This window comes from Nerophis ophidion, linkage group LG06 (genome assembly GCF_033978795.1).
Source record: "Nerophis ophidion isolate RoL-2023_Sa linkage group LG06, RoL_Noph_v1.0, whole genome shotgun sequence".
NCBI classification, from domain to species: domain Eukaryota; kingdom Metazoa; phylum Chordata; class Actinopteri; order Syngnathiformes; family Syngnathidae; genus Nerophis; species Nerophis ophidion.
Window position 1 is genome coordinate 49,917,537 of NC_084616.1, and position 71,889 is coordinate 49,989,425.

General features: G+C 40.4%; 3 protein-coding genes and 1 long non-coding RNA gene across 9 annotated transcripts; 3 read left to right on the top strand and 1 right to left on the bottom strand.

Annotated features, from left to right (window-relative positions):
- Nucleotides 1-894: 894 nt before the first annotated feature.
- Nucleotides 895-12,177, top strand: LOC133554872 (uncharacterized). The gene is made up of 4 exons (XM_061904114.1): nt 895-1,388; nt 1,468-1,561; nt 6,790-7,033; nt 11,123-12,177. Exons 1-4 carry the CDS (start codon nt 1,190-1,192, stop codon nt 12,065-12,067), a joined length of 1,482 nt encoding a protein of 493 aa, XP_061760098.1. The 5' UTR covers nt 895-1,189; the 3' UTR covers nt 12,068-12,177.
- Nucleotides 12,178-17,178: 5,001 nt separating this feature from the next.
- On the top strand, nt 17,179-36,439 carry LOC133554873 (protein-serine O-palmitoleoyltransferase porcupine-like). 4 transcript variants are annotated; one of them, XM_061904118.1, is made up of 15 exons: nt 17,179-17,354; nt 23,188-23,333; nt 23,414-23,606; nt 23,698-23,741; nt 23,821-24,002; nt 24,078-24,208; nt 24,277-24,297; nt 24,953-24,967; nt 27,651-27,776; nt 27,858-27,958; nt 28,038-28,114; nt 28,193-28,256; nt 28,436-28,521; nt 33,948-34,058; nt 34,180-36,439. In XM_061904118.1, exons 2-15 carry the CDS (start codon nt 23,198-23,200, stop codon nt 34,279-34,281), a joined length of 1,389 nt encoding a protein of 462 aa, XP_061760102.1. In that variant the 5' UTR covers nt 17,179-17,354; nt 23,188-23,197; the 3' UTR covers nt 34,282-36,439. The 4 variants fall into 4 exon arrangements, with proteins under 4 accessions (XP_061760102.1, XP_061760101.1, XP_061760103.1 ...); XM_061904115.1 differs by lacking the exon at nt 17,179-17,354 and adding an exon at nt 17,385-17,555; XM_061904117.1 differs by lacking the exons at nt 17,179-17,354; nt 24,953-24,967 and adding an exon at nt 17,384-17,555.
- A 94-nt stretch (nt 36,440-36,533) lies between these two features.
- LOC133554875 (uncharacterized) lies at nt 36,534-40,407 on the bottom strand. Of its 2 annotated transcripts, XR_009807234.1 has the most exons (5): nt 40,393-40,407; nt 37,484-37,613; nt 37,342-37,373; nt 37,188-37,257; nt 36,534-36,931 (listed from the first exon to the last, which is right to left on the bottom strand). It is a non-coding gene; the product is annotated as an uncharacterized LOC133554875 (long non-coding RNA). The 2 variants fall into 2 exon arrangements; XR_009807233.1 differs by lacking the exon at nt 40,393-40,407 and having other exon boundaries at nt 37,484-37,620.
- Nucleotides 40,342-60,510, top strand: wdr13 (WD repeat domain 13). Of its 2 annotated transcripts, none has more exons than XM_061904120.1 (10): nt 40,342-40,486; nt 48,444-48,530; nt 48,628-48,859; nt 50,054-50,163; nt 50,256-50,386; nt 54,491-54,798; nt 55,265-55,445; nt 58,642-58,783; nt 58,853-58,971; nt 59,760-60,510. In XM_061904120.1, the coding sequence occupies exons 2-10, from the start codon at nt 48,490-48,492 to the stop codon at nt 59,942-59,944; spliced, it is 1,449 nt and encodes a 482-aa protein (XP_061760104.1). In that variant the 5' UTR covers nt 40,342-40,486; nt 48,444-48,489; the 3' UTR covers nt 59,945-60,510. The 2 variants fall into 2 exon arrangements, with proteins under 2 accessions (XP_061760104.1, XP_061760105.1); XM_061904121.1 differs by lacking the exon at nt 40,342-40,486 and adding an exon at nt 40,578-40,601.
- The last annotated feature ends 11,379 nt before the right edge of the window (nt 60,511-71,889 follow it).

A 71,889-nucleotide genomic window follows, 5' to 3' on the forward strand; every position in this document is an offset into this window, starting at 1 on the left:
GTTAAATACAACAGCGGAGACCCCGGACTGTTGAATGACTAAAGCTGTACATAAAACAAGAATGGGAAAGAATTCCATTTTCAAAGCTTCAATAATTAGTTTCCTAAGTTCCCAAATGTTTATTGAGTGTTGTTAAAATAAAAGGTGATGTAACACAGTGGTGAACATGCCCTTTCCCAACTACTTTGGCACATGTTGCAGCCATGAAATTCTACGTTAATTATTCTTTGCAAAAAAAATAAAAATTATGAGTTTGAACATCAAATATCTTGTCTTTGTAATGCATTCGATTGAATGTGGGATGAAAAGGATTTGCAAATCATTGTATTCCGTTTATATTTACATCTAACACAATTTCCCAACTCATATGGAAACAGGGTTTGTAGAATACAGCCCAAAACACGTGTCTCCACGAGCTAAATGGAACTCTGTCTCTGCATGATTCCTTGCTTCTTGTCTGATTATTCGATGTCATCAGTGTTTGAACCTGGCTGTACAATAGCAGAGAACTGAGACAAAAAAATGTTGGCCATTATTTTGGGCGAAAACCAAATCATATAAAAAGTGGAAAGTTCATTTTAAACTTTCATGCAGAGAAGAAAGTCACAACTAAGTCAATTGACCAAGTAGAAAAACTTATTCGGTTGTTACCATTTAGTGGTCAGTTGGACGGAATATGTACTGTACTGTGCAATCTACAAATAAAAGTTTCAATCAATCAATCAATCAATGGAGTGCACAAAAAAGTACATGAAAAGTTCCACCCCTAATGTTAGTGAAATTAACCACGGAGCAGAATTTAAAAGTAATGATTTCCACTCACAAGCACAATATCATTGGTATCAATCTACTCGATATTTGAATCGATCCGCCCATCCTAACAGCCACAGCGTTTGTGAATTTATGCCAGTAGGTGGCCTCGGTCTAATGTGTGTCAAACAAAAATAAATCCACAGTGATGTACTGGATTGATATTTTGGGATCCTGGCACATAAAGAGGGAGTCAATGGAACACCGCCTTAATATTCGCAAGAACGTACATTAAAGCGCTCGTTGTTATCTCGCAGTAAGCTAATACTAGCTAATGCTAACTTCCGGTATATGCGCGCGCCTGTTGGCAACGGAAGCCGAGCTCAACTACAGTCGAGACGCACTTCCGCAACCGAAGCTAAATAACTTTTAAACGAAAATGCCTGTGTGCTGCGTGCTGGGCTGCAAAAACAGACAACAATCCGGCAAGAAACTAAAATTTTACCGAATACCAACAGAATACAGACCGTTTCAGGCCAACCGACGTCGTTTGTGGCTTAAAGTGTTAGAGCAAGTGAATGGCAACACAAAGGAGCTCAAAGAAAGTGCTCGAATTTGTGGCGCTCATTTCATATCAGGTACGCGCATTACTTGGTTAATTTGTTGTATTTCCAAAAGAGTCGTGGAAAATGATGACAAAATGCGTTTGATTTGCAGGAGAAGCATCCATGGACCACGACAGTCCAGACTTTGTGCCTTCTGTGTTTACATGCATGAAGCAGAACCCGCGCGCCAAGAAGCAAAGCACAAGGCAAGACAAATACAGTTGCTGATTATAGTATAAATACTTACTGTATGTAGAAAATAATGGGATTATATTTTTAATCTTGTAAACGTTCACTCAGTGGGTGCTAACGTTTAAATACCACAGCTCACTAGTTACAGCATGACTACAGTGTTATTATGTCAGTGCAGTGTTTAAACATTCTCACACAAGTTACAGCTATTTAGATAAAACATCTTTACTAATGTCTACAATCGTTACATGTTTTTTTATATCAGTGGATCAAAAGACAGGCCCCCTAAACAATTTTTAAGTTCCCTTATTTATTGTTATGGTTGATTTTTTTTTTTAAGAGATCATCCATCCATCCATTTCTTTCCGCTTGTCCCTTTTGGGGTCGCAGGGGGTGGAGTTTCGCTCAGCTGCATGATCAGTTGAGGTGTACCGTATTTTTCAGACTATTAGTCGCAGTTTTTTTCATAGTGCGACTTATGTGTGAAATTATTAACACATTATCGTAAAACATCAAATAATATTATTTATCTCATTCACGTAAGAGACCAGACGTACAAGATTTCATGAGATTTAGCAATTAGGAGTGACAGATTGTTTGGTAAAGGTATAGCATGTTCTATGTGTTATAGTTATTTGAATGACTCTTACCATTATATGTTACGTTAACATACCAGGCACCTTCTCAGTTGGTTATTTATGCGTCATATAACGTACACTTATTCAGTCTGTTGTTCAATATTCTTTATTTATTTTTTATTGCCTTTCAAATGTCTATTCTTGGTGTTGGATTTTATCAAATAAATTTCCCCCTAAAATGCGACTTACACTCCAGTGCGACTTATATATCTTTTTTTCCTTCTTTAATATGCATTTTCAGCCGGTGCGACTTATACTCCGGATCGACTTATACTCCAAAAAATTCCGTATCTGACACAAACCAGCATTAACTCAGGATTTTCACCGGATAAGTAACGGCTGCGGACTCTTTATGTTTCCTTTCAGACAACGAGCGTACGACGCCGCCATGACAGTGCCGTACCGCATTCCTGAGCTTCTCTTTCTTTTGGTAGCTTATGTGGGACTGGACGTCATGAACGAACACAAAATAAATTAGCCATATTACTTTCAAAATTAAATACTCCGCGTTCAAGGTGGCTCGTATTTTACACTTTAAAATGCTCTATTGTGCTAAGATGGACTTTGAAGTAGGGCTGGGCGATATGGCCTTTTTTCAATACCTCAATATTTTTAGGCCACATCGGGATACACAATAGTTATCTCGATATTTTGCCTTGGCCTTGAATTAACACTTGATACATATAATCACAGCAGTATGATGATTCTATGTGTCTATATTAAAACATTGTTGTTCATACTTCATTAATATATACTCATTTTATACTTTCATGCAGAGAAGGAAGTCACAACTAAGTCAATTGACCAAAACTGTATTTATTAAACAGTTGTTAGCAGGTGACTTTTCAAATGATGCTACATATTAGCAGTAATGCTACTTTTGGTAGCAACGCTTGTGCCCCACACTTGATAAATTAAAGTTGTCTATTCGACATCTTCCCGCTTGATGCCGAACCACCGCCAGACCACCTTCATTTGTTACCAGATCGGCACCTTCTTTCTCTCGTTTTACCACTCGCACGGCTTCGCTAGCATCACAGCTAACGTTACCCATGCTGCTACCTCTCTGCTCCGCGAGGGTGTATATGTATGTGACGTATGACGTGACAATATGTGACGTATGTAAGAAGGTGCGCTTGCTGTCCGTGAAAAGGAGATACAAGGGAAGAGCCTGTAGTGCAATGCCCGCAGCTAAAAGCGACTGCGAGAGAACGTATACTCGAATATAACAATATAGTCATTTTCTATATCTCACAGAGACAAAACCGCGATATATCGCGTATATCGATACATCGCCCAGCTCTACTTTGAAGTCATCTTGTCCAAAGGATTTTTAGATGTAAATTCACCTTGTTGACACAAATAGATGAGGACATGCTGATTTTAAAGGTCCAAAAATCAAATAATCATATTACAGGCATATCCTGGAAAGCTATATGGGGGCCTGTGTCAAATACTAGCTGATATGGGGGCCTGTGAAGCAAGGGAGTGTTTAGTGGTAGTTGAATGAGATGTGTGCGTGCATACGTTCATACAAGGTTCGCTAGAGACAATACTATTGTGTTGTTCAGTTAATAATCAGAATCAAAATATATATTTTTTCCATTGTTTGAGAACGGGTTCAAAAACGAGGAATTTTTCTTGGTGCAGTCGTGCAACACAGAAGACATAAGACAGAATAGTTATATAGCTGTAAGTGAGCTATCAGATCTTGTTCTTGTTCATGGCCGAGGGGAAAAAACTCTTCAGGTGGCGGAAGGTTTGGGTCTGGATGGACCGTAGTCTCCTGCCTGAGGGGGGAGGGGAGAATAGTTTGTGTCCAGGGTGAGATGAGTCAGCTGTGATATAATAGAAATAGAAAAGTCAAGTAGTCGTTATGCAGGGCAAGACTGTCATCTTCTCTATGAGTCAAGTCAGGGCCCGCACAGATCCCCGCCTGTGAGTATTGATGGACGGCGATGCTCGGTGGTTATTGCTGTTCAGCAGCCGTTAAGTTACGTATCGCAACTAACGATTATTTTGATAGTGGATAAGTCATCAACTATCTGAATGATTAGTCGACTACGGATACTAAAGCTGACACATATGTAATTTTCCTTCGACTTCTAAATACAGTTTAAGTTACTATAGGCGTGTGCCTATGTACAACAACGATGACTAATTAATATATAAAAATTCAAATTACTATTACAATGTTGTCCATCCAGAAAGGCAAAGGCAAAGTGCTAAAAAAAAACAATTAACCATATATATGTATTAAATCAGTTTAAATAGCAGCAAAGAAAACAAACAAAACACAAAATCTAACTCCCTCAAAAATTTGCTGTTATATATTTTATACATAAAACTGCAACATGTTACTTTTAGACTGAGTGCCAACCAATTCTTGTCTCAAGTGCCACACATTAGAACAATATTCAATAATTTACTTCAAAAAATATTTGACTTTATGCAGTCAGATTCAAAGCTTTGGTCTACATAATGTGCTTAAACTGAATAAATAATCAATAAAAACTATACAGTGATGATAAGGTAACGTAATCATAATATATAATAATGCAAGTAACCATTTAAAAGAATGTAATAAACGTTTATTCCTCCTTATTGTAGTTTTTTTTTGCCATTGTACTGTAATTTTTTTAATACTAAAAAATTACACAAACATAAATTAAAAAGAAACATTTTGGTAACCTTAATAAATATTGAACATATTAAAGTGATTTTTTTCCCCTATTTGGAAAAAGTAGGTCTGACATCGTCTTTTTGTCTATTGCTAGCATGTGACCATGTTGGCATTTTCGCTCGTTCGTCCATGTTTATGGGCTCATATCGCTCATCTTTGTTTAAAGTTGAAATATTCCCAAAACAGGACCTTTAGCTTTATAATCTTTTTTTTTCTCTCTTAATTTTGTGTTGCTTTGCGGTACTTTTCACTGTCGAGTCGAGATGCTCTCTGTACTGTAAGTGTGTTCGCGGCGGCGCCCCGCTCTCGTCAACTTCATTACTTACTCTGATCAAATTCATTAGTTCCAAAATTGGTTTCAAATATGTAGTAGATATCAGCACTAACAGGTTATATGAATATCTATTTTCCATCCATTCATTTTCTTTATTAAATGTTTGATTTATTATTATGCATTAATTAATTCTTATTCTTAACAGGGGAACCATGATTCTCTTTACAAAGCAAGTAAAAGTATTTTAACGATATTATTCATATTTAATAGTTATGATAGTTAATTAATGATTTATCAGGGTTGGTGTATTAGTTTAGTTTTTAAATATAATCTGATATGGGAGTCAACTATCAGCTTTACTGATTTTACCGCTGGCTGGAGAAAATCCAGATGATGGTCCAGAAACGTAGACATCTTCTATATCTTTCTTTTTAAATTAAATAAAACAACATCACAAAGTACTACACAGATATTAGTTTTAAAGATGTTTGATTGTAATTGTGAATATAAATGTTTTCTCCAAAGGGCCTGCCTATTTTTTTTAATTAATTCTAATCAATCCTTTGGCTCTACAATGTAGCAGTTGAATATGTTTTTAGAATTATATTTTAAAGGGTTGTAGTTTCAAATATAAATGTTAATATATTGTGGAATAAATAACTGGCAACCTGAATGTGACACACTCACAGACTTTCTAATTGGTCGAACGATAGAGGGCGGTACATCGAAATGATAACAATGACAACAAGATATCGGGGGTGTAAATGTACTTTTGAAATGAGCATATCCCGGCTGAACTACTTTTATCAGTTATAGAAGTTTTTGAAAGAACATGATTCATTAATTTATTTTGACATATAAGGGCCATTTAATGATGACTTGACATTGAAATTATTACATATGGCTGCTTTAAAGTACTAACTTTTTCCGCTATTTCGACTCCAATTAGTCATATAACTTGGTATGTCAAACATGCCAAGTGTTAGCATGCTAACTGTTCACATGCTAATAATGTTACACATGCTCAGTGTTAGCATTTTTATGTTAGCTTTCTAATGTATTAGGCTAGCTCTGTAGCTGATTTTGTACGATTACACCTAAAACACACGGATTCAGACAATCGGCACCATCTTAAAAGTACGGCGGCTTCCGGCGACCCCCTGGCCAGAGGTCCAAGGCACAGATAGCAGGCCCGTCAAAATTTCCGCGGGAATTTTCTAGTTATGTATTATCAAATCATTAGTGGCTAATTTGGACTCAAAAAAGTAATGGCAGTAATATCGGTTGTCAGCAATAATTTGAAGTCAATGTATCGTCAGGCAAAATTGGTTATCGGCCAAGACCAAAGTGCAGTTCCCCCATCTCAAAGATGAATAATGTTGTTATCAATTATGTACACAATCCATAGGGGGCATCTTTGCCTGCGTATACTTTGATATACAGTACTGTGTTAACCAAGGTTACAAGCACCGATTTTATATACTATGGTTTGATGACAGAAATTCTAAGCGTTCATACTTATTTCATTTAATAAATGTGTTATCATTACACATTTCCTGGTCCATCTTGCCATAGTGACAAATAAGGACGATAATGTTAACTGTATATTTACTTAAAGCAATTTTCTTATATTCCTATTTGTTCAAGGATTTTTGGGCGTAGAGGAAGAAGCCAGCGTCACCAAGCAGCAAATTTAATAGAGTCAGACGAAATGCCAACCAAAGCTGATGAGCCTGAGATTCAGGGATCCTCTTCTGACATTGTCCAAATGGAAGTGAATGGAAGTGAACCTTATGAGCCTGAGATTAAGGAGTCCTCTTCTGACCATGTCTCACTGGAAATGAATGGAAGTGAATCTTCAGAAGAGATCCAGTCCACAAAATGTTCAAAGGTCAATCTTTTTTATATTTATCAATTATTTAAATCTCTTACAATCAACCTCCAAATAACCTCCAAAGTTGACTGCTGACTATGTAAATCCACTTTCTTCATGGTACTTTCTAGTGGATATTCTTCATCTACTCTATTATCCTTTTAGAAAAAGTGTCGCAAAATAACAAAACTTGCAGGGAAAAAATGTAAAAAGCGAAATGCAGTTGTATAGTTAATAGGGGTGTAACAATTGATCGATTTATATGCCTGAATTTCAAGTATACCGATCTGTGCAAGTTGGCCATCCGGAAGACAGCTATCAATCAAGCATTGATTTAAAAGGTAATATATTGATTTTATAGATATTAGAAAAAAGAAAACATTAGATTTAAGAACAGCAGACTTTATATAAAGCATAACACTTTCAATGATATTGACTTAACGTTAAGTCTGTCTGTCCATCTGTGGCGTCATCAAAACAAAAATGGTGGATACCTTGAGTGGTCGATTAAAGGTCATGCAAATTCAAACGCAACAAGACAATACAATCAATTACTACACAAAAACTTCCAGCTGCAGCATGATTGCAAAACCCACACCAAATAAAAACAACACAGCGGAATAATATAAAGCCACAACTTAACTTTAAACCACAGAGGATTCGACAGACAAAATAGAAGCGACAGTGGAGCAAGTTCACCAACGAACAGGTTGAGACGGAAGGTTAAAAACATTGTAATGGAAATACTATGTTAGAATTACTGAAACATTTTAAAAATAGAAAATAAAAAGTTTTTTATGATTGAAAATGTTGTAACACTTAACTTACTTTTAGAACATCCTTGGTCATTTGGTTCTCGTTTCGCCAAAACTTGTCGGCTGTCACTACTGATATGTCTTAATGTGTTTAATTTGGTGGTTGCAGAGGCAAAAATAGGATTTTGGGGAAGCCATGGAGAATGGCTTTGAAGCGATTCTGGACCACCATCTGTTGCCTCAAGAGGGGGAAGCAGTGCACTGTCAACAGTGGGGACGGTGTGCTGCTATTGTCGACTGGGGATGTTGTGGATCGGTTGAAGGAATACTTTGATGACCTCCTCAATCCCACCTACACTTCTTCCAATGAGGAAGCAGTGCCTGGGGACTTAGTAGCTGGCTGTCCTATTTCTGGGTCTGAGGTTGCAGAGGAAGTTCGGTGGCAGGTCCCGTTTGGTAGATGAGATTCCCCTGAAGGCTCTGGATGCTGTGGGGCTGTTGTGGTTGACAAGACTCTGCAGCATTGCGTGGACCTCGGAGGCAGTGCTTCTGGATTGGCAGACTGAGGTGGTGGTTCCTCTATTTAACAAGGGGGGACAATGGGGTGTGTTCCAACTATTGTGGTTCACACTCCCCAGCCTTTCCGGTAAGGTCTTTTCAGGTGTACTGGGGAGGAGGCTACGCCAAATAAACAAATCTCAGATTTAAGAGGAGCAGTGTGGTTTTTGTCTTGTTCGTGGAACTGTGGACCAACTCTATACTATCTGCAGGATCCTTGAGGGGGCATGGGAGTTTGCCCAAGAAGTCTTCATGTGTTTTGTGGACTTGGAGAAGGCATTTGACCTTGTCCCTTGGGAAGTCCTGTGGAGAGTGCTCATAGAGTATGGGGTATCAGTGGCGGTCCGCTCCCTGTATGATCAGTGTCAGAGCTTGATCCTTGGTCCACATTGCCGGCAGTAAGTCAGACCTGTTTCCAATGAGTTAGACTCCACCGGGGCTGCCTTTCGTCACTGATTCTGTTTACAACTTTTATAGACAGAATTTGTAGGTGCAGTCAGGGCGTTGAGGGGATCCGGTTTGGTGGCTCCAGCATTAGGCCTCTGCTTTTTGAGGATGATGTCATCCTGATGACTTCATCGGGCCAGGATCTTCAACTCTTACTTGATCGGTTCGCAGCTGAGTGTAAAACAACTGGGATGAAAATCAGCACTTCCATGTCCAAGCATATGGTTTTCGCCCGGAAAAGGGTGGAGTTCAAGTACCTCAGGGTCTTGTTTACGAGTGAGGGAAGATTGGATCGTGAAGGCAAAGCTCTCAATCTACAGGTCGATCTACGTTCCTATCCACACCCATGGTTATGAGCTTTGGGTTATGACCGAAAGGACAAGATCACGGGTACAAGTGGTTGAAATTAGTTTCCTCCGTCGGGTGGCAGGGCTCTTAGAGATAGGGTAAGAAGCTCTGTCATTCGCGAGGAGCTCAAAGTAAAGCTGTTGCTCGTCCACATCAAGAGGAGCCAGATGAGTTGGTTTATGCATCTGGTCAGAATGCCCCCCCAAAGCCTCCCTGGGGAGGTGTTTAGGGCAGGTCCGAATGGTAGGAGACCCCAGGGAAGACCCAGAACGCAGTGGAGAAACTGTTTCCCAGTTGTTCTGTGGAAACAATTCCGATATTGATTTTTGTAAATGTCATTTCAGAGTTTTTGATCATGATGTAAAAAAATAAAAAGTTGTTAAAACATCAAATAAACGCAGAGATAGTTTGCTTCTATGTTAAGCCTGTCGCTCTTGTCAAGTGGATCCAAGTCAACATTACACTCAAGTTTGCAGGGACCCCTTTTTTAAGTTTGTATGAATTTAAATTATTTATGGTTTATTTACTTTTTTTAGTATACAAAACCCAAAACCAGTGAAGTTGGCACGTTGTGTAATTCGGAAATAAAAACAGAATACAATAAATTTGCAAATCCTTTTCAACTAATATTCAATTGAATAGCCTGCAAACACAAGCTATTTAATGTTTGAACTGAGAAATGTATTTTTTTTTTGCAAATAATCATTAACTTAGAATTTAATGGCAGCAACACATTGCAAAAAAGTTGGCACACAAGAATTTTTACCTGTGTGTTACATGGCCTTTGCTTTTAAAAACACTCAGTAAACGTTTGGGAACTGAGTAGACCAATTTTTGAAGCTTTTCAGGTGGAATTATTTCCCATTCTTGCTTGATGTACAGCTTAAGTTGTTCAACAGTCTGGGGTATCCTTTTTGGTATTTTAGGCTTCATATTACGCCACACATTTTTAATGGAGGCCGGTCAGGACTACAGGCAGGGCAGTCTAGAACTCTTTTACTACAAAGCCACCCTGTGGTAACACGTGGCTTGGCATTGTCTTGCTGAAATAAGCAGGGGCATCCATGATAACGTTGCTTGGATGGCAACCCATGTTGCTCTAAAACCTGTATGTACCTTTCAGATTTAATGGTGCCTTCACAGATGTGTAAGTTACCCATGCCTTGGGCACTAATACACCCCCAAACGGTCACAGATGCTGGTCTTTAAACTATGCGCCTATCACAAAAATGCCAGAATGTGAAATAATTCCACCTGAAAAGCTTAGAAAATTGGTCTCCTTAGTTCCCAAACATTTACTGAGTGTTGTTAAAAGGAAAAGCCATGCAACACAGTGGTAAAAATGCTCCTGTGCCAACTCTTTTGCAATGTGTTGCTGCCATTAAATTTTAAGTTAATGATTAAAAAAACATTTAGTTTCTCAGTTGAACATTAAATATCTTGTCTTTGCAGTGTATTCAATTGAATATAAGTTAAATGGGATTTGTAAATCATTGTACTCTGTTTTTATTTACGATTTACACAACGTGCCAACTTCACTGGTTTTGGGTTTTGTAGAAGGAAGAGTGTTTGACCACATAGCTTGAAAAGTCTCCTTCAGTGATGATGACTCTTAAATTCAGAAAAAAACATTCCTTTTTAAGAGTGTGACATTCAGCAATTTTTTCGATGATACCTGACTTGTATAGTCGCCACTAAACCTTCAAAATATTTTGACATCTGTGCTGCCAAAAGTTAAATAAACAGTAGACATTAAATGTGGTTGCAACCCAGCATTTAACCCCTTTTATTAGCTCCTCACCAACATTTAATGAAATCTTTCTTGATCCATGCCCTACTCTGCACGTTTTTTTATTTTAAATATGTTGTTGATGTAGTCCTGTTAATTATTTTTGTCCTGTTATTCCCTGTTTAGTTAAAATGACTGCTGGGAAACAGTTAAATATTTGAATTGATAAAAATGTCACTCACTGTGAAACACTGTGTTTGTGTTTTGCAGGCTGAGCAAACACTGACTGAAGAGACTGACACTGAAATGAAAGAACTTACCTCAACGCCTCTCATGAAAAATCCATCATGCGTTTTGAAACTTGAAAAAAATAGTCCTGTAGTCCTCCTTAAGCGCATACTTACTCCACTTGTGCATAAAGAAGAAAAAGATGATGCAGAAGAAGAAGAGGATGAAAGCTCCTCATCTAGTAATTTCCAAGAGACATGTCCCTATAGTCCTTTGGCACCTCCAGATGTGCCTTCCTTTCCGTGCAACATGTGTGATCGAACTTTCACTGACAACCATCACCTGAAGCGGCATAAACTGCTTCACGTTAAAGATGGCAGAAAGTGTCCAACATGTGGTGTACTTTTCTGTCAACTTCACAGACACACATTCTTCGTACCACGGCTTGAAGAGTCCTCAAGTGAGTCTGAGGAAGATTCTTCTGTCAGTGAGTCGGAGGATATACCTGAACCAACGGAGACTGTGGATGAGGCCGAAGACTTTAAGAGTTCCTGGGAATTTATTCCCCTGTTAAAAAACAATCTTTCCATCAGTGAAGCCCACGCACCAACATCAGACGCAGAAATGTTTATTGAAATCCCGCTAGAAAACATCTGTGTTCCCAGTCCAGTTTTGCCAGAAGCCAATCCCTCTGACAACAAGACTACCAAACTACCAGAACCCGAAGCCTTTGTGGAACCATGTTTACCTCCACCCCGGGAGCTTCCCCCTGCCCTACAGTTGTTTTCGCCTCAGTTCCTCACCTCAGCTTTTTTCCATGTTAAAAGAAACTATGAGTATATTTTTAGCAAGGATGACTTTTCCACTGTTCGTTTAGAAAATAATCCCTGTGAAACAGAGCTGGTGGACCTTTCGTCATATCATATGCTAATTGATGGGAGTGTTAAAAAGATGCCAACTGCTTTCGACCTGCAGATTGTGATCTAACCAAAATACTGAGCGACAAAATTGAGCTCTTTTTACTGGAATGTATTTTACAAATGTCACAACTAGTACAATCCTGCTGCTTTTTTATTATTAAACTGACTCACATCTAATGCTGTTATTTTTTTTATACCCAAAGTCCCTACCTCCTTTTTTACACATTTGGACAAGGCTATAGAGCTCTGGCGCATGACGTCACACACAGGGATGCCTTAACCTAAGAGGGTGAGGAGGCATCCTGAGGTTGCGCCCCCCCCCCCCCCCCCAATCACCCACAACCTCAAAAAAACCCACCTTTCTGTCCCCCTCTTCTAAAAACACAGTGGTTTCAACAGAATAGCAGCAATGCAATAATTAATCCATTCTAAAAAAATAATCGCGTTCATGAATACATCTCTGCGATGAGCACACGGTCTGGGGAATTTGGGGAATCTGTGCTTTTAGCTCAGTAGTCAGGACGCTCGGATCTCACAATAGCAACCTGGGTTCGTACCCCGCTTGCAGCAGTCAAAATCGGTGGTCCCTGACTTGGTGGGGGCTCCTGGATATCAGCCCAGGTAAGCCTGTGCATTATGGTGTCATGGTCACACATCCCAGCATGCAACCCACGAAAACAAACGCCATATTGGAATGCAGGCAACAAACAAGAGTGAGATATTTATCAGTTGTTCAGACTATGATAGATATATAGATAGATTTCTTTGTATAATTAAATACACTGTAAAAAAAAAAAGTGTCAAATTTACAATAAAATACCAGCAGCTGTGGTTGCCAGGAATTCACCGTAAAAAATAGTCACGATGATTAGAACATCACGGAATGTTGATGTTTAATCCATTAAGTTTACAGTTGATAACTGTTTTTGCCTACAGTAAATTACTATGATAAAAACTGATATATTGTTGACCTGTTTACAAAAAAACTATAGAATTTACAGTAAAATAGTCGCAGCCGTGGTTTCCAGGAATTTACCGTGAATCAAAAAATTAGGGCCAATTTTAGTGTTGCCAATCAGCCCAGAGAGAACCCACGCAGATAGGGGAGAACATGGAAACTCCACACAGAATGACCAATAGCCTGGGAATTGAACCCAGGACTTTCTCGCTGTGAGGTAGAAGTGCTAACCATTGCCTCGTCTCCAATACTAGTAACCACAAGACGCCTGTGTATTTGAGACTTTTGAGCGGTTGATGAGGATTTTTAACTTGGAAGTATTTGCACAACCTTTATATTGGACAATTTTTTGATTGATTGATTGAAACTTTTATTAGTAGATTGCAAAGTTCCGTACATATTCCGTACAATTGACCACTAAATGGTAACACCCGAATAAGATTTCAACTTGTTTAAGTCGGGGTCCACGTTAATCGATTCATGGTAATTTAACTCACAACTCACAAGTTCCTTCAAGTGAGCTATTAGAAATGAGCCTCAAGACACGGCAGCACAGTGACACGGGTGCTTAGCGCTTGTGCCTCACAGTGAGAAGTTTCCGGGTTTGATTATCGGGCTAGGAGTATCTGTGTTCAGTTTGCATGTTTTCCCCGTGACTGCATGGTCTTTCTGGGTACTGCAGTTTCCTCCCACCTTCGAAGACATGCACCTGGGGATAGGCTGATTGGCAACACTAATATTGACCCCGATCTGTTTTACGTTGAATTCCTGGCAACCACAGCTGCCAGTAATTTAAAGAAAATTCTGTAGTTTTTTTTTTTGGAAACCGGTTTGTTTTAATGTAAGAAAAAACAATTAGCTGTAAAATCAACATTTTCAACATCAACATATCGTAATACATCATATCGTAATTCATCATGACTGTATTTTTTACGGTGACTTACTGGCAACCAGAGCTGCCGATATTTTATTGAAAATAATGGGTTTTTTTTTTGACAGTGTACAACAAAATTTAATATAAAGCACAGGATGAAATGGGAGAGCATGTTACTGTATTTCAAAGATCTCAAAAGATTTCAGAAGTGTATTACAGCCATTAAAAACGTGAGAAGTGATCCAAATGGTGGAATTTAATACAACAGCTGAATAAACTGCACTGTCATACTGTCTCTTCTCTCTTTACCAAAATATGAACATCACCGCATGATGCTGTAAAATTCTGCATTGCTGCAACTACCGAATATTTTGATATTCGACCGCTTAGCGATAATTTTTTTCCATTAGTCGATTGGTCGAACGATTATTGTTTATAATAAATAAATGATAAATAAGTTGTACTTGTATAGCGCTTTTCTACCTTCAAGGTACTCATAGTGCTTTGACACTACTTCCACATTTACCCATTCATTCAAACGCTGATGGAGGGAGCTGTCATGCAAGGCGCTAACCAGCACGCATCAGGAGCAAGGGTGAAGTGTCTTGCTCAGGACACAACGGACATGACGAGGTTGGTACTAGGTGCGGATTGAACCAGGGACCCTCGGGTTGCGCACGGCCACTCTTCCACTGCGCCACGCTGCTGGACACGTTTGAGTTTGACGTTGAATCTGCGACAAAATTTAAACTCACATTTAAAACATACTCAATTGCAACAAAGAAAAAGAACATTTCTGAGAAACGAATGGTTTAACGATAATACGCCATGTATTTAACCAAGTCCAATATGTCCTGTAAACATGACTTTACGTGCAAACATTTTTATCCTACACAAAAGTGTCGACATGAACATTTCCGGTGGTTTATAAATACACACATTTTTTAAGTGACGAGTTGATTATTTTAATCGACGTTTTCGATTATGTGTACTAGTAGATGCAGCCCTACTGTAAACTACAACCACGATGACATACATAATAAATACCTCACTAACTGACTTATTGGGCAGCACGGTGGAAAAGGAGTTAGTGCATCTGCCTCACAACACGAAGGTCCTAAGTCAGGGGTGCTCACACTCTTTCTGCAGGCGAGCTACTTTTCAATTGACCAAGTCGAGGAGATCTACCTCATATTTATAATTTATATTTATTTATTTATAAAAGGGACATTTTTGTTAACAAGTTAATGGTGTTTAATGATAATACAAGCATGTTTAACACATATAGATTCATTTATTTCATGAAGACAAGAATATAATTTGTTCTATTACCTGATTCTGATGACTTGCATTGATTGGAATCAGACAGTGGTGCTGATAACGTCCGCATTTTGAAATGGAGGAGAAAAAAAGTCCTCCTTTCTGTCCAATACCACATGAAAGTGGTTGGATTTGGCATATCATTTGTCCAACTTGCATACTCGTTTTTAAACACTTTGTTATGAGGGTAGCATATGTGTGTGTGGCCCTTTAATGTGTGTCAGCAGGTGAATGACGTCAGTGAGTGTGTGGGCGAGAGAGGAGAGGGAGCGGTCGCTGAGGGCGGGGGAGTGGCTAGTGTTTTTGTGTGGAATTTTGACTGTGTGCAAGAAGTAAACAAAAAGCCACGATTTGCAACTAATCGCTGGACTCGTCATTTTGCCCTGGAGTCTGGAATTGTGAAGACCCACTGCCGGGTAAAGTGAAGGGTGTTGCCCCGAGAATCCACCGGCCCTGTAGAAGTGTCTCCCCTGCGCTCCTTGGCTACGGTCTAGGCGCCGGAAGCAGGAAAGGTGCAACAACTTTATAAGAAATACATTGGCATCAAACTCCGTAGCTTTCTAGCTTGTGCACGCTAGCTTTCTGAGACTCTTATTTTGTTAGCACACAAGATGAAGCATGTCTTTTATGGTGAAGACAGGACTGTGCAGTCGGTCTTTAGAGTTTTGACAGCAAGTAAGGCCCAAGAGTCTGTTGAAATAAGAAATGTTTCTCTCCGTCCTGTCAGTTATTTTTTTCCTAGTAATGATCTCGCAGCAGCCAGCGTCATCTCACAAGACCCTCGGGGGCCGAGAATATCAAACAACTGACGAAAGTGAAGTCTTGGTGAAGATTTATGATTGTTCATTTTATGCCTATTTTTTTTAATGCCTGGCTTGTGATCGACTGACACACCCTCCGCGATCGACCGGTATCTCGCAATCGACGTAATGCCCACCCCTGTCCTAAGTAGTCCTGGGTTCAATCCCGGGCTCGGGATCTTTCTGTGTGGAGTTTGCATGCTCTCCCCGTGACTGCGTGGGTTCCCTCCAGGTACTCCGGCTTCCTCCAACCTCAAAAGACATGCACCTGGGGATAGGTTGTTTGGCAACACTAAATTGACCCTAGTGTGTGAATGTGAGTGTGAATGTTGTCTGTCTATCTGTGTTGGCCCTGTGATGAGGGGGGGACTTGTCCAGGGTGTATACCGCCTTCCACCTGAATGCAGCTGAGATAGGCTCCAGTGACCCCCCGCAACGCTGAAAGGGACAAGCGGTAGAAAATGGATGGATGGACCAGTCAGCGAATATTTTTTCCCATTAGTCGACTAGTCGAACGATTATTGCTTATGATCTGCTGGACTCGTTTGAGTTTGACGTTGAGTCCGCAACACAATTTTAACTCACTTTTAGAACATACTCAATTACAACAAAGAAAAAGAACATTGCTGAGAAATGAATGGTTTTACGATAATACACAACTATAGTTGTTACATATTTTTACTGCATGTTACTCTCTGTGTCCCTCCTGTTACGGATTGGACTTGATTGGTTAAATATGTTTAACCAATCAAGTCCAATATGTCCTGTAAACATGAAATTAAGTGCAAAAATAGTTTTTATCCTAAACAAAAGTGTAATCATGAACATTTCCTGGGGTCTATAAACACAATTTCTATAAACGTCGAGTTGATTGTTTTAATCGACGTCTATTAAGTGTACCAGATGCAGCCCTACTGTAAACTACAACCACGATGACATACGTAATAAATACCTCACTAACTGACTTATTATTTATCAGGTATGTATGTGTGCAAACAACATATTAGTTGTGAGGCAAAATCAAGTGTAAGTCGAATATGTATTTCTACAGATGCCAGGTCCAGATGGGTCTTTACAGTTCTCATCACGCTGTACATATTCTATTGGTGGGTAAGAGCGAGGAACGCATTACCTGAGCTGCAATTGGCTGAAAACTATGTCACTCAAAGATAAGAGCAGCACTGATTGGCTGGCATGTCTAGTCGAGCTCGCTGATTGGTCTCTGAATCCGCATGCCAGCGAGGATGGAGGGTGCTGACGCTGTGTGACAATAGGAGTAATCGAGTTAAGCAACATCTGTGCCGAGTAAACACAATAACACGCTCGCCAAAGTGAGTCTAAACGGGCGGGAAAGCAGCTTTTGCGAGTAACAAGAAAGAGGGAGGCTGCTGTTTAACAAAGGGTAAGCTTTCTTCTGACAAGCGCGGCGACCGGTTAGCTGCTCCTGGCGTAGCGGGCTGCTGGCTTCGACGCTCAAGTACACAGGAAGCTATTGAGCGTAAATGTTGGCTAGGTCTTCGCCAGCTTCCTTCATTAAAGCCCGCACATGTGTTCGCTGGGACTGGACGACGTGTTGTTTGTTTGTGGATCTCGAAGAGCATCTGTGAGTCAACTTGTCCCCCCGGTACACTGCATTGCGGTTCCCCGGCATATGCCCACTTCAGCTTATGTCATATCTGGTTCATGAAAGACTGACATATGAACTCACACATGATGCATTTGAGAAGATCATTTGTTAGACATCTATCCACATATTCCTAGCATTACATTCTTCTTGTCATTTATAATGAAGATGGCTGCATTGTCTGCAAAGTTGGAGCATGTTTAGTAGATGTATGTAGCATGCTTGTTTGTCTTGTTGCTGTACATACATGCACATTACTGCTGGTAAACTATAGGCTAGTATGTGGAAATATAGTCCTGTGTATCTGTATAATATAGCAGGTCTATTCAACTTAAAGGCCTACTGAAATGAGATTTTCTTATTTAAACGGGAATAGCAGGTCCATTCTATGTGTCATACTTGATCATTTCGCGATATTGCCATATTTTTGCTGAAAGGATTTAGTAGAGAACATCAACGATAAAGTTCGCAACTTTTGGTCGCTAATAGAAAAGCCCTGCCTTTACCGGAAGTATGTGCGTGTGACACCACGAGTTGCAGGGCTCCACACATATTCACATTGTTTATAATGGGAGCCACCAGCAGTAAGAGCAATTCGAACCGAGAAAGCGACAATTTCGTCATTAATTTGAGCGAGGATGAAAGATTCGTGGATTAGGATATTGATAGTGAAGGACTAGAAAAAAATAAAATAAAATGACTGCTCCGGGCGGCGGCAGTGTGAACGTTTCAGATGTAATTAGACACATTTACTAAGATAATTCTGGAAGATCCCTTATCTGCTTATTGTTTTAATAGAGTTTTAGTGAGATTTTAAAGATTGTAAAGACATAACTGGAGGTCGGATGGCTGCGGTGAACATGAAGTGTCTCAGAGAGAAGCCGAGGAGCCAAGCTCACAGCTGCCTTTTAAACAGCTGCTGCAGGACGACAAATAATCCATTGATGTCTCCGGTAAAATATATATCACAATTTCCCCATCCAAAAACATGCTGGTTGACGTAGAGAAAACATGTTCGCTTGACCGCTCTGTGTTAAAGCTTCACAACAAACACCGAAACACCGGCTGTGTCTCGGTGCTAAAGACAGCTGCAATCCACCGCTTTCCACCAACAGCTTTGTTCTTTATAGTCTCCATTATTAAATGAACAAATTGCAAAAGATTCAGCAACACAGATGTCCAAAATACTGCGTAATTATGCGGTTAAAGCAGACGACTTCTAGCCGCGAGTGGTGCAGCTGCTAATGTTACCTGACAGTCCGTGTGTCAAGCGTACGCGTCATCATTCCGCGACATTTTCAACAACAAACTCGCGGGAAATTTAAAATTGCAATTTAGTAAACTAAAAAGGCCGTATTGGCATGTGTTGCATTGTTAATATTTCATCATTGATATATAAACTATCAGACTGCGTGGTCGGTAGTAGTGGGTTTCAGTAGGCCTTTAATTGTACTCAGGGCCATGGTTCCCTTCACTATTATTGTTATTCTCAGAACAAGCATCCACTTGAGTGGATATGTGTTTTGGTCTATTATCAGTTACACATTTTTGAAGAGCCCTGTTATGCAAAATACAACAGTCCGCTGTAGTGGACGCCGGTCTTTTAGGCATACTTGCCAACCCTCCCGAATTTTCCGAGAGACTCCCGAATTTCAGTGCCTCTCCCGAAAGTCTCCCGGGACAACCATTCTCCCGAATTTCTCCCGATTTCCTGTCAGACCTGAGTAAGGACATCCTGTCGTTACGTCCGCTTTCCCTGCTTTTGGACCTCAGTGCGCAACTGCACACACAACAAGAAGGAGACTATTATATATGTCTCTGTTATCCATAGGTTTATCTATAGCCCATAAAGTAGACAGGCACGGAGCTATTTCTCAGCGTGTGTTTATTCCAGCCGGCACGTAAATACACTGACACACAACATCCGGATTCCCATCATGCATTGCTTCAAAATTACGGCAAGTAGTAATGTCCAAAAACATAACAAAGACGAAGCAGAAGAACGAAGAAGAGACAGTCATGGCGACCATGAGTAAGAAGAAGAAGTTAGCTTGCGGGGAGAGATGGAAGATTCCAGACTCTGATGCATTTGATGAAGGAACTTTTGTGCGTGGCACACAGCTATAAATATACTATAAATATACTCCACCCCCTTATCCCCACCCCAGCCGCCCCGACACCGCCCACCTCAAACCCCCCCATCCCAACCCTCTTAGTATTTTTTAGTCATCTCTTTTCCTGAAATTGTCCTAAAACAGGGATGGTGCTAATGTTCTTACCTATTGGTACTGGCTGTTGTGTATTGGGGATCTGCGTACGTTTCCAAAAGTTAGAAATCAAACCCTGGAAGCATTGCAGAGATGTTTATGAAACAATCTTGCCTTACTTCATACTTCGTCTAAAGGAGCCATTTGGAATGTGCCCCGTATGTGATGTCCCGCTGGTGAAGTCAACTCCAGCTTTTGACCACCCAATCATGAACTTTTTGGTCCCGCCCCTACGCGCACTAAACAGAGCTAATCTTTTTCTGGCCAATAGTGCAATCTGGGTCTGTCTTTCCAAATGACAATCAAATATCCAGCTCCAGTTTGTGGTTGCCCAATCACAGCGTGAATGCAATTCCCCCACCCCCCTCCCCCTCCCCTCAGCACGCTACTTCCAGGGTGATCCCTCGTAAATTCAAAGGTAAAAACTTTAGTGTTTATCAATTTCGCCTTTTATGCAGTTATGTTGTCCATCCAAGCACCCCAAAAGCCACGGGGCAATGACGACACGATGTGGCTTTCTCATCTGAGATCTTTTGCCTACATTGGCGTCTGGACCAAGGCAACAAAAGAAGTAAAATATGTATCAAAAGGTATATTGAAAGTCTATTACATAATTTTCATCCACTTTCACTAAAAATCATAAAGTAACAATAAACTACAAGTACTGTATAAGTTACCTACTACAGTATATTTATGGAAGTGGGTTGTACACAAATACATCCAAAGTAATTGAACAAGTTGTTATTTGTAAATTTATGTGAGAGAATAGTGAGTGTGATGTGTATTCTGATTCCAGATAAAAAATACAGTGGCTAAGAATAATAAGGAAGTAGGCATAAAATCACCTTTTGATTTCACTTACTTACCTTTAGCCCACTGTTTGCTCAATTACCTGACTCTGGTTTTTATACAGTGTCAATAGTGTGTGATGTAACGTTTTCCTTGTAAAAATATATTTTTGTATCTATCTTATTGGATGTTGTAAATAAATGTATATAGTTTGTGTTTTGTGTCATTTGTTGTGTGCATAACAAAACATGAAATTTTATATTTTTCTTTTCTCGTTTTCAGTACATGGTTTGAAGGCTGACATATGTTTTTGAGTTTGTTAATAGAAAATACAATTTAAAAAAACAGGACATGTTGAGTTTATACCAAAAAGTTCTATTTTGGTTTCATCTGACCACATGACATTCTCCCAATCCTCTGCTGTTTCATCCATGTATCCATTTTGGTATAAACTCAACTCGTCGTGTTTGGAGGGAAAAGAATACTGAGTTGCATCCCAAGAACACCGAACCTACTGTGAAGCATGGGGGTGGAAACATCATGCTTTGGGGCTGTTTTTCTGCTAAGGGGAAAGGACGATTGATCCTTGTTAAGGAAAGAAGGAATGGGGCCATGATTTTGAGCCAAACCCTCCTTCCATCAGTGAGAGCTTTGAATGGTTGACCAAATACTTATTTTCAAAAATAATTTACAAATAAATTCTTTAAAATTCCTACAATGTGAATTCCTGGATTTTTTTCCACATTCTGTCTCTCACAGTTGAAGTGTACCTATGATGAAAATTACAGACCTCTTTCATCATTTTAAGTGGGAGAACTTGCACAATCGGTGGGTGACTAAATACTTTCTTGCCCCACTGTGTATATATATATATATATATATATATATATATATATATATATATATATATATATATATATTTATATATATAGGCCTTTGGGGTCATGGGGGGCGCTGGTGCCTATGTCAGCTACAATCTGGCGGAAGACAGGTTACACCCTGGACAAGTCGCCACCTCATCGCAGGGCCAACACAGATAGACAGACAACATTCACACTCACATTCACACACTAGGGCCAATTTAGTGTTGCCAATCAACCTATCCCCAGGTGCATGTCTTTGGAAGTGGGAGGAAGCCGGAGTACCCGGAGGGAACCCACGCATTCACGGGGAGGACATGCAAACTCCACACAGAAAGATCCCGAGCCCGAGATTAAACCCCAGACTACTCAGGACCTTCGTATTGTGAGTCAGACGCACTAACCCCAGTTCCACCATGAAGCCTATATATATATATATATATATATATATATATATATATACATATGTATATATATATATATATATATATATATATATATATATATATATATATATATATATATATATCTGGGGTGTACACCGCCCTCTGCCTGATTGTAGCTGAGATATATATGTGTATATATATATATGTATATATATATATATTACACTAGTTGGTACGAATTGGTAATATTAGCAGTGAAATTGATTAAAAGAGCCGCAATCTCTGATACAAATGTTGCTAGACATCACAGTTGTTGCAGGAAAGAAAGATAAAGGGAAAATACAAATGTCATTTATGACTCAGTTGTGATTTGAATGTCAGCTGTCAGATTTGAATCATGCTTTTTAATATTCTCCCTTCCCCTACTACCATCTCCCCCCATCATATACAGATGATTGTTCCCCAACTTGCATATTTGTTTTTTTTCATTAATTATGCATATAGATAAAGAAACTTTTCGCATTTTGGATGTATTGTGTGTTTATTAGCAAGCGCATGAGCCCTGTCCATTGCCGTATATGCCACCTTTGCACGTGAAAATGTTTTCGCCTTTGTTGTTTTTGATAGGCTTAACTATTTTGTTTAATATTCATTGGTCAAATTAAGTCAAAACTACTTTTTTTTTTTTTATCAAACATGCTTGTGCTGTGTATCATAACTAATTTTATTGAAGAAATAAGAACTCAAGTCATGAAAATCGAAAAACAAATCGGTCTAGCCCCCCGAAGCCTAGGGAGAGAAAAAATCCTGGAGCTGTCCCTGTCCTAAAAAGGCAAAGGTGCACAAAAAAAGGACACATTTGTTTATCACAACAAATAATTCCAATTGAAAAATATTACTACTACAATTCCCAATTCCACATTTATCTTACTTTTGGACATTTCACACTGGACTGTTCTGTTAAAAAACTGTGTTTTTTTTTTTTTAAATCATATTGACTTTTAAAGGGGTTAAAATCCCATAAAGGAAAATTTAAACTTGAGATGAATACATTTTAGACTGAATTAGATTCCATTCAATTTCTTGTCATTTCAATTGTGTTTTAAGGACCTTTCAACAATAAAAAATGCGTATGTCCCCATTATGAGTAATGACTGAAAAAAACACTCCCAATTTGAACGTACTTTGAGAAGTGTATTACCTTTTATACTTACTGTATATGAAATAAATAATAATAATAAACACTTTTTTAAGTTTTATTGAATGTTGACAATGGCTCCACATTTTAACAGGTCTTTGCCTTTTACAGATTGGCTTCGATGGGAGCTTTCAGCCGCCAGAAGTTTTTCCAGGAGCTCGCTCATGGCTGCCTGTTGCCGACAGCCCAGCAGGGCCTGGAGCAGGTGTGGCAGCTGCTGCTTATCTGTCTGCTGTGCCGCCTTCTCTGGATGTTCGGTGAGCGTCTGCTTATTATTGTGCCCTGTCAATTTTGATTTGAGCAGGATTGTCATCATCTCGTCACCTCTCCATGACAGGCCTCCCCTCTATTGTAAAGCACCTCGCCATGGTGGTGGGAGGTTTCTATGTCCTTTATCTGTTTTTTGAGCTGCACATGATCTGGGTGGTCCTCCTCAGCCTCCTCTGCTACCTCTTCCTCTTCCTGTGTCGACACTCAACCATGCGAGGCACATTTCTTTCCATCACTGTGCTCATTTACTTGCTGCTGGGGTAAAAATGTTCTCTTCTAGCATATGAGAGCTCAGTGAGAGTGTGTTCTTTCATGAACTGAACCTCTTGTGCTGTTTTTTTCTTAAATCAGAGAACTACACATGATGGACACCACCAACTGGCACAAGATGAGAGGTAAGCTGCACACCCGTTCTTTTATGCAGAAAGGTTTGATTATTCAAGGTAGGTTCCAAGTGTCGTCGCTGTTGCCCAGGTTCACAGATGGTGGTGGCCATGAAAGCCATTTCTCTGGCCTTCGATCTGGATAGAGGTGTCGTGGACACTGTACCCTCACCCATTGAATTCATGGGTTACATTTACTTTGTTGGAACAGTCATCTTCGGCCCGTGGATCAGCTTCAATTGCTACAAAGAGGCTTTAGACGGGCGTAGGATTGTAAGTGTGATACACAAAAAGTGACTGATATATTTATACTGGCTATTAACTGCTGAAATCCACTTTGTTCCTCAGAGCTTTTCATGGTTATTCAAAGTGTCTTTTAGCTGTCTTAAAAGTCAGATCTGCCTCGTTCTTTCCAATTGTGTGGCTCCTTACCTCTTCCCTTATTTCATCCCTGTCTATGGAGAAAAATTACTGAGAAGGTCAGTGGAATTTAAAAAGTGTTTATTATGGTTTGCAAATTATGTCAACTCTTTTTTTGTCTTTACAGCAAAAAAAGGAGGAAAATCAGGTAATTTACATGGACATTCACATCATGTGCTTATTTTCAATTTAGCTTTTGTATCCTAGACTGATGTACAGTACATGGAAAGTCAACAGTGGGCCTGATCTACTGCAATACAAATAAGTGCTAAACAGCATATGCAGACTATAAAATTGTGTGCACTATTTGTAGGTGTGTTGCATGGGATCTACTAATACGATGTGTACAATTGATAACAAGTACTCTTTGTCAATCGTCTGTCTTTGCATCGCGATCGCCTCCTTTGTCACAAGTCCTTTCACACAGCCATTTGTTCATGACTGCCAATCTGCGCGCACATTTCAAACGTGTTAAATATAGAAGCAGAACAGTTTGTGTTCATAAATCGCATTGCAAGCTTAAGTAGTTGTGTTTGCATCTCCTCCCAGTATTGTGGGGGTTTTAATAATCAGCATATTATATACATAACAGACACGCTAAATATATTTAGCTTTCTATTATACTCAATTAAAAGGCACAATCCTCTGCGCACCTGTTTAGTAGATCAGCTACGTGTTTGCTATCAAGTTTAAACATGTTTTAGTCTACACCAAACTTCAGTAGATAGGGCCCAGAATGTTTTATACATTTTAATGCACTCATTTGCTAAAACTGAAACCCTTTTTTTGTTCTTTCTATTTAGAGATACCCTAGCAAAGTAAGTATGAGTTGTATCTGAGTACAATAACACGTATACTGTACTACATTTATTATGTTACATTTCATTCACAATACAAACACACACTGTTATGTTGACTGATGATTATGGATGTATATCAATAGGATTTTAGCGATGCCAATACCAATATTGTTATAACCCTTTGATACCGGCATTCATTGGTACTCTTATTGGTACTATATGTAATTTGTGTAAATAAAGATGTTAAAAAACTGAATTTTTTATTAGCTAAATGAGTTTGTGCACCAGCAACATCATTTTGTAACATCTCACAGCCGGGAAGTTTTTTTTTAAAAACACTTCTTAGGTCCTGAACAAGTCACCTATGTTTTAAATGCAAGTCCAATACAGTTGTTATGTCATCTTCTTGTAAAGACCACTGATCCACCTTTGTGGTTCTATTCATTACAATTACACATAGAATATACATTCATCCATTCAATTTGTACCGCCAGTTACAATAACAACATTTAAAATAATAGTAATTAAATAATAAAGTAAAGTAATACTAATGAATGGTATTCTCATGTCAAATATATTATGTACATCAATACAATCAATTAGCATGTTGAGTAGTTGTGCATTTTGTAACAATAGGAATTGTTATCCGTGCCCTACCTCATCACATGAAGTCAACTGGTATAGGCTCCAGCTCACTCATGACCGTAGTGAAAAGAAGCGGTATAGCAAATGAAAATCTATCCAGGGTGTCCCCCGCCACTTGCTTGCAGTCTGCTGGGATGAGCTCGAGCTTATCATCCTCACGAGGACAAGCAGTATAAAAAAATCCATGATATTCATTTCATTGAGTTTAAACCCCGGCTGAGTAATACCAAAGACTATAAAAAAGGCACCCATTGCCTCCCTGCTTGGCACTCAGCATCAAGGGTTGGAATTGGGGTTTAAATCACCATAAATGTTTCCCGGGCGCGGCACCGCTGCTGCCCACTGCTCCCCTCACTTCCCAGGGGGTGATCAAGGGGATGGGTCAAATGCAGAGGACAAATTTCACCACACTTAGTGTGTGTGTTACAATCATTGGTACTTTAACTTTAACTCAACTTAATGGGACTATAGCTCCTAAGTAGTAATACCACTCGTCCATAAGGAGTGGCAGCAGGGGATGACGTCATCATACATCATATTCGGTTGCCATTTTTGTAGTTTTTTAGAAATCTGCCATAATTGTATTTCCAAATACCGAAAATTAAACATAATGGTATGTAATTCTATGTAATTTCAGAACGCCATTTTTGTAGTTTTTAAGATATTTACCATTTTTTTGTTCTTCCAAAATGATTTGTGATTGGTATATAACAGCTTTAAACAGAAGCCATTTCTAGATTACAGTAGTTATCTAAATGTGACTGGTTCCAGGGATTTGACCCCCGAGCGATACAAGAACAGCACTGCAGGTCAGCATCAGCTGTCCTATAACAACACATTCATCATGAATCGGACATTACAATTCCAAATCATCGTACATTATTTTGCTGGAATATCATAAAGTGCAACTTCAAGATTGTGAGTGTGAATGTTGTCTGTCTATCTGTGTTGGCCCTGCGATGAGGTGGCGACTTGTCCAGGATGTACCCTGCCTTCCGCCCGATTGTAGCTGAGATAGGCGCCAGCGTCCCCCGCGACCCCGAAAGGGAATAAGCGGTAGAAAATGGATGGATGGATAAGCATACTTGTGGGAGATTGCAGCGAGTGATTTACCCAATGAGTTCAATACTCCACCCACCAATCTTACTCATGGTTTTAACTTTTGTTTAAGTCATGTTTTTAGGTACGTTTAAATACTTTGTTAGCTTCATTGTAGCCACTTTGTACTTGCCATATATTAAAAATGAGTATGCATAAAAAGAAGGATGAATGAGTTTTTGTCTTACATAGGGATTAGGAATGATAGGCAACATTAAAAAAAGAAGAAGTCCAGTTCCCCTTTAAACATGTAGGATATTGCTACCAAAGAATAATAAAAGCTTAATATTTAGAAGATTGTGATACATTCTGAAAAATAAATGTGCTAAAATACTAACAAAGCATGTATTGATTAAAAAGAAACAAAAAACTAATTGCAAAAAGAAAGTTGAAGGTATAAATTGTTTAAAAAAAATTTGTAACTCAGTTGCCAGAATTTTACCCAAAAATAAAACCTGCTGTACTGTTTCTTCATTTACAGTAATACACTGTAAAAAAATAACCACCGGAGATTTAACGACTAAAAAAAAAAACTGGCAGCTCAGTCGCCAAAATTTTACCATAAAAAACATTTGTGACGTTTTTCCTTTTTCAGTAATATGCTGTAAAAAACACAATACATTAAAAACCTGGCAGAATAGTCGCCTGAATTTTACTGTAAATTCGACATAATTTTTTGTTTACAATGTAAGCAAAAAATACATAATAATCAAATGCATAGCCAGTTGTGTAAGAATATCATGAGGCAAATCGTTACACATATACATATAGTCACATTTTATCCACTGTTATAAGCGACCCTTTGAGAGTAGCTATAACTGGCATGTGGCCCTCAGTGAAAACAAGATGGATACCCCTGGTCTACATGATGACAAGGTTGACTCTAATCTGTCATCTAATCTCCTTAAAGTGGAAGATAAGTGAAGGTGAAATATAACCTCCGTTTTTTTTGTATCAGGTGGTTACTGGCATATGAAAACACAATGTCTTTCCACTTCAGCAACTATTTTGTTGCTTACCTGAGCGAGACTACAGCCACACTAGCTGGGGTGGGTTTCACTGAAGAGAAAGAAAACCTCAAATGGTCAGTACATAAAAGAAATTGACAATCAAGAGTATGATTGTTTTTATTTGTATGTTAAAAAAAATGTGTATTGTTTTGCAGGGATCTGGCAGTGTCAAAGCCACTGAACGTTGAGTTTCCCCGATCAATTGTAGAAGTGGTCACTTCATGGAATTTGCCCATGTCATGCTTTCTCCACACATGTAAGTTTACTTTCTCTTCATTTCTTATTCCAAACAATAAGAGATAATTTCCCGCCTTTGGCATGCTCTTCTTTCAAAGATGTGTTTCAGAGTGCTGTCAAATTTGGGACTTTCTCTGCCATTATGGTGACATATGCTGCCAGCGCCCTTCTGCACGTCAGTACTAAAGCAATTCGACTCTGATCCGTTGCTGCATTGTTCCATAACAAGTTGATTTCTTAATGTGTCTGGAAGGGTCTGAGTTTTCATCTCGGTGCTGTGCTGATGTCTCTGGGCTTCATCACCTACATTGAGCATGGTGAGGGTCTGTCTAACATCTCTTTTGCACAGTGTAGCCTTTCCATTTCTCTTTGTAGTAATGGCTAATTGCACCCACCATTACGCTCCGTTTCGGTTCTCTGCAGTGCAATAATTTATCTCTTATCGCTGGGAAGAAACTCTTTATGTTAATGCCTCTGCCCTGTTTTTTCGTGTCAGTGCTGCGGAAGAGACTAGCTGACATTTTTAATGCCTGTATCCTGTCCAAGAAATGTCAGCCAAACTGCAGCCACCAGAACAAAAAGGCAATGTATTCCTCTTTTTTTCTATTGATAGTGCTGTGTTACTGTTTGCTGACTCTTGCATACTTCCTGAGCAGTCATCTATGTTTGACATGTGTGTAAATTCCTTTTGGTGTATAGTTGACTGGGCTTTTTCCTAACCTTTGTCCATTAGCACATTTACTCTGCTGGCATTGGACCAGGGGTTCTTAACCTTTTTGACCTTGGGGCCCAACTTTTCAACTACAGAGTGGTCAGTGGCCTACTCAAATATTAACACTGAAATAGTAATCTTACTCTTCATTTTAATATTATTCAATAATTATATCTAACCTACGTACAGTTCACATCCTTGTCAAGTGATATGAATGAATGTGTTATTCACAAAGAACATTATCAAGGCTTGAATCAGGTTGATAACAAAAAATAAATAGTAATCAAATATACTGCCAAAGAACGGACTTATGAAAAACAAATGTAAATACAATTACGCGATGCTAAAATAGATACACTAACTAAATTGATAATAAATGTTTAACTAAAAGGTCAATAACGTTAAAGGTAAAAAGAAAATACCGCTTTACACTTTAATTATATTTTCTGAGCTTAAAAATGAAAATACATCTTTGCACTTTAGTCACAATTTTGCGCTTAAAAAACGTATTTCTGACTTTATCTCAAGACTTCTTCTCTATGTGTGAGATTGTCATTAAAGCCACAAGTGGTAATAAAGTAGAACGGAAAAGCTTTTCGATTGTCATTGCACATTACAAACAACAACATTGTGGAATACTGATGGCGGAAGCTGCCATGCAATGAGCTAAACATGGCCCAACAGGAGCAATTCGGGGTTGGATGTCTTGCTCAAGGATAACTGGGCATGAGATCGCCAGGCTGGGATCAAACCTGTAACCCTCGGGTCACTATACAGTCACTCTACCCACTGAGCCATGTTTTGGCAGACCTTTATGGTGTGCTCTCCGCCCAACAATGGGTCATTAAGAAACACTCCATTAGACAACATCTCACCAAATACATTTGCCAATAAATGTGATCTTTTTCTTACCAGGCTGCACAGAGTAAATTCTATCTGGTATTTAAACAATGACGCTCCAAAAATTATACAACAAGACGATTGTAAAACATACTGGCTTATATCAAAATTTCGTCATGTCATTATCTGGCACATGTAATTGGTTGTACAAACCCCGTTTCCATATGAGTTGGGAAATTGTGTTAGATGTAAATATAAATGGAATACAACGATTTGAAAATCCTTTTCAACCCATATTCAATTGAATGCACTATCAGTGTTGCTGATAAATGGCTTTTGCTTTGCATAGTAGTTTTAACTTGCACTTACAGATGTAGCGACCAACTGTAGTTACTGACAGTGGTTTTATGAAGTGTGCCTGAGCCAATGTGGTGATATCCTTTACACTGATGTTGGTTTTTGGTGCAGTACCGCCTGAGGTATCGAAGGTCCGTAATATCATCGCTTACGTACAGTGATTTCTCCAGATTCTCTGAACCTTTTGATAATTTTACGGACCGTAGATGGTAAAATCCTTAAATTCTTTGCAATAGCTCGTTGAGAAATGTTGTTCTAAAACTGTTCGACAATTTGCTTACAAATTGGCGATACTCGCCCCATCCTTGTTTGTGAAATACTTAGCATTTTTTGGGAATTTGTTTTTATACCCAATTATGGCACCCACCTGTTCCCAATTAGCCTGCACACCTGTGGGATGTTCCAAATAAGTGTTTTATGAGCATTCCTCAACTTTATCAATATTATATTAAATTGTTTTATACAATAGATATTATCTAAATGTCAGTTTTTCTTTTTAAAACACATTCTACGTGTTAAAATGATGCTGTTTTGGTGGGGCCAAACACCATTTAAATTGATTTTAATTATTTTCAATACAAGTGTTTTGAGCTGAGTGTGCTGTCACAAAACTAATTAAGTAAGTTGAGGTACTACTGTAAATTCATTTCAGGTTTTTGTTTGAGTTCAAATTAAATATTATCAATAGATGTTAAAACTGAATATGGTTTATGTGTGCAGAAATAATTTCCAAATAAGTACCATTTTCCCAAGAGATCAATTGATTATAGCCAAAAGTAACATTTAAAAGAACTATGATAAGAGTTTTGGTCAAATAAAGCAGGGCACAAACAACCTCGTCTCCAAGTCTTAAGTAAACAATTATCTGCAATTGGAACTGCATTAAAATATAACCAGGACCCACCAATTTATGATGTAACGCAGAGCCACAATCAAAAAAACAGAAATTAAAAATGACCGCATATAATACTGACACGAAGCATGTTAGGGAAAGAGGTGGAACCAGGACAGATACACACACACACACACTATGCTAAAACAGCATCCATTCAGACCTCCCACTCGACAAATTAGACTGCCGTATGGTCTGCCAGGTGAAGACATTCATATTCTAACAGTTAGAAAGACATAAGGAATGCACTATGAAACCAGCACTGGTATGGTGTTTTAATTTGAGAGAAAATTACATCTGCAATGGTCAAAATAGAGGACCCTCAACGGTCTGCCAGGCTTTGTCAAGTGATATAATTTAGAGTTACTGTGTCTGGCAGGAAGCCCAGTAAAGACCTGTTATGCTCGATTGGTTAGACAAATAAAAGGAAGGGAGAATATTGATGCCTGTAAAGAAAAGGCTTCCTGCATGGACTGCACATTATAATACAAACCCCGTTTCCATATGAGTTGGGAATTTGTGTTAGATGTAAATATAAACCGGATACAATGATTTGCAAATCCTTTTCAACCCATATTCAATTGAATGCACTACAAAGACAAGATGTTTGATGTTCAAATTCATAAACTTTATTTTTTTTTGCAAATAATAATTTACTTTGAATTTCATGGCTGCAACACATGCCAAAATAGTTGGGAAAGGGCATGTTCACCACTGTGTTACATCACCTTTTCTTTTAACAACACTCAATAAACGTTTGGGAACTGAGGAAACTAATTGTTGAAGCTTTGAAAGTGGAATTCTTTCCCATTCTTGTTTTATGTAGAGCTTTAGTCGTTCAAAAGTCCGGGGTCTCCGCTGTCGTACTTTACGCTTCATAATGCGCCACAAATTTTCGATGGGAGACATGTCTGGACTGCAGGCGGGCCAGGAAAGTACCCGCTCTCTATTACCACGAAGCCACGCTGTTGTTACACGTGGCTTGGCATTGTTTTGCTGAAATAAGCAGGGACGTCCATGATAACGTTGCTTGCATGACAACATACTGTATGTTGCTCCAAAACCTGTATGGACCTTTCAGCATTAATGGTGCCTTCACAGATGGGTAACTTACCCATGCCTTGGGCACTAATACACCCCCATACCGTCACAGATGCTGGCTTTTGAAATTTGCGCCTATAACAATCCGGGTGGTTATTTTCCTCTTTGTTCCGGAGGACACCACGTCCACAGTTTCCAAATATAATTTGAGATGTGGACTCGTCAGACCACAGAACACTTTTCCACTTTGCATCAGTCCATCTTAGATGAGCTCAGGCCCAGCGAAGCCGGCGGCGTTCCTTGGTGCTGTTGATAAATGGCTTTCGCTTTGCATAGTAGAGTTTTAACTTGCACTTACAGATGTAGCAACCAACTGTAGTTACTGACAGTGGTTTTCTGAAGTGTTCCTGAGCCCATGTGGTGATATCCTTTACACACTGATGTCGGTTTTTGATGCAGTACCGCCTGAAGGATCAAAGGTCCGTAATATATTCGCTTACGTGCAGTGATTTCTCCAGATTCTCTGAACCTTTTGATGATTTTACGGACCGTAGATGGCAAAATCTGTAAATTCCTTGCAATAGCTCGTTGAGAAATGTTGTTTTAAAACTGTTTGACAATTTGCTTACAAATTGGTGACCCTCGCCCCATCCTTGTTTGTAAATTACGTAGCATTTCATGGAAGCTGCTTTTATACCCAATCATGGCACACACCTGTTCCCAATTAGCCTGCACACCTGTGGGATATTCCATATAAGTGTTTGATGAGCATTCCTCAACTTTATCAGTATTTATTACCACCTTTCCCAACTTCTTTGTCACGTGTTGCTGGCATCAAATTCTAAAGGCCTACTGAAATGAGATTTTCTTATTCAAAAGGGGATAGCAGGTCCATTCTATGTGTCATACTTAATCATTTCGCGATATTGCCATATTTTTGCTGAAAGGATTCAGTAGAGAACATCCACGATAAAGTTTGCGACTGGAGAAAAGGCCTGCCTCTATCAGAAGTCGCAGACGATGATGTCACATGTTGATGGCTCCTCATATATTCACATTGATTTTAATGGGACCCTCCAACAAAAACAGCTATTCCGACTGGGAAAACGACAATTTCCCCATTAATTTGAGCGAGGATGAAAGATTTGTGTTTGAGGATATTGATAGCGACGGACTATATAAAAAAAAAAAAAAAAAAAAATGCGATTGCAATCGTGTTGCATTGAGACAGATTCATATGTTTTTAGAGACATTTACTTGGATAATTCTGGGAAATCCCTTATCTTTATATTGTGTTGGTAGTGTTTTAGTGAGTTTAACAGTACCTGATAGTCGGAAGTGTACGTCCACTGCCGGGTGTTTACGCGCAGTGTCTCGGGGAAGTCGACGGCAGCTGTACGGGAGGCAGAAGCTCAGCTGATATCCGGTAAGTGGCGACTTTTTAACCACAATTTTCTCACCGAAACCTGCTGGTTGACATGTAGTCGGGATCCATGTCCGCTGTGATCATTACTAAAGTTTCACCTCCGGGAATTTTAAACAAGGAATCACCGTGTGTTTGTCTGGCTAAAGGCTAAAGCTTCCTAACTCCGTCTTTCTACTTTGACTTCTCCAATATTAATTGAACAAATTGCAAAAGATTCAGCAATACAAATCTCCAAAATACTGTGTAATTTGCCGTTAAAGCAGACCACTTAGATGTGTCTGTGCGCAGCGCTCATATTCATAACAGCCCGTGACGTCACGCATACACGGCATCATTACGCGACGTTTTCAAGAAAAAAGTCCCGGGAAATTTAAAATTGCAATTTAGTAAACTAAAAAGGCTGTATTGGCATGTGTTGCAATGTTAATATTTCATCATTGATATACAAACTATCAGACTACGTGGTGGGTAGTAGTAGGTTTCAGTAGGCCTTAAAAGTTAATGATTATTTGCACACAAAAAATGTTTATCAGTTTTAACTTCAAATCTGTTGTCTTTGTAGCATATTCAATGGAATATGGGTTGAAAATGATTTGTAGTCCGTTTATATTTACATCTAACACACAATTTCCCAACTCATATGGAAACGGGGTTTGTACTTATCTATGAAGATGCAACAAAGTGAATAAAGATGGAGGATTATTGTGCCAACCGGAAGCATATTGTCTCTTCCTCTGCAGGCTCTATGGGTGCACATAATCAACATAGCATTCAGCGCTCTGGCAATACTACATCTGACATACTTGGGTTCAGTGTTTAATTCCAGTGTTGACTACATGGAGGAGGATGAGGTGAGGTTATATCCTGTCTGTTTTGCATCCTTATGGACAATAGTACACATGGCAAGAGCTGCCATCTTTGGAGAGAAGCGTGAACAAATAGGTTGACTGCGTGCACTTTATGTCTCTACAGGATGACATAACCCACCATACCATTCAGAAGTGGTCCGATCTAAGCTGGACAAGCCACTGGGTCACATTTGGATGTTGGATAATGTACCGCCTCATTCTTTAAAACTGAGAAAGAGCGAAAGGAGCAATAATGTGATTTATTTTCTCCTCTGTGACTTTAAAGTACATCAGGGTGGGGAGAACTATAGTCAATACGCAGATTAGTGTCATCCTGACCTGCTGGGGACTCCTTTTGATATACACGCCGCTCTCCTTCCTCTTTTCCTCTCGATGACACCCTCTTTTTTTCCAATCTGAGCCACTGCAGTCGTCAAGCGCTCATGTTGTGACAGCAGTTTCTGATGTCTCCCTGCGAGTCACAATCAATACCTATCAGCATGGTGGAAATCAGCTCCTTCTTTCTGACGATTGAGCCGTTATCTCGCCCTCGGAGGCTACTGCGCCAGTTTCCTTCACCTCAAATGTTTCATGATTTTCTATTTGCCATGTCCCCTTAAGGATTTTGAAATTGCACAATGTTCTTATGTTCAGTGCTTCCTAAATCACAAGGGTTCTCAGCAGCAGACCTGTGAGTTTACACTAGGATGAGAGCACAGAGTATGTATAGTTCAATATTTGTGTATCTGTAGATTATTTTCATACTATATGAGTTAAAAATGGTTTTCCAAAGCCTAAAATGACATCCTAAAAATGAATTATTACATACAGTAGTATTTAACCAAACGGTAATACTGGTTTTGTCTTTTTCAGATGGAGTTAGAAGTTTGTAATCTTCTTTTGTAATTTTTACATTTAGAAAGTCAAATCAGAAAAGGTATGTATCGTGGTGAAATTTAGTAATGTTTTTTTTTAAATACATTTCAAATACAGAGGTACTTTGAATTTTGTTATTAATCCGTTCCTGAGGGTTAGTTAGTTTTTCCTTTTTTATCAACTTTCTTTAGCCCCATGATGGTTATTTGCAGTTACTTAGTGGCTTAGTGGTTAGATTCTCTGCCCTGAGATCGGTAGGTTGTAAGTTCAAACCCCGGCCGAGTCATACCAAAGACTTTACAAATGGGACCCATTACCTCCCTGCTGGGCACTCAGCATCAAGGGTTGGAATTGAGGGTTAAATCATCAAAAATGAGTCCCGGACGCGGCCACTGCTTCCACCCACTGCTCCCCTCACCTCTCATGGAGTGAACAAGGGAATGGGTCAAATGCAGAGGACACATTTCACCACACCTAGTGTGTGTGTGACAATCACTGGTACTTTAACTTTAAGTTGTACTCAAAAAAAGCACAGCGACTGAGAGTCACCTGATCTGTTTCTGGCCATTTGATTCCACGGAATGCAGGCAAAACCAAGTTTAGTGAACATTTTGATCATAAAACAAATCATAGAAAAAGTAGAGCATATGAGCAAACTGAGGTATCACTGTACTCTTCATATTAAAAAATATTTCAATCAAGGTATGGCACATTACTTTTAAACCCTCTGATTTAATTTATATATAGTGCCGTCAAATGATTAAAATATTCAAATCAGATTAGTCACACTTTTGAATTTGGGTTAATCGTGGTTAATCACAATTATCACTCGCTTGCATAATTTCAAAAAACCCTAAACATATTTTATTGTCAAAATGTCATGCAGGAACATTTTAAAGTGTTTTACTTGAATGCAGTTAATTTATTTGCTAAAAAAAGTTGTAACAGTTGTATCTAAAGTCCTGTCAGCGTTTATTTCAGAGTGAAATTTGCCAGCAAGCACACCATCCTCACTCATCTTTGCATTGACATATGCATTGACCTTATATCAACCCTCAGCCTTTCCGGTAACCATCTGCGGTTATGGTAAAAAACATGTACGGTCAAAATAAATTGTGCCATTAATCTGTGTATCCACATGATTAATGCGATATTTGTTGTGAGTAATTTATTTTTGACAGCCATATTTATGTATATTTAGTTTTAATATACAGTCTGTCATGTTGGGACTTTATCCTGCATATAGTTTATGCTGCACTCTGCACTACAAGTGATCACCTGAAGAAATGAAATGACCTATTTTGTCAGACTAGGTTTAACAGTCTCTGTATTTGTGACGTCAAAAGGATTTGCATCCTGACGAGCTCTCAACGTGTTAGATCAGAGCCTGAGTGTTCAGTCTCTGTACAACCAAACCCTATTCAAGTATTTTCAGTATGAATATAGTTCCTGTAAATGTGAATTCACTGACACACCTGTGATCATTGTTTTATAAAAATTTTAATGAACCCTGGTTTATTGTGTTCTTTTAAATATATCCATTTATACAGCTGTTAGAAAGCACTGTCAGCATAAAATAGTAGACACACACATACACTGGACTGATGTAAGAAAGAGTTTATTTGAATATTTGTATTATTTACAAGGAAAATGTAAGGACTGTTAAACAGTCAATTAAATTGGGATAGAATGACACACTGTGATCTTGCCCTCAGCAGTGGTCTATTTTCTACTGGAGTCTGAACATCCAGAATGTTGGGTGGACAGTTTGGGGAACAGATAAAGGTTAAATTTTCCATCTCTGTTAGAGGTGAGCAGATCTTGTGTTGGACGACAACCCAACTACCCAGTCGGCAGACTCAGAGGACTGGAGGAAGGCTTATAGCTCAGCCCTGTCTGCCTCGGGGACCTCCGTGTTTGCGACGGCAGGACCCCAGCAACGTCTCTAAAGCCATCTTCACAAACGCCTGGAAGTTACTGCTTCTCTCCCTTCGGCTGTCCTGCGAGGAGATAGAACACGGACAGATAGCTTCACTGGGGACAGATCAATATCACCATGTAGCGTCCCAAAACACATGTGTAACCCACCTGGTCCAGCCCTCGCAAGGCTCGAACCTGGGTCCGCTGAATGAGAATGCAAGAGTGCTGGGCATTTATCTAAAATCCAGAGCTGTCAACTCCATATATTGTGCAAGCTCCTTAGGTGTTAGGGAGTGAGTTTTACCAAGGTGCACCGACGAGCCTCTGCATGCTTACCTCCTTGCTTCTTGTTGTCATCTCCTTTCTGATCAACTTTCTTTGGCTGCTCTTTAGGACTTTGAGGTTGCTGTGGGATGAGGACAATTCAAAAGAAACATGTAACAGAATTTGGAGCACGAAAGGAAAAGAAACTATAACGTTATTTTCCTACCTTGGTGGTTGACTTCTTGTCCGACTTATTACCTGAAAGCGATGACAACATGCAGTGAAAGGCTGAATTTCAGATCAGTTTTTTTATTCAGCTCATTTGCTATCTACCAAAATAAAACATACATAAACAAATGTTTGCTCACCTTTTGTTCCTGGCATTTTGGCTGTGCTCAAGAACCTTTGCCGGTTTTTTGACAGAATGCAGTGGTAAATGTGGCGTTCCACACCGTAATTTATGGCCCGTGCAACTGAATGGCTCTGTCACTGGGGCCCCTTCGAGAAAGAGCACCGCAAACAAGCAAAGAGCCCCGTCAGCTGAGCAGTACACCCTGCGGCTCTGCAGGTCTTTGCTGAGCCACACAAAACGTCCGAGCTGACCTTGTCATACTGCTATTGTAAAGCTGCTGGAACATTGTTTATGCTGATTGACAGTACAGTAGTTATACCCGTATAAATATCAATGATTTGTTTCATTGAGATCATAAATATGGGACTAGATGTATAAAACTAGTCATGGAATGCATTTCCAACAAGGCAAAGTGAATGATCGTAACACGGTCTCATAACAAAGGTATTTGCACATCTTTAATTCTAACATAAACATTTGTATTTGAACTGTATTATGTATTGTAGACTATAGCATGATGGGCCGGCTCCTGGCATAACTACGATGCCAGCTGGTGTCCAACTCTTTTTCATTGAGGGCCACATCGCAGTTATGGGTGCCTTATACTCTGAAAGCTGTAGAGTTGTTTTTTTCACGGTGTATTACTGGAAATGGGTAAAAAAAAATGGTACCACTGTTTATTTTTACGGTAAAATTATTTGCCTGTTTTTTAACAATAAAATCTATTGTCATTGATATAAGAAGTCAAGTAGATATTTAAATATTTATATTTTATTTTAAACAACATATTTTTGAAATGTATGGACATGATTAAAGTTTAAAAAATATGCAACTGCATGTAGAATGTATATTTGTATTTTTTAAAAGGTCAAAATGGAAAGAAGGAATGCATTTAGTAAGAAAAGATACAGTGCTTTATTTTGACGTGTACTACTGTATTTCCAAGATTTTGCGGACCACATAAAAAGATGCGGCCTTGAGTTGGAAACCTGTGCACTGTGCAGTAATTGTTCAGGGCCAGGTAGGGCACATTACCAGAAAGGCCCTGACCACTTCAATTTAGATCTATTCAATTTAGCACTGTTTGTATTTTTTAACATGTAATGACATTTGGGTTCAATTTTATTATAGCCACCATGTGGTAGCATATGCAGCATTTAAAAAAAACATAGGACTGAAATTGGACCACTAACAAGATCTTATTTAGTGCCACAAAAAGACCTGGTGTTCTGGAAAAAATTTGCTATACCCATAAAAAATGTGCTCCCCAGTGCCACTGAGCATCCGCACTAGAGCACATAAACACTAAATGTTTCCCCAAACAAAATAACCAAAGCAATACAGATAAAAAACATTAATAGGTTGTTTTAAGCATTTCTTTTACATACCAGGATACAAACCAAAACGAAAACGGTATTAACCTTGACAATAAGTACTTTGACGAGCTTATATATAATGAATAATAATAAAAACTACAAAACCACTTCTTTCAGGACCTCTTTCTGACATTTTCATTAAAATTATTCCATTATTTATGTTGCTTAATTAATTGGTGTCAAAGCAACACACACACACACACACACACACACACATAAATGAATATTTATGTGTGTGTGTGTATGTATATATATATATATATGTGTGTGTGTGTATATATATATGTATATGTGTGTATGTATATATATATATATATGTGTGTGTGTGTGTATATATATATGTATATGTGTGTATGTATATATATATATGTGTGTGTGTATGTATATATATATTTTAATTTAATTTTATTTTATTTTTTAATCAATCCAACAAACCACTACACAGCAATACCATAACAATTCAATCCAATTCCAAAACCAAACCTGACCGAGCAACACTCAGAACTGCAATAAACAGAGGAACTGAGAACACACAAACACGACACAGAACAAACCAAAAGTAGTGAAACAAAAATGAACATTATCAACAACAGTATCAATATTAGTTATAATTTCAGCATAGCAGTAATTAAAAATCCCTCATTGACATTATCATTAGACATTTATAAAAAAAAAAAAAAAAAGAACAAAAGTGTCACAGTGGCTTACACTTGCATCGCATCTCATAAGCTCGACAGCACACTGTGTTCAATATTTTCACAAATATAAAGGTAGTCATATTTTTGGTTCGTTTAATATATAAAACAAATTTACATTATTGCAATCAGTTGATAAAACATTGTCTTTTACAATTATAAAAGCTTTTTTTTTTTTTGGACAAAAATCTACTACTCTGCTAGCATGTCAGCAGACTGGGGTAGATCCTGCTGAAATCTTATGTATTTTTTTTTAATACAGATTCATTTTGAATCTGAAAAATATTGTTTTTGAATCGAGAATCGAATCGAATCGATAAAATCGATATATTATTGAATCGTGACCCAAGAATCAATATTGAATCGAATCGTGGGACAGCCAAACATTAGCAGTCCATATATACATACATATATACATACACACACACGCCGGTTAGCTTACAGGTTGCTAATTCATTATACTGGGAGCAAGCACAAAGTAACAAAGTACAAAGAAGAAGAATCCTGATAAACATCTTGAACCCCATTTAAAAAAACTTTGTAATCTTATTCATCCAATAGTGAACCATAAACGTTTTACATTTGAACTTATGAGAACTTTACTTATTGTTTATTAGTGTTTAATAATTATTTACCTTCTCATTGTATACACATTTCTTTGTGTACTCATTTATTGAATGACTTTAGTGTAACAAATAGAGAACAAACAAATGGGTTAAAAAAAAAACAGCCATGACATGAAAACGGGCAGGATTAAATAAGATCTGCTTCTTCCTAGTTTTTTTCGAACATGCTGTAATGAAACAACTGGAAATATGTGACGTGATATTCGGAATAAACCGACGCCAACCCACATTCGCCATCACGCTGTCATCTGCTGAGGGTTCCTGGCGCCCGCATATCACGTGACTTGACCGGAAAAGCGAGGATGGGGAAAATCTGAAGAAGGTACGTTGTTTTCCAATATTTTTCTCGTCGTTTCTTCGCTCTTTCGTCCCGGTGAATGTTTGGTGGCATCTACAGCACAAGCGACGAGTAACTTCGTGTAAACCGAGAATAGATGGTAAACATTGTTGTACACTATAAGGTTTTAAACGGTGTTACGGCTAGCCTGCTGAATGCTAGGTTAGCCGCGTTAGCAGTGAAAGCTTCGCCTACCTTATCGGAATTAAGATATAACTGTCAGCAGGAATAATCACACATTTCGGAATAGGTTGGATCACACACGTGGTGACACTTATTCATTTGCCGGTGTTGTTGCTATACTTGCTCACGCTGACACAGGATCTTTGGTAGAATGTTCCAGGCTATGTGATGATATGAAGTGAGTATGTTCTATATCCTTGAAAAGGCATGGTCCATCCATTTTCTACTGCTTATTCCCTTTTTGGGGTGGAGGGGGGCGTTGGCGCCTATCTCAGATACAATCGGGCGGAAGGCGGTGTAGACCCTGGACAAGTCGCGCCGAGCCGCAGGGCCAACACAGATAGACAGACAACATTCACACTCACATTCACACACTAGGGCCAATTTAGTGTTGCCAATCAACCTATCCCCAGGTGCATGTCTTTGGAAGTGGAAGCCGGTGTACCCAGAGGGAACCCACGCATTCACGGGGAGGACATGCAAACTCCACACAGAACGATCCCGAGCCTGGGATTGAACCCAGGACTGCAGGACCTATGGATGTTAACACATGCCAATAAGGCATTTTTAGTTTACTAAATTGTAATTTTAAATTTCCCGCGAAGTGTCCTGTTGAAAACGTTGCGGTATTATGACGCATGCGTTTGACGTCTCGGGTTGTAGCTGACATTATTTTTCAGCCCGATCCAAGCTATGAGTAGTCTGCTTTAATCGCATAATTACACAGTATTCTGGACATCTGTGTTGCTGAATCTTTTGCAATTTGTTCAATTAATAATGGAGAAGTCAAAGTAGAAAGATGGAGGTGGGAAGATTTTAGCCTTTAGCCACACAAACACAGCCGGTGTTTCCTTGTTTAAAATTCCCGAAGCTGAAGCTTTACTATGGAACAGAGCGGTCTAGCGAACAAAGGGCCCGACCACAGGTCCCGACCACATTTCAACCGGCAGTTTTCGGTGAGAAAATTGTGGTAATAAGTCGGCTCTTACCGGAGACATCAGTGGAGCTTGCGTCCTGCTGCAGCTGCGTGACTTCCCTCACAGACACTGGCGGTCAACACACCCGTGGCCACACCCCTCCGACTTTCAGGTACCATATAATCTCACTAAAACACTAGCAACACAATAGGCAGATAAGGGATTTTCCAGAATTATCCTAGTAAATGTGTCTAATAACATCTGAATCGCTCCCACTGCAATCGCCTTTTTTTTTTCTCTAGTGCTTAACTCTAACTTTTCTCATCCCCCAATCTTTCATCCTCGCTCAAATGTAATGGGGAAATCGTTGCTTTCTGTGTCCGAATATCTTTTGCTGCTCGTGGCTATGATTATAAATGATGTGAGGAGCCCCACAACCCGTGACGTTACGCGCACATTGTCTGCTACTTCCGGTAAAGGGAAGGCTTTTTTATTAGCGAACAAAGGTTGCGAAAATATGGCAATATTGCAAAATGATCAAATATGACACATAGAATGGACATGCTATCCCTGTTTAAATAAGAAAATCTCATTTCAGTATGCCTTTAAAATGGTTGAGAAAGTATTTTTAGTTAAAAAGTTTACCTTCCTTGTTGAAAAGCTGACTCACCAAAATAATAGCATTCTTAAACCATTTGTTGAGGAAAAGTGATTTCCTTTTGTAACATATGTCTCTGTTGTTCCAAATGAAGTATTTTGTGGGTGAGAAATTGTGCTTGTAGAGAAGAGACCATGCCATAAGGGATTGTTTATGGAAGTTTGAAAGAGAAACATGAATCCTATCAATATTGTAGTTACACAACAACAAAAGTTTTAGGCCTCCCAGATTAGAAAACACATGATGACAAATGAAATTAAAAATTGAGGTAGGAGCTTTCAAAATCAATTTAGTTTTTTCAAATAAAGTCAACAAGTATTTTGTCAATAGTCTTCAAATTGTTTTTACATGTAAGCCTAGAGATACCTTCTGCTTTGGAGAGTAATGTTCTGCCTTTAAGGATACATATATCTGCAGAATTTTTTAATTTCCCCTCTGGGATGAATGAAGTACTCCTGATTCTGATTGGTTAAATATTTTCTTGTTTTTCTCTACAATTGGAGAAAAGTTCCAGTTTTTTTTTTTTGTTTATTTAGTTTTTAATTTTATAAACTTGTATGTATAACATGCAGCATTTACATACAATAAAGAAATAATAATAAACAAAACAAATACAGAAACAGCGCCAGGGGGTTGTAAACTCCAAAAAAGTCAGTGTTTCAAAAAAATCAGTGCAGAAAAATTCTCTGCTTTAAAACGCAATACACGCTTCCGTTAAAGTAAGACTAAAGTAATTGATCCTAGTGTCTTCAGAACCAGCCTATGAAGTGTCCAGTTTGAAGGCATGTAGTTTTTTTTTTTACCAGAAGGCAGTTTATGCAGCACTCCATGCTGCAGGCCATCTTCAGTAATCTGCGTTATGTGTTTGGACCCCTTTTTATTAATACTTTAACAGTGGGGGTTCCTGTGCATTAGTGAAAACATTTGATAAAAGCTGATCACTTGATGATACAATCACTCACACATTACCACCAAAAACGTTATAACAAACCATCTCAAAAACATCACTCAGAATGTACGTACAGAACATGTGATTTACAATATTAACTGTGAACAATAAAACACTGAATATTGAGCATATGTGAATCTTTCTCCTAGTCCCAGACAACCTCCTTGATCGCCTTTTTTGAAATAATCGAGTAAGAACAACAAAGATGCAACGAACGCACGGCAAAATGTATAACGCAAAAGATGAAAAACATTCACATATTCCATCCATCCATCCATTTCTACCGCTTATTCCCTTTGGGGTCGCAGGGTGCGCTGGTGCCTATCTCAGCTACAATTGGGCGGAAGGCGGTGTACACACTGGATAAGTCGCCAACTCATCGCAGGGCCCATTCACATATTTGATTTACATATATATACGTTTTCTGCAGAACTTTGCTGTAGAAGTCTGCCTCCATTTGACTCTCGCGTCTCAAGTTTGTTGCTGTGTACACAAGCCCCGTCCACTCTACTTTTTGCCTCGTCTGCCTGAGCTGCTGTGATGTAGTTCCTATGGTTACCGCAGTAACCTGTATGTCAAAAGTGGAGATTTTAACCATTAGAATCACTTCAATCGTTTGGAAACATCCAGTAGGCCACATTGAGATGTTTATCCAGTTGTATTTTGCCCAGGTAGCCAAGGTAACTGCCATTTCGCTGCTTTGTCAGACCCATGTCACGTGACTTCAAACTTCACACCTCATTGGCTGGTTTTGAAACAGGATACATTGCTTCAGTCTTAATTTGGCAGATGTGGGTCATGTGTTTTGAAGCAGCTGTACGGAATTTTTTAGCACTAAATTTGAAAAGACTGAATTTGATACACTGACTTTTTATACACTGAATTTTTAAACAAGCATTTTACTACCAATTTTTTGTAATAAAGACATAAATTAACCGACACAGATGGTGACACTTGCAAGAACACACACACACACATATATATATATATATGCAAGATGGCGGCGCCTGGACGGGCTGCGACACTGCGGTGCTCTTGCTAAAGATGGAACATTTGGCGGAAATGCCGGACAGTTCTGCAGACTTCATGGCTGGCTCGCATCGTGGTCACTCCGTGATCACGTACGACCGCCAGACACTTCTGGATATGGACATATTGGGCCGTTTTGGACTGATAGACGCGGGCGTGCTAAACATGCTAACTAGCATGGGGATTCGTCGGCGGCTACATCCAGCGGCCTGTGAAGCAGGGGAGTCTAGTAGCAGCGGGGGCCGTCTACGGAGCAGACGCCAGCGGTGTGATCGGAAACGCGGATGTCGAGCGGGGCTAAAAACAAAGCAGAAGGCTAATCCCCACAGAACACCACTTTCCTCCATCCCGAAGACGGATTTAGATGGAAAATGCGAGACTACTGGTCTGGGTAAGGAGTCAGTTAAATTAGAACAAGTTTTTTCTGCTTTGAGTGTTTCAGAGTTGGACATGTGTTTTACTGAGGTGGCTAACTATGATGCGTGCAGTTTATCAAAGCAACAAACAAACAATCGGAAAATCCCCGTTACTGAGGTGGCTAACCATGATGCGTGCAGTTTATCAAAGCAACAAACAAACAATCGGAACATTCCCGTCGTATCAATTCCTAGATATGGTCGTAATTATACTGAATGCACTGGGCATAATAAACACAACATTATTAATATTGCTACTACGGATAATTTGATCAAAAATTCCCTAAAACAGCCCACTACCTATAATATAGGTTTTTTAAACATAAGATCATTGTCTCCCAAAACGTTGTTAGTTAATGATATTATCAGAGACAACAATCTTAACGTCATCGGTCTCAGTGAAACCTGGCTTAAACCAAACGACTTTTTTGCGCTAAATGAGGCATGTCCTCCTAACTTTACACATGCGCATATTGCCCGTCCGCTTAAAAGGGGTGGGGGGGTCGCACTAATATACAACGAAAACTTTAACCTTAGTCCTAACATAAATAATAAATATAAATCGTTTGAGGTGCTTACTATGAGGTCTGTCACACCGCTGCCTCTACACCTGGCTGTTATCTACCGCCCCCCAGGGCCCTGTTCGGACTTTATCAATGAATTCTCAGAGTTCGTTGCTGATCTAGTGACACACGCCGATAATATAATCATAATGGGGGACTTTAATATCCATATGAATACCCCATCGGACCCACCGTGCGTAGCGCTCCAGACTATAATTGATAGCTGTGGTCTCACACAAATAATAAATGAACCCACGCATCGCAACGGTAATACGATAGACCTAGTGCTTGTCAGGGGTATCACCGCTTCCAAAGTTACGATACTCCCGTATACTAAAGTATTGTCCGATCATTACCTTATAAAATTCGAGGTTCAGACGCATGTTCGTCAAACTAATAATAATAATAACTGCTATAGCAGCCGCAACATTAATACGGCCACAACGACAACTCTTGCTGACCTACTGCCCTCGGTAATGGCACCATTCCCAAAGTATGTGGGCTCTATTGATAACCTCACTAACAACTTTAACGACGCCCTGCGCGAAACCATTGATAACATAGCACCGCTAAAGTTAAAAAAGGCTCCAAAAAAGCGCACCCCGTGGTTTACAGAAGAAACTAGAGCTCAGAAATTATTATGCAGAAAGCTGGAACGCAAATGGCGCACGACTAAACTTGAGGTGCACCATCAAGCATTTAGTGATGGTTTAATAACTTATAAACGCATGCTTACCTTAGCTAAAGCTAATTATTACTCAAATCTCATCCACCGTAATAAAAACGATCCTAAATTTTTGTTTAGTACGGTAGCATCGCTTACCCAACAAGGGACTCCTTCCAGTAGCTCCACCCACTCAGCTGATGACTTTATGCAATTCTTTAGTAAGAAAATTGAAGTCATTAGAAAGGAGATTAAAGACAATGCGTCCCAGCTACAGCGGGGTTCTATTAACACTGACACGATTGTATATACGGCGGATACTGCCCTCCAAAATAGTTTCTCTCGTTTTGAGGAAATAACATTAGAGGAATTGTTACAACGTGTAAATGGAATAAAACAAACAACATGTTTACTTGACCCTCTTCCTGGGAAACTGATCAAGGAGCTCTTTGTATTATTAGGTCCATCAGTGCTAAATATTATAAACTTATCACTTTCCTCGGGCACTGTTCCCCTAGCATTCAAAAAAGCGGTTATTCATCCTCTTCTTAAAAGACCTAACCTCGATCCTGACCTCATGGTAAACTACCGACCGGTGTCTCACCTTCCCTTTATTTCAAAAATCCTCGAAAAAATTGTTGCGGAGCAGTTAAATGTACACTTAGCGTCTAACAATCTATGTGAAACCTTTCAATCCGGTTTCAGGGCAAATCACTCGACGGAGACAGCCCTCGCAAAAATGACTAATGATCTATTGCTAACGATGGATTCTGATGTGTCATCTATGTTGCTGCTCCTCGATCTTAGCGCAGCTTTCGATACCGTCGATCATAATATTTTATTAGAACGTATCAAAACACGAATTGGTATGTCAGACTTAGCCCTGTCTTGGTTTAACTCTTATCTTACTGATAGGATGCAGTGTGTCTCCCATAACAATGTGACCTCGGACTACGTTAAGGTAACGTGTGGAGTTCCCCAGGGTTCGGTCCTTGGCCCTGCACTCTTCAGCATCTACATGCTGCCGCTAGGTGACATCATACGCAAATACGGTGTTAGCTTTCACTGTTATGCTGATGACACCCAACTCTACATGCCCCTAAAGCTGACCAACACGCCGGATTGTAGTCAGCTGGAGGCGTGTCTTAATGAAATTAAACAATGGATGTCCGCTAACTTTTTGCAACTCAATGCCAAAAAAACGGAAATGCTGATTATCGGTCCTGCTAGACACCGAACTCTATTTAATAATACAACTCTAACATTTGACAACCAAACAATTAAACAAGGCGACACGGTAAAGAATCTGGGTATTATCTTCGACCCAACTCTCTCCTTTGAGTCACACATTAAAAGCGTTACTAAAACGGCCTTCTTTCATCTCCGTAATATCGCTAAAATTCGCTGCATTCTGTCCACTAAGGACGCTGAGATCATTATCCATGCGTTTGTTACGTCTCGCCTCGACTACTGTAACGTATTATTTTCGGGTCTCCCCATGTCTAGCATTAAAAGATTACAGTTGGTACAAAATGCGGCTGCTAGACTTTTGACAAGAACAAGAAAGTTTGATCACATTACGCCTGTACTGGCTCACCTGCACTGGCTTCCTGTGCACTTAAGATGTGACTTTAAGGTTTTACTACTTACGTATAAAATACTACACGGTCTAGCTCCATCCTATCTTGCCGATTGTATTGTACCATATGTCCCGGCAAGAAATCTGCGTTCAAAGGATTCCGGCTTGTTAGTGATTCCCAAAGCCCAAAAAAAGTCTGCGGGCTATAGAGCGTTTTCCGTTCGGGCTCCAGTACTCTGGAATGCCCTCCCGGTAACAGTTCGAGATGCCACCTCAGTAGAAGCATTTAAGTCTCACCTTAAAACTCATTTGTATACTGTAGCCTTTAAATAGACTCCCTTTTTAGACCAGTTGATCTGCTGTTTCTTTTCTTTTTCTTCTATGTCCCACTCTCCCCTGTGGAGGGGGTCCGGTCCGATCCGGTGGCCATGTACTGCTTGCCTGTGTATCGGCTGGGGACATCTCTGCGCTGCTGATCCGCCTCGACATCTCTGCGCTGCTGATCCGCCTCCGCTTGGGATGGTTTCCTGCTGGCTCCGCTGTGAACGGGACTCTCGCTGCTGAGTTGGACCCGCTTTGGACTGGACTCTCGCGACTGTGTTGGATCCATTGTGGATTGAACTTTCACAGTATCATGTTAGACCCGCTCGACATCCATTGCTTTCCTCCTCTCTAAGGTTCTCATAATCATTATTGTCACAGACGTCCCACTGGATCATTATTGTCACCGATGTCCCACTGGGTGTGAGTTTTCCTTGCCCTTATGTGGGCCTACCGAGGATGTCGTGGTGGTTTGTGCAGCCCTTTGAGACACTAGTGATTTAGGGCTATATAAGTAAACATTGATTGATTGATTGATTGATATATACCCACCATTTTAACTAATTTCCTGTTTTCAGTCAAATTTTATCTTGAAAGTGTGTAATTAAATGTGAATTTCATCCTTCTGTGCAGCAAAAAGTATGAATGAATGTTTGTTCTTAGTTCCTGCCCTGGCAGTGGCTTCCTCTTCTTCCAGTGTGATTGTCTAATGGCAGCTGTTTGGCAGCAGGTTTTGGCAGTGGACGCAAGGTGAGACAAACTTAACCAATGACAGAACTGTCCCAGACAGTGCCATTTCTCACTGAACCCTTCTGAGTTGCTGTGTTTTCATTTTGTTTTACCACAGGTACAATGCTTACCGCACGCCCACCTTCCCACAGTTCCGAACTCAATACATCCGCCGACGCAGCCAGCTGCTCAGAGAGAACGCCAAGTGTGGCTTTGAGCCAGGGCTGCGCAGGCAGTATCTGAGGCTGCGCAGTCAGCTGCTGGCCCTGCGCTACGGGCCCCTGTCAGAACAAAGCAGCTTTAGGGCCAGCAGTGTGCGCAGCTCCCGCACCACACTGGACCGCATGGAGGTCAGACCCAGAGAAACCTAAAGAGGGAGAGAGAAGGATTTGCTAATTTGGAAGAAGACATCTAAAAACATACTTTGGGTGTCAATTGGCTTGACAACCTTTATGAGATGTCCATGCATATGAAGCTGAGCAGCTTGTCTGGCACTGCCTGCACGTATTGGATATCGTTGTATCGCATACAAAATATTGGCAACATTATTGACACACTGGGCTAATGTTCCAGAAACTGTAACATATGTAGTTGTTCTTCATTTTGCAGCTTGTAGTAACATTGTGGTAACATTATCCATGATGTTAGAGTACACTGTTACCTCAGCTTAGGAACGCATTGCGTTCCACGACTGAGCTGGTTACTCAAAAACTCGTATCTTAAAGCAGCCCCCATTTAGTAAGATAGATTTAAATCTGTTTAAACAGTGCTTGGCCCTCCTCCAAAAAAGCAAAATTTTAAAATGTGACATGCTTTTCATGAAGAAAAATAAACTTTTAGACAAGGAATACTGTGGAAAAAAAACCCCATTACAATTGCATGTAGTATAAACAGCTGCTGTACTTTTATAAATAATTAATTAATATTGTTCAGCATTTACCTTGGGAGACGGACTAATGCGGTGTCTTCTTTGGGCTGCTTGTCCGTCCAGTGTTGGGAATTTTGCTTATTATCTGATTGCTGGTTGCTTGTTTCTCGTGACATCTAGCAACACTGTCTGCATCGTTTGACAATGGGAACTAGAAAATTGCTGTTTATGTTCCACAGGGTATTATTTGAGTGACGGACCATGTTGGTGAGAGTTCACAGCTAGTAATTATGTATGCCTGTATAATAATAAGTCGTCATCTTTTGGACTTTATTGGCTCCATGTTGCTGCCTGTAATGCTGGGGGGGGGGGGGTTAATCGCACGGTAGGCAAATAGCATTGTAAGACATATTTTGAAGGATTTTTTTTTTATTTGATGGCCTGTAACTGTCCGAATGTCATTTTACAAATATTATTTTTATGGGAAACCAAATAGTCTCTCCTTATCGACAATGCAGTGTTAAATTAATTTATTTGATGTTTTTGATTGGAGGTGTTTCAATTATGTTGCCAATATACTGTATAAGTATGTATATGAAAAGTTCTTAGTGTCCAGAGTATTTGTTATTTGCTCTCTGACAGGTATTTTCTCCCCCTTCCTTCTCATCATGAGTAGGATTTCGAGGAGGACCCTCGTGCCCAAGGGGCTCGTGGCCATCGCCGGTCCGTCAGTAGAGGCTCCTACCAAATGCAGGCCCAGATGAACAGAGCTGTCCACGATGAAAGGTGAAGCACTTGTTTGTTTTATTATTCAAATGTCAGAAGATTTGATATGTGCTGTATGTTGAAGTACTGACAATGCTGGTTTTGGTCTGAAGGCCTCCGGGCAGTTTGGTGCCGACCTCAGTGGCTGAGGCGAGTCGAGCCATGGCTGGGGACACAACTTTGAGTGAAAACTATGCTTTTGCTGGAATGCACCACATATTTGACCAGCATGTTGATTCTGCAGGTATGCAAATGTATTTTAGTAGGTGTGGTTGCACATACTTGTGGACTTTAAGTGCCACACCCACGTGATTTTACAAAATAGATGCCTCGTAGAGTGAAACAGGGGAGGGTGTTGGTGCAAGTATGTTTGTTCTCAACGTAGTTTGTCATGTTTTTTGCATTGAACATCGAGAGGACACTCTACCAAGTCAAATTCATTGCGTGGTAAAGATACTTGACCATTAAATCTAATTCTGATTCTGAAATACAATGAAAGTACGAATACTATGCACACTCATTTGAAAAGGCACCAGCTCATGCTACCTAAAGAACAGCTTAAATCCTTGCGGCAGCACTCATTTAGCGACTTCACCAAACACACTGCTGAAACAGAGAAAAGACGGCAGTAAACCACCGATTTCCTTGTGAATATTATTATCAAAGACGTTCAACCTTTAGCCGCAGTACATGGGGAGCGGAGCGCTTCAGAGAAATCCTTGCATTTCATGAACCTGGCTACAAAGCCCCATAATACAACACGTTATGGAACACCAACATCAGTCCGGAAGCCTGAGTCAAAATGAACAAAAGTGTGTCACTAACAACTGATCAGTGGACATTCTCCTCTATAGACCTGTACATAACAGTAACTGCACACCACATCCCTGATTTATGGAAACTGAGGTTCAGTGTGCTGTGCACATTTTGTGATGTCAAAAATCCCATCCATCCATCCATCATCTTCCGTTTATCCGAGGTCGGGTCGCGGGGGCAACAGCCTAAGCAGGGAAACCCAGACTTCCCTCTCCCCAGCCACTTCCCGAGGCGTTCCCAGGCCAGCCGGGAGACGTAGTCTTCCCAACGTGTCCTGGGTCTTCCCCGTGGCCTCCTACCGGTTGGACGTGCCCTAAACACCTCCCTAGGGAGGCGTTCGGGTGGCATCCTGACCGGATGCCCGAACCACCTCATCTGGCTCCTCTCGATGTGAAGGAGCAGCGGCTTTACTTTGAGTCCCTCCCGGATGGCAGAGCTTCTCACCCTATCTCTAAGGGAGAGCCCCGCCACACGGCGGAGGAAACTCATTTCGGCCGCTTGTACCCATGATCTTATCCTTTCGGTCATGACCCAAAGCTCATGACCATAGGTGAGGATGGGAACGTAGATCGACCGGTAAATTGAGAGCTTTGCCTTCCGGCTCAGCTCCTTCTTCACCACAACGGATCGGTACAACGTCCGCATTACTGAAGACGCCGCACCGATCCGCCTGTCGATCTCACGATCCACTCTTCCCTCACTCGTGAACAAGACTCCTAGGTATTTGAACTCCTCCACTTGGGGCAGGGTCTCCTCCCCAACCCGGAGATGGCATTCCACCCTTTTCCGGGCGAGAACCATGGACTCGGACTTGGAGGTGCTGATTCTCATTCCGGTCGCTTCACACTCGGCTGCGAACCGATCCAGCGAGAGCTGAAGATCCCGGTCAGATGAAGCCATCAGGACCACATCATATGCAAAAAGCAGAGAACTAATCCTGCGGTTACCAAACCGGAACCCCTCAACGCCTTGACTGCGCCTAGAAATTCTGTCCATAAAAGTTATGAACAGAATCGGTGACAAAGGACAGCCTTGGCGGAGTCCAACCCTCACTGGAAATGTGTTCGACTTACTGCCGGCAATGCAGACCAAGCTCTGGCACTGATCGTACAGGGAACGGACCGCCACAATAAGACAGTCCGATACCCCATACTCTCTGAGCACTCCCCACAGGACTTCCCGAGGGACACGGTCGAATGCCTTCTCCAAGTCCACAAAGCACATGTAGACTGGTTGGGCAAACTCCCATGCACCCTCAAGAACCCTGCCGAGAGTATAGAGCTGGTCCACAGTTCCACGACCAGGACGAAAACCACACTGTTCCTCCTGAATCCGAGGTTCGACTATCCGATGTAGCCTCCTCTCCAGTACACCTGAATAAACCTTACCGGGAAGGCTGAGGAGTGTGATCCTACGATAGTTGGAACACACCCTCCGGTCCCCCTTCTTAAAGAGAGGAACCAGCACCCCGGTCTGCCAATCCAGAGGTACCGCCCCCGATATCCACGCAATGCTGCAAAGTCTTGTCAACCAAGACAGCCCCACAGCATCCAGGGCCTTAAGGAACTCCGGGCGGATCTCGTCCACCCCTGGGGCCTTGCCACCGAGGAGCTTTTTAACTACCTCAGCGACTTCCGCCCCAGAAATAGAAGAGTCCACCACAGATTCCCCAGGCACTGCTTCCTCATAGGAAGACGTGTTGGTGGGATTGAGGAGGTCTTCGAAGTATTCCTTCCACCTATCCACAACATCCGCAGTTGAGGTCAGCAGAACACCATCCGCACCATACACGGTATTGATAGTGCACTGCTTCCCCTTCCTGAGGCGGCGTATGGTGGTCCAGAATCGCTTCGAAGCCGTCCGGAAGTCGTTTTCCATGGTTTCCCCGAACTCCTCCCATCTCCGAGTTTTTGCCTCCGCGACCGCTGAAGCTGCACACCGCTTGGCCTGTCGGTACCTGTCCACTGCCTCCGGAGTCCTATGAGCCAAAAGGACCCGATAGGACTTCTTCTTCAGCTTGACGGCATCCCTCACCGCTGGTGTCCACCAAGGGGTTTTAGGATTGCCGCCCCGACAGGCACCAACTACCTTGCGGCCACTGCTCCGATCTGCCGCCTCGACAATAGAGGTGCGGAACATGGTCCACTCGGACTCAATGTCCAGCACCTCCCTCGTGACATGTTCAAAGTTCTTCCGGAGGTGGGAATTGAAATTTTGTCTGACAGGAGACTCTGCCAGACGTTCCCAGCAGACCATCACAATGCGTTTGGGCCTCCCAGGTCTGTCCGGCTTCCTCCCCCACCATCGCAGCCAACTCACCACCAGGTGGTGATCGGTAGAAAGCTCCGCCCCTCTCTTCACCCGAGTGTCCAAAACATGAGGCCGCAAATCCGATGACACAACTACAAAGTCGATCATGGAACTGCGGCCTAGGGTGTCCTGGTGCCAAGTGCACATATGGACACCCTTATGTTTGAACATGGTGTTTGTTATGGACAAACTGTGACGAGCACAAAAGTCCAATAACAAAACACCACTCGGGTTCAGATCCGGGCGGCCATTCTTCCCAATCACGCCTCTCCAGGTTTCACTGTCGTTGCCAACGTGAGCGTTGAAGTCTCCCAGTAGGACAAGGGAATCACCCGGGGGAGCACTTTCCAGTACTCCCTCGAGTGTTCCCAAAAAGAGTGGGTACTCTGAACTGCTGTTTGGTGCATAAGCACAAACAACAGTCAGGACCCGTCCCCCCACCCGAAGGCGGAGGGAGGCTACCCTTTCGTCCACCGGGTTGAACTCCAACGTACAGGCTTTGAGCCGGGGAGAAACAAGAATTGCCACCCCAGCCCGTCGCCTCTCACTGCCGGCAACGCCAGAGTGGAAGAGGGTCCAATCCCTCTCGAGAGAAGTGGTTCCAGAGCCCTTGCTGTGCGTCGAAGTGAGTCCGACTATATCCAGCCGGAATTTCTCGACTTCGCGCACTAGCTCAGGCTCTTTCCCCCCCAGTGACGTGACGTTCCACGTCCCAAGAGCTAGCTTCTGTAGCCGAGGATCGGACCGCCAAGTGCCCTGCCTTCGGCTGTCGCCCAGCTCACATTGCACCCGACCTCTATGGCCCCTGCTATGGGTGGTGAGCCCATTGGAGGGGTGACCCACGTTGCCTCTTCGGGCTGTGCCCGGCCGGGCCCCATGGGAACAGGCCCGGCCACCAGGCGCTCGCCATCGTGCCCCACCTCCGGGCCTGGCTCCAGAGGGGCCCCCGGTGACCCGCGTCCGGGCGAGGGAAATCTGGGTCCATGATTTTTCTAAATATTGTTGCCAATATTTAGAATATTATCTGAATATAAATTGTTGCAATATATTGCTTCCTCCCAGGTTTTTTTTAATGATGGGGAAAAATATCAGATGTCATCAGCGACTAGTCTTTCATCCGGTTAGAGTCGACTTTAAAAAGTCCCGCAACCCATTAGTGGTACAGTAGCATGTGCATTATGTTAACTTTTCCGCTCACACTATCTTCCTGCCCATGTTGCAGTTCCACGGTTGCAGTTTGCTAACGACGACAAGCACCTCCTGGCTTGCTGCTCGCTTGACGGCAGCTTGTCTATCATGACACTTTCCCCGCCTCCTGCTAGCGTAAAGGTGACCCTGAAAGGTCACGGAGGTCCTGTCACAGACTTTGCCTGGTCCCTCAGCAATGACATCATCGTGTCAACATCACTAGATGGGACCCTGCGGATCTGGAACACAGAGGACGGACGATGCATCCGAGAGGTCCGAGACCCAGAATCTAGCGAGCTGCTCTGCTGCACCTTCCAGCCGATGAACAACAACCTAACCGTGGTGAGTCCTGTCTTCAAACATGTTTGAATCAGTTCATTCGGTTGAATAATGCGTTAAACTATTTGTTTTCAAAGTGTTACTGTTCTGTGTTATTTGTGTTATAGTAGCTTAATAAAAGTGTTGTTGCATTTTTCCTGGCAGTGTGTATTTGTAACATGACAAGTGAGGGACTGGTAAAGCGGGATGCATACAGTTCTATTTGTTTCATCTACTTTAGCATGACAGATGACAGTAGATGCTGTATGTTGGATCCCATTGTTCATGCGTATATTTTGTAACTGACCTGGCACAAATGATTTATAGTGTATATAGATGATGCACTCAGCAGTTGTGTATTATTAGCTTTGCACAGGATAACATTGACATGTTGTTTTGGAACACATTAAGTTTTGCAAGTTTATGGTTGTGCTGTTTCTTTTGAAAAAAAAAAACATGGAGGATTCTCACGCTGACTTTTGTTCCACAGGTGGGGAACAGTAAACACCACCTGCAGGTGGTAAACATCTCCACAGGGAAGAAGGTGAAGGGTGGCTCCAGCAAACTAACAGGCCGGGTACTGTCACTGTCTTTCGATGCTCCAGGGAGGATTCTCTGGGCAGGGGACGACAGGGGCAGTATCTTCTCCTTCCTCTTTGACATGGCAACAGGTACCATAACATTTAACTGATATTTATGACATCATTAGTTTTGGATTTTACTATAGGTGTGCATCTTTCCAATAAGACCATTCCATACGTATCTAGATATAGTAAATGGAGAACAATACATATCAGAAAATATTTATTTTAAAATGATAAGATTTAATGTGATTTGATCCAATGCGATGCAATATAATATAATCTACTACATTTCGTAGTTTTAACTAAACTGTCTTATATATGATCTTAGGTCAATTCTACGAATACAACATTGTTTATTTTGAAATACATATACTTTACAAAAGAAAATAATTTTTTTTTTTTTTTTTTTTTTAGTTTATATGACATACCATGCCATTGTGTTTATTACTGTAACATATTACACTTCAACCACTTTGGAAAGCTACTGTTATGATGAAAACAGACTTAGTTATTTAACAATTTTGCCCTCGGCACAAATTGACTTCATGTTTTACTTTATTATAGAGCTCTGAAACATATTTATCAATACAATGCTGTCAACTTTGTATCTTGTACTGAGGCTTTAATATGTTTATTATTTCCTGAATGCTCCCATTCTCCACAACACTATTAGGTTTCAAGTCTTTAACAATCAGACTCCTGAAGAAGTTATTACCTTGGCTTAAGCGAGTTATGGCCAAGTTTTGCTTGAAAGAAGCTTTGACTATCCGTGTTTTTGTCATGTTGTGTCTTTGAGCTAGCTGTACTAGTCTTTTAGTTGCCAGTTTCTCCAGTCTTCTCACAAGGTGCGTGTGTAGGTCAGTGGTTCTCAACCTTTTTTCAGTGATGTACCCCCTGTGAAATTTTTTTTAATCCAAGTATCCCCTAATCATAGCAAAGCATTTTTGGTTGAAAAAAAGAGATAAAAAAGTAAAATACAGCACAATGTCATCAGTTTCTGAGTTATTAAATTGTATAACAGTGCAAAATATTGCTCATTTGTGGTGGTCTTTCTTGAACTATTTGGGAAAAAAAGATGTAAAAATAACAAAAAATTTGTTGAAAAATAAACAAGTGATTCAATTATAAATGAAGATTTCTACACATAGAAATAATCATCAACTTGAAGTGCCCTCTTTGGGGATTGTAATAGAGATCCATCTGGATTCATGAACTTAATTCTAAAAATTTCTTCACAAAAAAAGAAATCTTTAACATCAATATTCATGGAACATGTCCACAAAGAATCTAGCTGTCAACACTGAATATTGCATTGTTGCATTTCTTTTCACAGTTTTTGAAATTACATTCATACTTTGTTGAAGTATTATTCAATAAATATATTTATAACAGATTTTTGAATTATTGCTATTTTTAGAATATTTAAAAAAAATCTCATGTACCCCTTGGCATACCTTCAAGTACCCCCAGGGGTACGCGTACTCCTATTTGAGAATCACTGTTGTAGATCATAGTCATGCAGGCCTTGAAGTTTAACTTTTTAAGGTCAAGGCAAGTGTTGCCTTAAAGGAGTGCTCATATTTTAGGGCTCCAAGGCAAGTTGGAAGGGCACTGAGGCAAACATTATTTTCTTCCGAGGCAACTTGTCAGCTTTTTGTTATGTACATGTAGATGCTGTATCGGGACAGATCCATTAAGCGTTTGAGCAGAAATATGTCACATAGGAATTAACTCTACACAATAAAACATTAACAAAATTCTGTCTCACATGAATTGTTTTTAATGTAAAACAAGTGTTTACTTTTTGATGTCAATATAAAACTCAAAGCAGTTTGGCTAATGAAGATGAAGTCTAATAAACAAGCTTTGTTCTTCTCCAACAACGCCTCCTTGTGGTTCAGTGGTACAGTTTGGCCAACAAAAATAAAGAGGAGTGACACCTATCACATTGAATATAAAATCTTCACAGCCGTTCAATTCAATGAGATGAAAAAACATTTTACTATTGATGTTATTTGAACACTGAAACAGTTTGCAGTTAAATAAAGGACTAGTGAGCATCCCAGTAGACAAACTAAAGACTTTTATTAACACATTGTGACAAGGTTCACAACACATCGCCTGCTGCATGTTTCCTCACCTCATTAACTCTCAGTCACAGCAACTGATAGATGCTGTATTAAGAAATTAAAAGCAACATCAAATAGTTTTCTCCTTCGCTGTATACTTTCAGTGTGGGGACAAGTGCATCTGTCTCCAATATTGACAACTGTCTCCATCTAAACGCAGCAGTGCACTCTTAAACGCACGCCGGGATACGAGGAAAAATGACGTTAAACCAAGCGCTTGGCTCCGTTTACTCCGAGGGGAAATCTCCGGAGCAAAAGCCGTGTAGTTAGTCTGCCATGATTATTAAGCCAAACGACACTAGCGCGCATGTGCCTGACTTTGTTTTGCCAAAAATGCATTAATAAATGACGGGTTTTCGGTAATTAAAAAATTAGACGGTATTCCTAAGTGTTGGATATTTATGGGAAATTATCATTGTACCGTTTACCGTTACATCCCTCCTCTATTAACAAGTAAAAAGTCAAGGGCGGTCATGGCATGTTTTTGCCGTCGATGTTGGTAAATTTTTTTAGGGCATTACGGCAAGTGATGAGGGCGGTCGCGGCTTTTGTCGCAGTTGCTGTGGTTAAATTCCAACCTTGGTCATGCTACTGCTTTACTTCAGTGTCGTTTTACAGTCCTTGCATATGTCAGCAACTTGATCAAGTTTAATTTTCCTCTGATACAATCTCTTTCCAACTTTTGACTTCATCGTGTGCGTGTCAGTAATTTTTTCCTTCACTCTTTGTCTGCTTGTTTGTTTATGTTACTGTGACAAGTCTTGCGCAAGTTTCTCAGGAAGCGAGAGAAGGACAGGCCTTTCGGGGGCGTAGCAGATCACTTAAACCAATTCATAAGGTTGTAATTGGGCCATCAGCAGGTTTAGTTTACATTTGGATCAATTCAGGGACCCCTGTACAGATACACTCACATCGTTTGAATTAAAACCAATCCCCGAATAATATTGCTTATTTGTTGCACCCCTTGTTTTTACCTTTTAAATAAAACAAACCTGCTGGTGTTACTGACTTTTAAAATTTGCTCCAAAATACCGCTACCAAATCATAATATAAGTGTGATATCCAGATCAGTTTATAGGAAATCTCGAAAACAATGTGGCAAATAGTTTGTGGGTGACATGTCTCTTCTGTCTGCCCCGCCCTATCACCGACAGGTAAGCTGGCCAAAGCCAAGCGCCTGGTGGTAAGTGAGGACAGCTCCATCTGCAGCATTTCTGCTCGCTCTTGGATTAGCCGAGAGGCCAGAGACCCCTCCCTGCTGGTCAATGCTTGTGTCAATAAGCTGCTACTCTACAGGTATGCTCTGACTATTTTAATGTATTTGTACGATTCATTTGATTTAATGCCTTTTCGTCACCTTTGTAGGGTTGTGGATAACGAAGGTGGGCTACAGCTAAAGAAAAGCTTCTCCATTCAGCACGGCTCGCAGCTGGTCCACAGCATCTTCTGCCCCCTCATGTCCTTCAGACAGGGTGCCTGTGTTGGTAAGGTTTTCTGCTACTGAACTATAACACAACTGCACTCATGTAGAAAGCCTGCGTGCGCACAAAAACCTGCCATTAGCCCTTTTTCACGGCGATGGTACGATGTATCAAATCTGACACACACAGTTGTAGTTGCAGCAGTTATCTTTTCAAATGCTTGTCTGTTTTGGCGATGTACATCCATTTTCTTTTTCACCTTGTTCTTGATGCCTGACCAGTTATTATTATAATTTTTTGCCCATGTGCTGTTTTCCAAAGCAGGAGAAAGAAGCACCTCTTACTGAGTCCTCATTGGGCAGTTTGTTTCATTCTCAGTCACATGGCTACTTTTCATATGATTTGTGTGTTTACAAGGGGGCGTGGCCTGGGCGTGCCAAGCCCCATGCACCTCTGCCTAGATTTCAAGTAAATTGGGATGTAACAAAGAAATGTCCATGAAGTTGTGCGTGCAAACACTTTCATACATGATTGTACGTCCACGCAGCTCTCGGTATGTGAGGCCCCTTTTCATTGCATGCACGCCACACTAATTACTTCAATGTAGTTTTTAAGATCTGTTCAACATTGTTTCATGTCACTGTGGCTGTTTGTTATATTATAGCTTCCGAACCTCACTATAAAACTTAACACTCTTTATTGACTGACAGTTCGTTTGAAATGGCTGTTATTTTGTCATTTTAAATATTGTCACTTAGCTCTGTGTTTTCAAACTGTGATATTTGTTAAGTTTAAGTCAATGCTTTGTATTTTGAAGATAATAGTAAAACGCTCTCATCCTCTTTTCATAGTGACGGGAAGTGAGGACGCCTGCGTCTACTTCTTTGACGTTGAACGCAACGTTAAGGCAATAGTGAACAAGCTGCAGGGTCACGGGGGACCAGTGCTGGATGTCAGTTTCAACTGTGATGAGAGCCTACTGGCCTCTGCTGATTCCACAGGCATGGTCATCATCTGGAGGCGGGAGCAAAAGTAACCAATCTACAATTAAAAAAAGCTTCTGTGCTGCACGTGCAGACAAACCTGCTGTTAACCGTCCAAAAAGTCTGTAGATTTTTTTTTCTATTTTATTTAACAAGCTCCTCTTAGACTTCATTGGCATTCTGGTCAAGTGCAAGCAGAACACAATGCTGCATTGGTGGTGGAGATGTCTCGAAAAACTATTAAGGTCGTGGTCACTTTTTGTATGTATGCATTTGTGAGTCCTTTGCACCTGAGATTGTGTCTACACAAAGAAAGATACTAGCCTATGCATGTTTATTGACAGAATGAATGTGGAAGTGTTACAATGACAAACTCCAGAGAAGACATTTCAAACACCGTCAGTTCCTCTGGTGTAACAATTGTTCACTCTTTATGTATCTGGTATTGTATGTGTTGTTTAAAGATTTATTTGCTTTACAAGTGTGTGCACTGTCCCTGTTTTGATTTGAGACCATCTGCATTATTGTAATTTTGTAATCATGTTTGTTTGAGTGTATTTATTGCAGATGCTTATAACTCAATTAAATGCTCATCAAATAAATTGCTGTAACTGACAAAGCTTTATTTGTTTGCAAACTACACCAATGTAAAGCATCAACTATATCTCTAATTTTCCACAACTTTAGAGCTTATTAATACAATATAAAATCTACAGTTGTAATGTGAACCATCACGCTACTTCACAATATTTGACCTCAGTGTTACAGTCACATGGATTCCGCATTGCAGATAAATTCATGAGAGTTAAGAACTTTTATTTGCCACTTGAAGTTTTGAAATAAATCGTGCTGTGTGTTCTTGACTGTACCATTCTCTTCAATGTTCTGGGTAGCAAGGACATTTATGAGAAGAAATAACCTGTTTAAAATCAACCTTCCAATATAAAGGAAAACAATTACAGGGGCTTTGGACTCAGTAATTATCATTAGGGATGTAACGATGTGAAAATTTCACATCACGGTTATCGTGATCAAAATCATCTCGGTATCGTTGAATGTGCTCACAAAGTACTTAAGCACACATCTTTTGATCAGGTTAATTTTTTTATAACTAAAGAAGACATACTGTTAGTAAACCGTGCAGTGGTGAGAGTTTGTGCCTCACAGTGAGAAGGTCCTATCTGTGGAGTTTGCATATTATCTCCGGGTACTCCGGCTTCCTCCCACCTCCAAAGACATGCACCTGGGGATAGGTTGATTGGCAACACTAAATTAGCCCTCGGGTGTGAATGTGAGTGTGAATGTTGTTTGTCTATCTGTGTTGGCCCTGCGATGAGGTGGCCGACTGTTTGTCCCGTATGGCTGCGACAGCAAGTCATCTCCTGTGTTGTAATAATAAATTGAGTCATCAAATAGGAGTTAAAATCGTTAGCATCTGTTTTTGATATGCTGGCTTGTTCAGATTTAAATATTTCAAACCAAATAATGCGTAATATTCACATGAAAGTCCGATCTAGGTATGAGCAGGCTAGTATATGAACACATTTATTTGTAAATTACACAAATTATACTTGGGGATAATCAGAGTTCACCCACCTCTTCTAAAGTTTTACATATCATTTCAGCGACTGTCTTTTCAAACGGGGAGCAGCACTACTTTATCTCCGGTCCTCTTGCCTGTTTTGGCCATGCACATCCGTTTTGTTCGTCGCCTTAGTCCTGTTGTCCGACTTTTTTATTTATTTATTTTTTTCAGCATTTGTGCTTGTCGGAGGACACATCAATGAATGGCTCTCAATCTCAACCCTCTTATGTTTGCTGGAAACATGAGAAATACACACATGGCTGCTACCATGTCCTACTGAATCCTGGTTTGGCAGAGTGTGCAGATCCCAGACACATGGCTACTGTCAATATTATTTGTGTATTCGTTAAGGGGCGTGATCTGGGATCAATTACAAGTGAATTGCGATGTACAGTAACATATAGAAATGTGCTTGGATTTGTGTGCCTACTCACTTTAATACATCTGAATTGCTTCCTAGCGTACAATGTTTTCTGGATTTGAACGTATGCCCATCCATGCAACGCTGAAAACATGAGGCCGTGGGGCTTTTATTCAAATTTTAAGATTGTTTTCATTTAATTCCATCCGTTATACAATATGTCATAAAAGATCAATAATTACATTGTTTTAATCAAGTTGGAAATGTGTAGCACAACTTACACCAGGGGTTTCAAACTCAATTTACCGGGGGCCCTTAAAGGCAGAGTTTAAGTAGGGCTGGGGCACATAAATTATTCCTTTTATTTTTATTTTTTAACACAAAATAAGATAGAAAAAATAAATAAACAAATTAAGAAATAATATTGAAACAATATTATCATAATCCTAATTCAAATTATTAATATTATCATAATATATATTCTTATTGGACAGGTGTTGCTATGTTACTGCAGACTACATTAGGCTACATTGAGTCTAGTGTGTGAATGTGAGTGTGAATGTTGTCTGTCTATCTGTGTTGGCCCTGCGATGAGGTGGCGACTTGTCCAGGGTGTACCCCGCCTTCCGCCCGATTGTAGCTGAGATAGGCGCCAGCGCCCCCCGCGACCCCGAACGGGAATAAGCGGCAGAAAATGGATGGATGGATGGAGTTCCTTACTTTTCTTTTATCCCACCACGAAAGCATCACTTTGATATTTTGTCAGGGAGAGACCTACAGTATACCTATAATGTCCCGCTGGGCAGCAACTTAAACATATTTTTTTGGAAGTGTTGTGAACACAGCACACTGGGATAACTGTCTTTGTGTGCACAATAGAAGCAAGGCAGTCAGGCAGGCATGGAAGAAAACTCTCCATGGCAACACTGCTGTAACTTTCACTCATTGAGAAATGTTTCTGCGCTTGCGTCAAGCCCGGTCCATGTCCCGCCCCTGAGAGTTATATACCCCACCTTGATTGGAAGGTTCCTTCAGCTCCACACACAACTCTGTAATTGTCAGGCTTTCCCCTGACAGTTTGTCTGTTTTAGTTTTTTCCTCTGCATTTGTCTGTTGCCTCTGTGTTTAGTATCTCCTGTCTTTAGTTCCTGTCTAGTGCTCTTAGTTTGTCAGCTTCCTGTCTTGTTCCCTGAGTGCTGTGTTCCTCCTCAGCTGTGGCTGATCAGCCCGCTCCTATTTGTACCTGCTTTGTCTTGTGTCAGTTGCTGGATCATTATATTGTCGTTGCCACATGTTACTCTTGTCGTGCTACCTGTCGTGTCGTTTTGTTACAGCTACTACCTGTCATGCTACATTTTGTCCTGGTCGTCATAGTGGTAAGCTGTTTCTGTTAGCATTAGCCATTTCCAGTTTTTCCTGTTTGCTACCCGCTGGCTTCCACGCTAGGTCCTTTTTTGTTTCTTGCTGGCTTCTATGCTAAAGACCCTTAGTTTGTTATTCCGCCCATGTGCCCGCTTTTTGTTTGTTCTTGTTCTATTTTTTAAATTAAATAATGTTTTCCCATTCAATGCCTGTCTCCTTCTCTGCGTCATGGGGTTTGTCAACAAATACATCTGACAGTAATGTGCCATTTATATAAAAGTCGTGGGCCGCACTGACTTTAAACTTTCATATTAGGTGGGGGCCATAAAATATTGTCTTGTGGGTCGCAAATGGCACCAGGCCGCGAGTTTGAAATCAACGATCTACAACCATCTGTTTGAAGATTGCCCCCCTACCTTGTCCAAATCTCCCCAAACTTGTCCTAATTGTTTGTGCTGGAAAAAAAAAAAATTGTTTATGTTTTATAATTGTTGAATAATGAACGTTTTATGTTTGTATATGCTAATTAACATGTAGTTCACCTGTTTTAATCATAACATTGGTGGTGGGGACGTCTCGAAAACGTCTCGGCTCTCCCAACTTCGCCACACCGTCCCGAAGTTGGGAGAGTGGACATGGCAGCAATCTGAGTTTTACTGGTTAAATCCTCACCTACCAGTCCGTTGTGTCCTTGAGCAAAACACTTCACCCTTGCTCCTGATGGGTTCTGGTTAGCGCCTTGCATGGCAGCTCTCGCCATCAGTGTGTGAATATGGAAATAGTGTCAAAGCGCTTTGAGTTCCTAAAAAAAAAAAAAAGGAAGAAAAACGCTGTACAAGTACAATCCATCCATCCATCCATTTTCTACCGCTTATTCCCTTTTGGGGTCGCGGGGGGCGCTGGCGCCTATCTCAGCTACAATCGGGCGGAAGGCAGGGTACACCCTGGACAAGTCGCCACCTCATCGCAGGGCCAACACAGATAGACAGACAACATTCACACTCACATTCACACACTAGGGCCAATTTAGTGTTGCCAATCAACCTATCCCCAGGTGCATGTCTTTGGAAGTGGGAGGAAGCCGGAGTACCCGGAGGGCATCCACGCATTCACGGGGAGATCATGCAAACTCCACACAGAAAGATCCCGAGCCTGGATTTGAACCCAGGACTGCAGGACCTTCGTATTGTGAGGCAGACGCACTAACCCCTCTGCCACCGTGAAGCCCCAAGTACAATCCATTTACCATAACTAGAATTCCCCTAACAATGTTAAAATCTCCCCAAACTTGTCCCATTCGTTTGTGCTACGTCTGTGCTGCAAAACATTTTGTTTGTGTCATTGCAGTTTTTAAGTTAACATTTTATGTTTTTTATGGTTTTTTATAGAATAGAATAAATCTTTATTGTTTTTATACATTCCATCCATCCATCTTCTTCCGCTTATCTGAGGTCGGGTCGCGGGGGCAGCAGCCTAAGCAGGGAAGCACAGACTTCCCTCTCCCCGGCCACTTCGTCTAGCTCCTCCCGGGGGATCCCAAGACGTTCCCAGGCCAGCCGGGAGACATAGTCTTCCCAACGTGTCCTGGATCTTCCCCGTGGCCTCCTACCGGTTGGACGTGCCCTAAACACCTCCCTAGGGAGGCGTTCGGATGGCATTCTGATCAGATGCCCGAACCACTTCATCTGGCTCCTCTCGATGTGGAGGAGCAGCGGCTTTACTTAGAATTCCTCCCGGATGACAGAGCTTCTCACCCTATCTCTAAAGGAGAGCCCCGCCACCCGGCGGAGGAAACTCATTTCGGCCGCTTGTACCCGTGATCTTGTCCTTTCGCTCATAACCCAAACCTAATGACCATAGGTGAGGATGGGAACGTAGATCGACCGGTAAATTGAGAGCTTTGCCTTCCGACTCAGCTCCTTCACCACAACGGATTGGTACAACGTCCGCATTAGTGAAGACACCACACCGATCTGCCTGTCGATCTTATGATCCACTCTTCCCTCATTCGTGAACAAGACTGTCATTGTACCTTGTACATCGAAATTGTATGCAAAACTAACTTAGTGCAAATCCATATTAACATAAGGACATAGATAAATAGATAAAAATACATAAAAATACCAATCACACAGCTCACATCATACTTGCCAACCCTCCCGATTTTTCCAGGAGACTCCAGAATTTCAGTGCCCCTCCCGAAAATCTCCCGAGGCAACCATTCTCCCGAATTTCTCCCGATTTGCACCCGGACAATACAATTGGAGGCGTGCCTTAAAGGGACTGCCTTTAGCGTCCTCTACAACCTGTCGTCACGTCTGCTTTTCGCCCGTATAAACAGCGCGTCGGCTCAGTAGTATCATACATGCAGCTTTTACACACACACAAGTGAATGCAATGCATACTTGGTCAACAGTCATAGAGCTCACACTGAGGGTGGCCGTACAAACAACTTTAACACTGATATAAATATGCGCCACACTGTGAACCCACACCAAACAAGAATGACAAACACATTTCGGGAGAACATCCGCACCGTTACACAACATAAATACAACAGAACAAATACCCAGAACCCCCATCTCCCTAATTCGGAGGTCTCAAGGTTGGCAAGTATGGCTCACATGCACAGTCATTCTTGTCTTGTGTTCAGCGACACTATTTTTCTCGGGTAAAAAGTATTCTTAAATCTGTTTGTCCGGCATTTTATTGTCCTGCAGGGGCAGCAGTTCAAAAAGTTTATCTCCAGGGTGAGATGGGTCCCTAATGATGTTTTGGGCCTTTTTGAGGCACCTGGCACTGTACAGTTCATCTAGGAAGGCTAGAGAGCAGTCAGTGATCTTCATGGCAGTTTTTATGACCCTCTGAAATGTGTTTCTCTCTGCCGCCCTGCAACTGGCATACCACACACACATGCAGTATGTCAGCACATATATTGAGCAGCGATAGAAGGGCGCAAGCAGTTTTTGTGACAGTTGGTTCTTTTTGAGGAGTCTCAGGAAGTAAAGTCTATGCTTTTGCAGTGTTAGTATTCAAAAACAGCCCTCCAACCCTCTGCACAATCTTCTCAAACTTTCCCCAATTGTTTGTTACCTTTTTGCGCTGCAAACACTTGTGGTCTAACTATTGACGTTTTTAAATTATTACCGACTTATGATTAATCACCAGCTCTATAAAACGTTAATAACTTAGTTAGACTAAACAATTTTGCAGCAGAAACATAGCACAAACGAATGGAAAGGTTTAGGGTGATTTGGACAAAAATGACATGACGAGTCAGAAAATGTGTTTTGGAATACCTTAAAAAAAAACATAATTTCACACACAAAACATGTTTGCAGAACATCCATCCATCCATTTTCTACCGCTTATTCCCTTTTGGGGTCGCGGGGGGCGCTGGCGCCTATCTCAGCTACAATCGGGCAGAAGGCGGGGTACACCCTGGACAAGTCGCCACCTCATCGCAGGTTTGCAGAACAAACTAGAAAAAATGTAGCACAAACAATTGGGACACGTTTGGGGTGATTTGGGCATTGTATGTGTGTGTGTGTTTGTGTGTGTGTGTGTGTGTGTGTGTGTGTGTGTGTGTTCAGTTCATTCGTTCTGGTAACAACACACCCAGATTTCACTAGTCACTCAACACAGACGTCATAAGGTCATCAAAGCTCACATTTACAGTATGTATTCACACAACATTTGGGAACCAGGATGAGGTGACAGAAGAAATCTCAAAATCCAAATCACAAATTTGACTGTGACAAGCAAAAGGATACTTCTTAAATATTGAGTTAACGGCTAACTAATCCTTGCCTTCATGGCAGAAAAAAAAACATGTTTCTTACAAATACCATTTTAATTGGAAGTATTTGAGGACAAGGAATTGCTGAACATGCTGCACTGCACACCATAGGAAAATACAAAAATTGATTTGAAACTTTTTTAGTAGATTGCTCAGCACAGTGCGTATTCCGTACAATTGACCACTAAATGGTAACACCCGAATAAGTTGTTCAACTAGTTTAAGTCCACGTAATAAAATTCATGGTAAATAGAAGAAAAAAGAAGCCATGCTAACCGCTGAGCTACAGCTTTTGAATGTAAACAAAGGTGGGCAGATTGATACAAATATCGACAGTAACAAAAGTAAGTATAGTATTAATAAATGGTTGATATTATGATAACTAGATCAATGTTTTTTAGTATCACAAAATACTTTATATCATAACCGGATATTAACAGTAAATTAACATGTAGATAAAACAATTATTAGTTTTGAATTGATAAAATACTACAACTGGAAATAAAATAATATGTTACTGCATACGTCAGCAGCTAAATGAGATACTTGGTAACCTGCTTTGAAATGGTTCTTTTTCCCATATATATTTGCCCAAAATATATATTGTGATATACATAGTTATCGCAGGAGGCTGCAATATATATACCGCGATATCGATTGTGAAAATCCAAACCAAATATGTATACACTTTTGTTTCTCAAAGCACTTATGATGACAACCTTGATTCAATTTCGAAAAGTGGGAGGCTTAACCTCCAGTAGATGCACTTATAATTATAATTATCATAATGATGTATTATTATTATTATTATTATTATTATTATTATTATTATTATCCACTAATGGTAATCCTACATGAATTAGATAACCAGAACAAACATGTAATTAAGTTTTGATTGATTGGTTGATTGATACTTTTATTAGTAGATTGCACAGTTCAGTACATATTCCGTACAATTGACCACTAACTGATGACACCCGAATAAGTTTTTCAACTTGTTTAAGTCGGGGTCCACGTTAATCAATTCACGGTAGTTGTTACTTTGACCTGTTTGACCTGCTGCCCTCAGGAAGGTGCTACAGGGTCATCAGGTCTAAGACAAACAGACTCAAGAACAGTTTTTTCCCTAAAGCCATGACCATGGTAAACCCTCATAGGCACTGATTTTATAGTTTTGCACCTCTCTGTGTGCAATTTTTACTTTCCACCCACAGAATGCTTCTGCATATATGTACATATAGAATATTATTTAAACAACACATTTAGAACATTCGTTCTCAGGACTAGACTGTGCACCTTACCTCCTTTAGCACTATTTTTCTTTTCTTTCTGTCACACCGCAGTGAGGGATGTCTTGTCTTGTTTTTTTCTGTCTTGTGAGTTGCATGTTTTATTTTGAAAAGCAACTCCTCTTGTTTCAGATCACGGGCCCTTCCTCTTGTATCACCAGTCTGGCGTCATCCCTGACCCTTGATTGTTTCCACCTGTTTCCCATTACCCTCATGTCCCATATAAGCCCATGCCTCCCCTTGTTCTGTGCCAGATCGTCTCGAGCTTTCGTGTCTGTCTAGCGTCCATGTTCATGTTCATGTTCATGTCCATGTCCATGTCCATGCCTTGCCTCCTCCCACGTCTACTCCCTTGGATCCAGAATTCCCACGCTGTAATTTTGAGTTGAACTTTTTCTCCTCTTCAGATCAACATTTGTTATCTAGCCTTTGTTCAACTGAAGTGGTGAGTTGTGATTTTTTCCTAATAATATTTCCTTCTTCAAAGTTTTTGAGTGATTTTTTTTGTTTACCTTTATTAAACTAAGATTAGAGTAGAAATTGTATAGTCATTGTTTTCTTACTCCTGTTAGAGCGTTTATGTTAAGTTTTCATAGCAGATACAACACTAATTATAGTTCGTCTATATGTTGGTATTTTCCTCCTTTTTAGGAGTGATTTTCGGTTGTGCCCCTTTTTGGAACTTTTTTTCGCTGACCGTTTTTGTTACTTATAGATTTTGTATAACTCTGGCTCTGGAGGTTTAATAGTTGTCGAAATAAAATGTTTACTAAGAATCTCATGTCTGCATCGGAGTCCACTCCTTAGTCCAAGCCTGATGCTTTCCTTCCTATGTTTTGCAAATTTATAGACTGTTGCTCTGATACTGGAGTTGCTTTTAATCTCATTGTACATGTGTATAGTGTCAATAAAATGCATTCTATTCTATTCTATATAAAATGTAGGGGACAAACTGCATGGTGTCTTTTTAAATGATAGTGTTAAACAAATAAGGTAAATATATATATTTTTTGGTCTTCAGGAGTCTAACAATATTGATAGTAAATAAGTCATATTAAAGGCTCAAATTGGGCCACAAACAGTGTCTTGTTAAGGGCCACACAATGCCTCAAATCAGGCGCCTTTCATTCATGTGGATGAAAGGCGGACATGATGCAATACTTGAATGTTCTGACCTCTAACGTTTCCGTGTGGACAGGGAAACGGGATGACATTAGCAGGAACACAGGAGATCTCAGGAGATCCATTACTAAATATATCATTAAGCTCTGAGTTGTCCATAGATGCGAATATGAGTGTGATTGTTAGGACAAAATATAGAAAATGAATGGCTGAATATTTTTGTTGAAAATGGACCCAACATGCCATCCAAGCGGCATTGAAACCATATGGTTAAAAATGGTAATAAAATAATACTGACTGGACTGATGTCAATGTCAATCAAAGTACCCACTGACAACCATCCACACTCACAGTTTGGAGTCTTTGCGTTTGTGCTTTTGGACTCTGAAAGGACATCAGAATACCAGGAGAGAACATGCAATTCCACACCAAAAAAATCCTGATTTTAACCATGTTCCTGATCACTGTGGGGCAGCAGCAGCACAAACACCCTCCCACTGAAGTGAGAATCATCATAAATGTAAAAGTCTTGTTCTCCAATAAATGTCATGCAGGGACATGTTGAACTATGAGTGTCCTATAAAGGCCAAATGTATTTTCTCCATGATGTGAAATTGTAACAAGGAACAGTAATGTTTTTGGCTTCATGGGCTGGTCAGGAACATCCTTCTGAGCGGAAAGCTTGAGATTAAAGCGATCATAATAGTCAACCTCATGTCTGTCTATGGAAGAGGTCTAAAACTGGTGGCCCCATTATTTGGGGCACTCATTTTACCTTCATAGTTCAATTTACATACACCCTGCGCACACTAAATGTCTAATACTTGAATATATTATGGCAATCTTGAATCCTACTAGAAAGAACACAAACTACAATAATGGTGCAGACACAAAAATGACAGCATATAACAAACCCCTTGGGCAACACAAAGAGCAACTCCCTGTAAGCAAGCGGAAGTGTCTCAGACCATCTCCTCGGCAACCCAATGGTGAAAAATATAAAATTTTTACATTAAATTGTATATTTATAATATCTTAAGGCCAGGTGCCGATCTACATTTCTGCCAGTAGGTGCTCTTGTATGTGTATAAAAAATAAAAAATGGACGTTGAGCGAAGTTCATGTCCCATATGCTTTGTGGCTTTATTATTTTATAAAACGGACCAAACTCGCCACAAAATTAAATACAAGAAGATTGATTTTTCAAAAATGATTTCAAAGATTAAAAGTTGCCATCAATCCCACGTGCGTGCTAGGCATTGTCCGTGGGTGCTTGGGCCTCGAAGCACCCACGGGATCGGTGCCTATGAGGTCTACCATAGCTCAGGGTCAGAGGTAGTTAACGAATTTACTCACGGGGTATAATCCTGATTTTGAAGAGAGTATACTTCTGCAGACCGCATTCTCCACAAGCATACACAAATGAAAAACTTGGAGTCTTCAATGAACTTTCACATTTTTGTGAGGCTGCAGTGTCTAAACTCTACAGGGAGTAGGTGGAATGTTATCGAACATTCTGGGACTGCAACGATTAGTCCAAATAATCAAAAATGTTTTTTGTAAGAATTAATCGACAAATATTTAATAATATCGCTTAGCAAAAGTTTATTGATAGACTCCCAGGAATGTTCATGTGCACACTTGGGTTCCTTTAGGTAAATGATTGCAGCTAAATAACCCTAATAAAAATACTTTCTGCACTGTCATGTTTACTGCACATGATTTATTTTTACAGAGATTTTATACTTTTGTGTTATAAAGTAACAAGATTCCTTTACTAGAAATGTATGTTTTTTATTTTTTTTTATTTTTTACAATTAAATTCACCATAGCTTAATAAGCAGGATCCTATACATAATTTTATTTGGAGGTATTTAGACTTAGACTTAGACAAACTTTTTTGATCCACAAGGGAAATTGTTCCACACAGTAGCTCAGTTACAATGTATGGAAAGTGTAAGGATGGAAAGGATAACGCAGGAATAATGTACACTAAAAATGTACCACGGTAGCAATATAAAATATAACATTTATGTCTTATTTACATATTATATATACAGTATATTATATATGGCCCTGCGATGAGGTAGTGACTTGTCCAGGGTGTACCCCGCCTTCCGCCCGATTGTAGCTGAGATAGGCGCCAGCGCCCCTCGCGACCCCGAAAGGGAATAAGCGGTAGAAAATGGATGGATGGATATATAATATATACTGATGTACTACATTATTATATTATATTTGTATATAATATATACAATATATAACAAATCCTAATTACCATGTATCAATCAATGTTTATTTATATAGCCCCAAATCACAAATGTCTCAAAGGACTGCACAAATCATTACGACTACAACATCCTCGGAAGAACCCACAAAAGGGCAAGGAAAACTCACACCCAGTGGGCAGGGAGAATTCACATCCAGTGGGACGCCAGTGACAATGCTGACTATGAGAAACCTTGGAGAGGACCTCAGAT

Bases quoted from the DNA above. Each gene is read 5' to 3' on its own strand.
- LOC133554872 (XM_061904114.1), top strand. From the start codon at position 1,190: ATGCCTGTGTGCTGCGTGCTGGGCTGCAAAAACAGACAACAATCCGGC. The intron at 1,389-1,467 runs GTACGCGCATTA...TTTGATTTGCAG, and splicing joins TGGCGCTCATTTCATATCAG to GAGAAGCATCCATGGACCAC. The intron at 1,562-6,789 runs GCAAGACAAATA...TATTTGTTCAAG, and splicing joins GCCAAGAAGCAAAGCACAAG to GATTTTTGGGCGTAGAGGAA.
- LOC133554873 (XM_061904115.1), top strand. From the start codon at position 17,455: ATGTTGGCTAGGTCTTCGCCAGCTTCCTTCATTAAAGCCCGCACATGT. The intron at 28,115-28,192 runs GTCAGTACTAAA...TGTGTCTGGAAG, and splicing joins CTGCCAGCGCCCTTCTGCAC to GGTCTGAGTTTTCATCTCGG. The intron at 28,522-33,947 runs GCAATGTATTCC...CTTCCTCTGCAG, and splicing joins GCAGCCACCAGAACAAAAAG to GCTCTATGGGTGCACATAAT.
- wdr13 (XM_061904120.1), top strand. From the start codon at position 48,490: ATGGCAGCTGTTTGGCAGCAGGTTTTGGCAGTGGACGCAAG. The intron at 48,531-48,627 runs GTGAGACAAACT...GTTTTACCACAG, and splicing joins GTTTTGGCAGTGGACGCAAG to GTACAATGCTTACCGCACGC. The intron at 50,387-54,490 runs GTATGCAAATGT...CCCATGTTGCAG, and splicing joins CCAGCATGTTGATTCTGCAG to TTCCACGGTTGCAGTTTGCT.